The sequence below is a fragment of the Vicugna pacos genome, chromosome 14 (genome assembly GCF_048564905.1).
Source record: "Vicugna pacos chromosome 14, VicPac4, whole genome shotgun sequence".
In the NCBI taxonomy this organism is placed as follows: Eukaryota; Metazoa; Chordata; class Mammalia; order Artiodactyla; family Camelidae; genus Vicugna; species Vicugna pacos.
In genome coordinates, this window is record NC_133000.1 from 34,375,065 (window position 1) to 34,447,153 (window position 72,089).

Here is a 72,089-nt window from a genome sequence, read left to right on the forward strand (position 1 = left end):
ATTTTGTGTTCCCTTCAAGCTAGGTGAAGGACGGCTTTCACACACACTTATCTCTCAGAACTGAGCATGTGGAGAGACGTTCGTTCATCCAGCACCAAGGGAACGGGTTGCAGGAGAAACACTTGCTCTGGTTTCTCAGTCTGTTTCCGAGTGCCGGTTTGAAGTGCCTGCCGTTTTCACTGTAAAACCGATTTGGAGCTTGTACTTCCCCATATATATGTATGGATTGGAGTTGGCAACTAAAAAGAAACTTTGTATTCCCTTCAAGCTAGGTGAAAGACGGCTTTCACACACACTTATCTCTCAGAACTGAGCATGTGGAGAGACGTTCGTTAATCCAGCACCAAGGGATCGGGTTACAGGAGAAACAGTAACTCTGGTTTCTGAGTCTGTTTCCTAGTGCCGGTTTGAAGTGCCTGCCGTTTTCTCTGTAAAACCGAGTTTGGGCTTGTACCTCCCCATATATATGTATGGAGTGGAGTTGGCAACTGAAAAGAAACTTTGTGTTCCCTTCAAGCTAGGTGGAGGAAGGCTTTCACACACACTTATCTCTCAGAACTGAGCATGTGGAGAGACGTTCGTTCATCCAGCACCAAGGGAACGGGTTGCAGGAGAAACACTTACTCTGGTTTCTCAGTCTGTTTCCTAGTGCCGGTTTGAAGTGCCTGCCGTTTTCACTGTAAAACCGAGTTGGAGCTTGTACCTCCCCATATATATGTATGGAGCGGATTTGGCAACGGAAAAGAAACTTTGTGTTCCCTTCAAGCTAGGTGAAGGACGGCTTTCACACACACTTATCTCTCAGAACTGAGCATGTGGAGAGACGTTCGTTCATCCAGCACCAAGGGAACGGGTTGCAGGAGAAACACTTACTCTGGTTTCTCAGTCTGTTTCCTACTGCCGGTTTGAATTGCCTGCCGTTTTCACTGTAAAACCGAGTTGGAGCTTGTACCACCCCATATATATGTATGGTGTGGAGTTGGCAACTGAAAAGAAACTTTGTGTTCCCTTCAAGCTAGGTGAAGTATGGCTTTCACACACACTTATCTCTCAGAACTGAGCATGTGGAGAGACGTTCGTTCATCCAGCACCAAGGGAATGGGTTGCATTAGAAACACTTACTCTGTTTTCTGAGTCTGTTTCCTAGTGCCGGTTTGAAGTGCCTGCCGTTTTCACTGTAAAACCGAGTTGGAGCTTGTACCTCCCCATATATATGTATGGAGTGGAGTTGGAAACTGAAAAGAAATTTTGTGTTCCCTTCAAGCTAGGTGAAGGACGGCTTTCACACACACTTATCTCTCAGAACTGAGCATGTGGAGAGACGTTCGTTCATCCAGCACCAAGGGAACGGGTTGCAGGAGAAACAGTAACTCTGGTTTCTGAGTCTGTTTCCTAGTGCCGGTTTGAAGTGCCTGCCGTTTTCACTGTAAAACCGAGTTGGAGATTGTACCTCCCCATATACATATATGGAGTGGAGTTGGCAACTGAAAAGAAACTTTATGTTCCCTTCAAGCTAGGTGAAGGACGGCTTTCACACACACTTATCTCTCAGAACTGAGCATGTGGAGAGACGTTCGTTTATCCAGCACCAAGGGAACCGGTTGCAGGAGAAACACTTACTCTGGTTTCTGAGTCTGTTTCCTAGTGCCGGTTTGATGTGCCTGCCGTTTTCACTGTAAAACCGAGTTGGAGCTTGTACCTCCCCATATATATGTATGGAGTGGAGTTGGCAACTGAAAAGAAACTTTGTGTTCCCTTCAAGCTAGGTGAAGGACGGCTTTCACACACACTTATCTCTCAGAACTGAGCATGTGGAGAGACGTTCGTTCATCCAGCACCAAGGGAACGGGTTGCAGGAGAAACACTTACTCTGGTTTCTCAGTCTGTTTCCTAGTGCCGGTTTGAAGTGCCTGCCGTTTTCACTGTAAAACCGAGTTGGAGCTTGTACCTCCCCATATACATATATGGAGTGGAGTTGGCAACCTAAAAGAAACTTTATGTTCCCTTCAAGCTAGGTGAAGGACGGCTTTCACACACACTTATCTCTCAGAACTGAGCATGTGGAGAGACGTTCGTTCATCCAGCACCAAGGGATCGGGTTGCAGGTGAAACAGTAACTATGATTTCTGAGTCTGTTTCCTAGTGCCGGTTTGAAGTGCCTGCCGTTTTCACTGTAAAACCGAGATTGGGCTTGTACCTCCCCATATATATGTATGGAGTGGAGTTGGTAACTGAAAAGAAACTTTGTGTTCCCTTCAAGCTAGGTGAAGGACGGCTTTCACACACACTTATCTCTCAGAACTGAGCATGTGGAGAGACGTTCGTTCATCCAGCACCAAGGGAACGGGTTGCAGGAGAAACACTTACTCTGGTTTCTCAGTCTGTTTCCTAGTGCCGGTTTGAAGTGCCTGCCGTTTTCACTGTAAAACCGAGTTGGAGCTTGTACCTCCCCATATATATGTATGGATTTGAGTTGGCAACTGAAAAGAAACTTTGTGTTCCCTTCAAGCTAGGTGAAGGACTGCTTTCACACACACTTATCTCTCAGAACTGAGCATGTGGAGAGACGTTCGTTCATCCAGCACCAAGGGAAAGGGTTGCAGGAGAAACACTTACTCTGGTTTCTCAGTCTGTTTCCTAGTGCCGGTTTGAAGTGCCTGCCGTTTTCACTGTAAAACCGAGTTGGAGCTTGTACCTCCCATATATATGTATGGAGTGGAGTTGGCAACGGAAAAGAAACTTTGTGTTCCCTTCAAGCTAGGTGAAGGAAGGCTTTCACACACAATTATCTCTCAGAACTGAGCATGTGGAGAGACGTTCGTTCATCCAGCACCAAGGGAACGGGTTGCAGGAGAAACACTTACTCTGGTTTCTCAGTCTGTTTCCTACTGCCGGTTTGAATTGCCTGCCGTTTTCACTGTAAAACCGAGATGGAGCTTGTACCACCCCATATATATGTATGGTGTGGAGTTGGCAACTGAAAAGAAACTTTGTGTTCCCTTCAAGCTAGGTGAAGTATGGCTTTCACACACACTTATCTCTCAGAACTGAGCATGTGGAGAGACGTTCGTTCATCCAGCACCAAGGGAATGGGTTGCATTAGAAACACTTACTCTGTTTTCTGAGTCTGTTTCCTAGTGCCGGTTTGAAGTGCCTGCCGTTTTCACTGTAAAACCGAGTTGGAGCTTGTACCTCCCCATATATATGTATGGAGTGGAGTTGGAAACTGAAAAGAAATTGTGTGTTCCCTTCAAGCTAGGTGAAGGACGGCTTTCACACACACTTATCTCTCAGAACTGAGCATGTGGAGAGACGTTCGTTCATCCAGCACCAAGGGAACGGGTTGCAGGAGAAACAGTAACTCTGGTTTCTGAGTCTGTTTCCTAGTGCCGGTTTGAAGTGCCTGCCGTTTTCACTGTAAAACCGAGTTGGAGATTGTACCTCCCCATATACATATATGGAGTGGAGTTGGCAACTGAAAAGAAACTTTATGTTCCCTTCAAGATAGGTGAAGGACGGCTTTCACACACACTTATCTCTCAGAACTGAGCATGTGGAGAGACGTTCGTTCATCCAGCACCAAGGGAACCGGTTGCAGGAGAAACACTTACTCTGGTTTCTCAGTCTGTTTCCTAGTGCCGGTTTGAAGTGCCTGCCGTTTTCACTGTAAAACCGAGTTGGAGCTTGTACCTCCCCATATATATGTATGGAGTGGAGTTGGCAACTGAAAAGAAACTTTGTGTTCCCTTCAAGCTAGGTGAAGGACGGCTTTCACACACACTTATCTCTCAGAACTGAGCATGTGGAGAGACGTTCGTTCATCCAGCACCAAGGGAACGGGTTGCAGGAGAAACACTTACTCTGGTTTCTCAGTCTGTTTCCTAGTGCCGGTTTGAAGTGCCTGCCGTTTTCACTGTAAAACCGAGTTGGAGCTTGTACCTCCCCATATACATATATGGAGTGGAGTTGGCAATTGAAAAGAAACTTTGTGTTCCCTTCAAGCTAGGTGAAGGACGGCTTTCACACACACTTATCTCTCAGAACTGAGCATGTGGAGAGACGTTCCTTCATCCAGCACCAAGGGAACGGGTTGCAGGAGAAACACTTACTCTGGTTTCTCAGTCTGTTTCCTAGTGCCGGTTTGAAGTGCCTGCCGTTTTCACTGTAAAACCGAGTTGGAGCTTGTACCTCCCCATATATATGTATGGAGTGGAGTTGGCAACTGAAAAGAAACTTTGTGTTCCCTTCAAGCTAGGTGAAGGACGGCTTTCACACACACTTATCTCTCAGAACTGAGCATGTGGAGAGACGTTCGTTCATCCAGCACCAAGGGAACGGGTTGCAGGGGAAACACTTACTCTGGTTTCTGAGTCTGTTTCCTAGTGCCGGTTTGAAGTGCCTGCCGTTTTCACTGTAAAACCGAGTTTGGTCTTGTACCTCCCCATATATATGTATGGAGTGGAGTTTGTAAATGAAAAGAAACTTTGTGTTCCCTTCAAGCTAGGTGAAGGAAGGCTTTCACACACACTTATCTCTCAGAACTGAGCATGTGGAGAGACGTTCGTTCATCCAGCACCAAGGGAACCGGTTGCAGGAGAAACACTTACTCTGGTTTCTCAGTCTGTTTCCTAGTGCCGGTTTCAAGAGCCTGCCGTTTTCACTGTAAAACCGAGTTGGAGCTTGTACCTCCCCATATATATGTATGGAGTGGAGTTGGCAAATGAAAAGAAACTTTGTGTTCCCTTCAAGCTAGGTGAAGGGCGGCTTTCACACACACTTATCTCTCAGAACTGAGCATATGGAGAGACGTTCGTTCATCCAGCACCAAGGGAACGGGTTGCAGGAGAAACACATACTCTGGTTTCTGAGATTGTTTCCTAGTGCCGGTTTGAAGTGCCTGCCGTTTTCACTGTAAAACCGAGTTGGAGCTTGTACCTCCCCATATATATGTATGGAGTGGAGTTGGTAACTGAAAAGAAACTTTGTGTTCCCTTCAAGCTATGTGAAGGACGGCTTTCACACACACTTATCTCTCAGAACTGAGCATGTGGAGAGACGTTCGTTCATCCAGCACCAAGGGAACGGGTTGCAGGAGAAACACTTGCTCTGGTTTCTCAGTCTGTTTCCTAGTGCCGGTTTGAAGTGCCTGCCGTTTTCACTGTAAAACCGAGTTGGAGCTTGTACCTCCCCATATATATGTATGGAGTGGAGTTGGAAACTGAAAAGAAACTTTGTGTTCCCTTCAAGCTAGGTGAAGGACGGCTTTCACACACACTTATCTCTCAGAACTGAGCATGTGGAGAGACGTTCGTTCATCCAGCACCAAGGGAACGGGTTGCAGGAGAAACACTTCCTCTGGTTTCTCAGTCTGTTTCCTAGTGCCGGTTTGAAGTGCCTGCCGTTTTCACTGTAAATCCGAATTGGAGCTTGTACCTCCCCATATATATGTATGGAGTGGAGTTGGCAACTGAAATGAAACTTTGTGTTCCCTTCAAGCTAGGTGAAGTACGGCTTTCACACACACTAATCTCTCAGAACTGAGCATGTGGAGAGACGTTCGTTCATCCAGCACCAAGGGAACGGGTTGCAGGAGAAACACTTACTCTGGTTTCTGAGTCTGTTTCCTAGTGCCGGTTTGAAGTGCCTGCCGTTTTCACTGTAAAATCGAGTTGGAGCTTGTACCTCCCCATATATATGTATGGTGTGGAGTTGGCAACTGAAAAGAAACTTTGTGTTCCCTTCAAGCTACGTGAAGGACGGCTTTAACACACACTTATCTCTCAGAACTGAGCATGTGGAGAGACGTTCGTTCATCCAGCACCAAGGGATCGGCTTGCAGGAGAAACACTTTCTCTGGTTTCTGAGTCTGTTTCCGAGTGCCGGTTTGAAGTGCCTGCCGTTTTCACTGTAAAACCGATTTGGAGCTTGTACTTCCCCATATATATGTATGGATTGGAGTTGGCAACTAAAAAGAAACTTTGTATTCCCTTCAAGCTAGGTGAAAGACGGCATTCACACACAATTATCTCTCAGAACTGAGCATGTGGAGAGACGTTCGTTAATCCAGCACCAAGGGATCGGGTTACAGGAGAAACAGTAACTCTGGTTTCTGAGTCTGTTTCCTAGTGCCGGTTTGAAGTGCCTGCCGTTTTCACTGTAAAACCGAGTTTGGGCTTGTACATCCCCATATATATGTATGGAGTGGAGTTGGCAACTGAAAAGAAACTTTGTGTTCCCTTCAAGCTAGGTGAAGGAAGGCTTTCACACACACTTATCTCTAAGAACTGAGCATGTGGAGAGACGTTCGTTCATCCAGCACCAAGGGAACGGGTTGCAGGAGAAACACTTACTCTGGTTTCTCAGTCTGTTTCCTAGTGCCGGTTTGAAGTGCCTGCCGTTTTCACTGTAAAACCGAGTTGGAGCTTGTACCTCCCCATATATATGTATGGAGTGGAGTTGGCAACGGAAAAGAAACCTTGTGTTCCCTTCAAGCTAGGTGAAGGTCGGCTTTCACACACACTTATCTCTCAGAACTGAGCATGTGGAGAGACGTTCGTTCATCCAGCACCAAGGGAACGGGTTGCAGGAGAAACACTTACTCTGGTTTCTCAGTCTGTTTCCTACTGCCGGTTTGAATTGCCTGCCGTTTTCACTGTAAAACCGAGATGGAGCTTGTACCACCCCATATATATGTATGGTGTGGAGTTGGCAACTGAAAAGAAACTTTGTGTTCCCTTCAAGCTACGTGAAGGACGGCTTTCACACACACTTATCTCTCAGAACTGAGCATGTGGAGAGACGTTCGTTCATCCAGCACCAAGGGATCGGCTTGCAGGAGAAACACTTTCTCTGGTTTCTGAGTCTGTTTCCGAGTGCCGGTTTGAAGTGCCTGCCGTTTTCACTGTAAAACCGATTTGGAGCTTGTACTTCCCCATATATATGTATGGATTGGAGTTGGCAACTAAAAAGAAACTTTGTATTCCCTTCAAGCTAGGTGAAAGACGGCATTCACACACAATTATCTCTCAGAACTGAGCATGTGGAGAGACGTTCGTTAATCCAGCACCAAGGGATCGGGTTACAGGAGAAACAGTAACTCTGGTTTCTGAGTCTGTTTCCTAGTGCCGGTTTGAAGTGCCTGCCGTTTTCACTGTAAAACCGAGTTTGGGCTTGTACATCCCCATATATATGTATGGAGTGGAGTTGGCAACTGAAAAGAAACTTTGTGTTCCCTTCAAGCTAGGTGAAGGAAGGCTTTCACACACACTTATCTCTAAGAACTGAGCATGTGGAGAGACGTTCGTTCATCCAGCACCAAGGGAACGGGTTGCAGGAGAAACACTTACTCTGGTTTCTCAGTCTGTTTCCTACTGCCGGTTTGAAGTGCCTGCCGTTTTCACTGTAAAACCGAGTTGGAGCTTGTACCTCCCCATATATATGTATGGAGTGGAGTTGGCAACGGAAAAGAAACCTTGTGTTCCCTTCAAGCTAGGTGAAGGACGGCTTTCACACACACTTATCTCTCAGAACTGAGCATGTGGAGAGACGTTCGTTCATCCAGCACCAAGGGAACGGGTTGCAGGAGAAACACTTACTCTGGTTTCTCAGTCTGTTTCCTACTGCCGGTTTGAATTGCTTGCCGTTTTCACTGTAAAACCGAGATGGAGCTTGTACCACCCCATATATATGTATGGTGTGGAGTTGGCAACTGAAAAGAAACTTTGTGTTCCCTTCAAGCTAGGTGAAGTATGGCTTTCACACACACTTATCTCTCAGAACTGAGCATGTGGAGAGACGTTCGTTCATCCAGCACCAAGGGAATGGGTTGCATTAGAAACACTTACTCTGTTTTCTGAGTCTGTTTCCTAGTGCCGGTTTGAAGTGCCTGCCGTTTTCACTGTAAAACCGAGTTGGAGCTTGTACCTCCCCATATATATGTATGGAGTGGAGTTGGAAACTGAAAAGAAATTTTGTGTTCCCTTCAAGCTAGGTGAAGGACGGCTTTCACACACACTTATCTCTCAGAACTGAGCATGTGGAGAGACGTTCGTTCATCCAGCACCAAGGGAACGGGTTGCAGGAGAAACAGTAACTCTGGTTTCTGAGTCTGTTTCCTAGTGCCGGTTTGAAGTGCCTGCCGTTTTCACTGTAAAACCGAGTTGGAGATTGTACCTCCCCATATACATATATGGAGTGGAGTTGGCAACTGAAAAGAAACTTTATGTTCCCTTCAAGCTAGGTGAAGGACGGCTTTCACACACACTTATCTCTCAGAACTGAGCATGTGGAGAGACGTTCGTTCATCCAGCACCAAGGGAACCGGTTGCAGGAGAAACACTTACTCTGGTTTCTCAGTCTGTTTCCTAGTGCCGGTTTGAAGTGCCTGCCGTTTTCACTGTAAAACCGAGTTGGAGCTTGTACCTCCCCATATATATGTATGGAGTGGAGTTGGCAACTGAAAAGAAACTTTGTGTTCCCTTCCAGCTAGGTGAAGGACGGCTTTCACACACACTTATCTCTCAGAACTGAGCATGTGGAGAGACGTTCGTTCATCCAGCACCAAGGGAACGGGTTGCAGGAGAAACACTTACTCTGGTTTCTGAGTCTGTTTCCTAGTGCCGGTTTGAAGTGCCTGCCGTTTTCACTGTAAAACCGAGTTGGAGCTTGTACCTTCCCATATACATATATGGAGTGGAGTTGGCAACCTAAAAGAAACTTTATGTTCCCTTCAAGCTAGGTGAAGGACGGCTTTCACACACACTTATCTCTCAGAACTGAGCATGTGGAGAGACGTTCGTTCATCCAGCACCAAGGGATCGGGTTGCAGGTGAAACAGTAACTATGATTTCTGAGTCTGTTTCCTAGTGCCGGTTTGAAGTGCCTGCCGTTTTCACTGTAAAACCGAGTTTGGGCTTGTACCTCCCCATATATATGTATGGAGTGGAGTTGGTAACTGAAAAGAAACTTTGTGTTCCCTTCAAGTTAGGTGAAGGAAGGCTTTCACACACACTTATCTCTCAGAACTGAGCATGTGGAGAGACGTTCGTTCATCCAGCACCAAGGGAACGGGTTGCAGAAGAAACACTTACTCTGGTTTCTCAGTCTGTTTCCTAGTGCCGGTTTGAAGTGCCTGCCATTTTCACTGTAAAACCGAGTTGGAGCTTGTACCTCCCCATATATATGTATGGATTGGAGTTGGCAACTGAAAAGAAACTTTGTGTTCCCTTCAAGCTAGGTGAAGGACTGCTTTCACACACACTTATCTCTCAGAACTGAGCATGTGGAGAGACGTTCGTTCATCCAGCACCAAGGGAAAGGGTTGCAGGAGAAACACTTACTCTGGTTTCTCAGTCTGTTTCCTAGTGCCGGTTTGAAGTGCCTGCCGTTTTCACTGTAAAACCGAGTTGGAGCTTGTACCTCCCCATATATATGTATGGAGTGGAGTTGGCAACGGAAAAGAAACTTTGTGTTCCCTTCAAGCTAGGTGAAGGAAGGCTTTCACACACAATTATCTCTCAGAACTGAGCATGTGGAGAGACTTTCGTTCATCCAGCACCAAGGGAACGGGTTGCAGGAGAAACACTTACTCTGTTTTCTGAGTCTGTTTCCTAGTGCCGGTTTGAAGTGCCTGCCGTTTTCACTGTAAAACCGAGTTGGAGCTTGTACCCCCCCATATATATGTATGGAGTGGAGTTGGAAACTGAAAAGAAATTTTGTGTTCCCTTCAAGCTAGGTGAAGGACGGCTTTCACACACACTTATCTCTCAGAACTGAGCATGTGGAGAGACTTTCGTTCATCCAGCACCAAGGGAACGGGTTGCAGGAGAAACAGTAACTCTGGTTTCTGAGTCTGTTTCCTAGTGCCGGTTTGAAGTGCCTGCCGTTTTCACTGTAAAACCGAGTTGGAGATTGTACCTCCCCATATACATATATGGAGTGGAGTTGGCAACTGAAAAGAAACTTTATGTTCCCTTCAAGCTAGGTGAAGGACGGCTTTCACACACACTTATCTCTCAGAACTGAGCATGTGGAGAGACGTTCGTTCATCCAGCACCAAGGGAACCGGTTGCAGGAGAAACACTTACTCTGGTTTCTCAGTCTGTTTCCTAGTGCCGGTTTGAAGTGCCTGCCGTTTTCACTGTAAAACCGAGTTTGGGCTTGTACCTCCCCATATATATGTATGGAGTGGAGTTGGAAACTGAAAAGAAACTTTGTGTTCCCTTCAAGCTAGGTGAAGGACGGCTTTCACACACACTTATCTCTCAGAACTGAGCATGTGGAGAGACGTTCGTTCATCCAGCACCAAGGGAACGGGTTGCAGGAGAAACACTTACTCTGGTTTCTCAGTCTGTTTCCTAGTGCCGGTTTGAAGTGCCTGCCGTTTTCACTGTAAAATCGCGTTGGAGCTTGTACCTCCCCATATATATGTATGGAGTGGAGTAGGCAACTGAAAAGAAACTTTGTGTTCCCTTCAAGCTAGGTGAAGGACGGCTTTTACACACACTTATCTCTCAGAACTGAGCATGTGGAGAGACGTTCGTTCATCCAGCACCAAGGGAACGGGTTGCAGGAGAAACACTTACTCTGGTTTCTGAGTCTGTTTCCTAGTGCCGGTTTGAAGTGCCTGCCGTTTTCACTGTAAAACCGAGTTGGAGCTTGTACCTCCCCATATATATGTATGGAGTGGAGTTGGCAACTGAAAAGAAACTTTGTGTTCCCTTCAAGCTAGTTGAAGGACGGCTTTCACACACACTTATCTCTCAGAACTGAGCATGTGTAGAGACGTTCTTTCATCCAGCACCAAGGGAACGGGTTGCAGGAGAAACACTTACTCTGGTTTCTCAGTCTGTTTCCTAGTGCCGGTTTGAAGTGCCTGCCGTTTTCACTGTAAATCCGAATTGGAGCTTGTACCTCCCCATATATATGTATGGAGTGGAGTTGGCCACTGAAATGAAACTTTGTGTTCCCTTCAAGCTAGGTGAAGTACGGCTTTCACACACACTAATCTCTCAGAACTGAGCATGTGGAGAGACGTTCGTTCATCCAGCACCAAGGGAACGGGTTGCAGGAGAAACACTTACTCTGGTTTCTGAGTCTGTTTCCTAGTGCCGGTTTGAAGTGCCTGCCGTTTTCACTGTAAAACCGAGTTGGAGCTTGTACCTCCCCATATATATGTATGGTGTGGAGTTGGCAACTGAAAAGAAACTTTGTGTTCCCTTCAAGCTAGGTGAAGGACGGCTTTAACACACACTTATCTCTCAGAACTGAGCATGTGGAGAGACGTTCGTTCATCCAGCACCAAGGGATCGGCTTGCAGGAGAAACACTTTCTCTGCTTTCTGAGTCTGTTTCCGAGTGCCGGTTTGAAGTGCCTGCCGTTTTCACTGTAAAACCGAGTTGGAGCTTGTACCTCCCCATATATATGTATGGAGTGGAGTTGGCAACGGAAAAGAAACTTTGTGTTCCCTTCAAGCTAGGTGAAGGAAGGCTTTCACACACAATTATCTCTCAGAACTGAGCATGTGGAGAGACTTTCGTTCATCCAGCACCAAGGGAACGGGTTGCAGGAGAAACACTTACTCTGTTTTCTGAGTCTGTTTCCTAGTGCCGGTTTGAAGTGCCTGCCGTTTTCACTGTAAAACCGAGTTGGAGCTTGTACCCCCCCATATATATGTATGGAGTGGAGTTGGAAACTGAAAAGAAATTTTGTGTTCCCTTCAAGCTAGGTGAAGGACGGCTTTCACACACACTTATCTCTCAGAACTGAGCATGTGGAGAGACTTTCGTTCATCCAGCACCAAGGGAACGGGTTGCAGGAGAAACAGTAACTCTGGTTTCTGAGTCTGTTTCCTAGTGCCGGTTTGAAGTGCCTGCCGTTTTCACTGTAAAACCGAGTTGGAGATTGTACCTCCCCATATACATATATGGAGTGGAGTTGGCAACTGAAAAGAAACTTTATGTTCCCTTCAAGCTAGGTGAAGGACGGCTTTCACACACACTTATCTCTCAGAACTGAGCATGTGGAGAGACGTTCGTTCATCCAGCACCAAGGGAACCGGTTGCAGGAGAAACACTTACTCTGGTTTCTCAGTCTGTTTCCTAGTGCCGGTTTGAAGTGCCTGCCGTTTTCACTGTAAAACCGAGTTTGGGCTTGTACCTCCCCATATATATGTATGGAGTGGAGTTGGAAACTGAAAAGAAACTTTGTGTTCCCTTCAAGCTAGGTGAAGGACGGCTTTCACACACACTTATCTCTCAGAACTGAGCATGTGGAGAGACGTTCGTTCATCCAGCACCAAGGGAACGGGTTGCAGGAGAAACACTTACTCTGGTTTCTCAGTCTGTTTCCTAGTGCCGGTTTGAAGTGCCTGCCGTTTTCACTGTAAAATCGCGTTGGAGCTTGTACCTCCCCATATATATGTATGGAGTGGAGTAGGCAACTGAAAAGAAACTTTGTGTTCCCTTCAAGCTAGGTGAAGGACGGCTTTTACACACACTTATCTCTCAGAACTGAGCATGTGGAGAGACGTTCGTTCATCCAGCACCAAGGGAACGGGTTGCAGGAGAAACACTTACTCTGGTTTCTGAGTCTGTTTCCTAGTGCCGGTTTGAAGTGCCTGCCGTTTTCACTGTAAAACCGAGTTGGAGCTTGTACCTCCCCATATATATGTATGGAGTGGAGTTGGCAACTGAAAAGAAACTTTGTGTTCCCTTCAAGCTAGTTGAAGGACGGCTTTCACACACACTTATCTCTCAGAACTGAGCATGTGTAGAGACGTTCTTTCATCCAGCACCAAGGGAACGGGTTGCAGGAGAAACACTTACTCTGGTTTCTCAGTCTGTTTCCTAGTGCCGGTTTGAAGTGCCTGCCGTTTTCACTGTAAATCCGAATTGGAGCTTGTACCTCCCCATATATATGTATGGAGTGGAGTTGGCCACTGAAATGAAACTTTGTGTTCCCTTCAAGCTAGGTGAAGTACGGCTTTCACACACACTAATCTCTCAGAACTGAGCATGTGGAGAGACGTTCGTTCATCCAGCACCAAGGGAACGGGTTGCAGGAGAAACACTTACTCTGGTTTCTGAGTCTGTTTCCTAGTGCCGGTTTGAAGTGCCTGCCGTTTTCACTGTAAAACCGAGTTGGAGCTTGTACCTCCCCATATATATGTATGGTGTGGAGTTGGCAACTGAAAAGAAACTTTGTGTTCCCTTCAAGCTAGGTGAAGGACGGCTTTAACACACACTTATCTCTCAGAACTGAGCATGTGGAGAGACGTTCGTTCATCCAGCACCAAGGGATCGGCTTGCAGGAGAAACACTTTCTCTGGTTTCTGAGTCTGTTTCCGAGTGCCGGTTTGAAGTGCCTGCCGTTTTCACTGTAAAACCGATTTGGAGCTTGTACTTCCCCATATATATGTATGGATTGGAGTTGGCAACTAAAAAGAAACTTTGTATTCCCTTCAAGCTAGGTGAAAGACGGCTTTCACGCACACTTATCTCTCAGAACTGAGCATGTGGAGAGACGTTCGTTAATCCAGCACCAAGGGATCGGTTTACAGGAGAAACAGTAACTCTGGTTTCTGAGTCTGTTTCCTAGTGCCGGTTTGAAGTGCCTGCCGTTTTCACTGTAAAACCGAGTTTGGGCTTGTACCTCCCCATATATATGTATGGAGTGGAGTTGGCAACTGAAAAGAAACTTTGTGTTCCCTTCAAGCTAGGTGAAGGAAGGCTTTCACACACACTTATCTCTCAGAACTGAGCATGTGGAGAGACGTTCGTTCATCCAGCACCAAGGGAACGGGTTGCAGGAGAAACACTTACTCTGGTTTCTCAGTCTGTTTCCTAGTGCCGGTTTGAAGTGCCTGCCGTTTTCACTGTAAAACCGAGTTGGAGCTTGTACCTCCCCATATATATGTATGGAGTGGAGTTGGCAACGGAAAAGAAACTTTGTGTTCCCTTCAAGCTAGGTGAAGGACGGCTTTCACACACACTTATCTCTCAGAACTGAGCATGTGGAGAGACGTTCGTTCATCCAGCACCAAGGGAACGGGTTGCAGGAGAAACACTTACTCTGGTTTCTCAGTCTGTTTCCTACTGCCGGTTTGAATTGCCTGCCGTTTTCACTGTAAAACCGTGTTGGAGCTTGTACCACCCCATATATATGTATGGTGTGGAGTTGGCAACTGAAAAGAAACTTTGTGTTCCCTTCAAGCTAGGTGAAGTATGGCTTTCACACACACTTATCTCTCAGAACTGAGCATGTGGAGAGACGTTCGTTCATCCAGCACCAAGGGAATGGGTTGCATTAGAAACACTTACTCTGTTTTCTGAGTCTGTTTCCTAGTGCCGGTTTGAAGTGCCTGCCGTTTTCACTGTAAAACCGAGTTGGAGCTTGTACCTCCCCATATATATGTATGGAGTGGAGTTGGAAACTGAAAAGAAATTTTGTGTTCCCTTCAAGCTAGGTGAAGGACGGCTTTCACACACACTTATCTCTCAGAACTGAGCATGTGGAGAGACGTTCGTTCATCCAGCACCAAGGGAACGGGTTGCAGGAGAAACAGTAACTCTGGTTTCTGAGTCTGTTTCCTAGTGCCGGTTTGAAGTGCCTGCCGTTTTCACTGTAAAACCGAGTTGGAGATTGTACCTCCCCATATACATATATGGATTGGAGTTGGCAACTGAAAAGAAAATTTATGTTCCCTTCAAGCTAGGTGAAGGACGGCTTTCACACACACTTATCTCTCAGAACTGAGCATGTGGAGAGACGTTCGTTTATCCAGCACCAAGGGAACCGGTTGCAGGAGAAACACTTACTCTGGTTTCTGAGTCTGTTTCCTAGTGCCGGTTTGAAGTGCCTGCCGTTTTCACTGTAAAACCGAGTTGGAGCTTGTACCTCCCCATATATATGTATGGAGGGGAGTTGGCAACTGAAAAGAAACTTTGTGTTCCCTTCAAGCTAGGTGAAGGACGGCTTTCACACACACTTATCTCTCAGAACTGAGCATGTGGAGAGACGTTCGTTCATCCAGCACCAAGGGAACGGGTTGCAGGAGAAACACTTACTCTGGTTTCTCAGTCTGTTTCCTAGTGCCGGTTTGAAGTGCCTGCCGTTTTCACTGTAAAACCGAGTTGGAGCTTGTACCTCCCCATATACATATATGGAGTGGAGTTGGCAACCTAAAAGAAACTTTATGTTCCCTTCAAGCTAGGTGAAGGACGGCTTTCACACACACTTATCTCTCAGAACTGAGCATGTGGAGAGACGTTCGTTCATCCAGCACCAAGGGATCGGGTTGCAGGTGAAACAGTAACTATGATTTCTGAGTCTGTTTCCTAGTGCCGGTTTGAAGTGCCTGCCGTTTTCACTGTAAAACCGAGTTTGGGCTTGTACCTCCCCATATATATGTATGGAGTGGAGTTGGTAACTGAAAAGAAACTTTGTGTTCCCTTCAAGCTAGGTGAAGGAAGGCTTTCACACACACTTATCTCTCAGAATTGAGCATGTGGAGAGACGTTCGTTCATCCAGCACCAAGGGAACGGGTTGCAGGAGAAACACTTACTCTGGTTTCTCAGTCTGTTTCCTAGTGCCGGTTTGAAGTGCCTGCCGTTTTCACTGTAAAACCGAGTTGGAGCTTGTACCTCCCCATATATATGTATGGATTGGAGTTGGCAACTGAAAAGAAACTTTGTGTTCCCTTCAAGCTAGGTGAAGGACTGCTTTCACACACACTTATCTCTCAGAACTGAGCATGTGGAGAGACGTTCGTTCATCCAGCACCAAGGGAAAGGGTTGCAGGAGAAACACTTACTCTGGTTTCTCAGTCTGTTTCCTAGTGCCGGTTTGAAGTGCCTGCCGTTTTCACTGTAAAACCGAGTTGGAGCTTGTACCTCCCCATATATATGTATGGAGTGGAGTTGGCAACGGAAAAGAAACTTTGTGTTCCCTTCAAGCTAGGTGAAGGAAGGCTTTCACACACAATTATCTTTCAGAACTGAGCATGTGGAGAGACGTTCGTTCATCCAGCACCAAGGGAACGGGTTGCAGGAGAAACACTTACTCTGGTTTCTCAGTCTGTTTCCTACTGCCGGTTTGAATTGCCTGCCGTTTTCACTGTAAAACCAGATGGAGCTTGTACCACCCCATATATATGTATGGTGTGGAGTTGGCAACTGAAAAGAAACTTTGTGTTCCCTTCAAGCTAGGTGAAGTATGGCTTTCACACACACTTATCTCTCAGAACTGAGCATGTGGAGAGACGTTCGTTCATCCAGCACCAAGGGAATGGGTTGCATTAGAAACACTTACTCTGTTTTCTGAGTCTGTTTCCTAGTGCCGGTTTGAAGTGCCTGCCGTTTTCACTGTAAAACCGAGTTGGAGCTTGTACCTCCCCATATATATGTATGGAGTGGAGTTGGAAACTGAAAAGAAATTTTGTGTTCCCTTCAAGCTAGGTGAAGGACGGCTTTCACACACACTTATCTCTCAGAACTGAGCATGTGGAGAGACGTTCGTTCATCCAGCACCAAGGGAACGGGTTGCAGGAGAAACAGTAACTCTGGTTTCTGAGTCTGTTTCCTAGTGCCGGTTTGAAGTGCCTGCCGTTTTCACTGTAAAACCGAGTTGGAGATTGTACCTCCCCATATACATATATGGAGTGGAGTTGGCAACTGAAAAGAAACTTTATGTTCCCTTCAAGATAGGTGAAGGACGGCTTTCACACACACTTATCTCTCAGAACTGAGCATGTGGAGAGACGTTCGTTCATCCAGCACCAAGGGAACCGGTTGCAGGAGAAACACTTACTCTGGTTTCTCAGTCTGTTTCCTAGTGCCGGTTTGAAGTGCCTGCCGTTTTCACTGTAAAACCGAGTTGGAGCTTGTACCTCCCCATATATATGTATGGAGTGGAGTTGGCAACTGAGAAGAAACTTTGTGTTCCCTTCAAGCTAGGTGAAGGACGGCTTTCACACACACTTATCTCTCAGAACTGAGCATGTGGAGAGACGTTCGTTCATCCAGCACCAAGGGAACGGGTTGCAGGAGAAACACTTACTCTGGTTTCTGAGTCTGTTTCCTAGTGCCGGTTTGATGTGCCTGCCGTTTTCACAGTAAAACCGAGTTGGAGCTTGTACCTTCCCATATATATGTATGGAGTGGAGTTGGCAACTGAAAAGAAACTTTGTGTTCCCTTCAAGCTAGGTGAAGGACGGCTTTCACACACACTTATCTCTCAGAACTGAGCATGTGGAGAGACGTTCGTTCATCCAGCACCAAGGGATCGGGTTGCAGGTGAAACAGTAACTCTGGTTTCTGAGTCTGTTTCCTAGTGCCGGTTTGAAGTGCCTGCCGTTTTCACTGTAAAACCGAGTTTGGGCTTGTACTTCCCCATATATATGTATGGAGTGGAGTTGGTAAATGAAAAGAAACTTTGTGTTCCCTTCAAGCTAGGTGAAGGAAGGCTTTCACACACACTTATCTCTCAGAACTGAGCATGTGGAGAGACGTTCGTTCATCCAGCACCAAGGGAACCGGTTGCAGGAGAAACACTTACTCGGGTTTCTCAGTCTGTTTCCTAGTGCCGGTTTGAAGAGCCTGCCATTTTCACTGTAAAACCGAGTTGGAGCTTGTACCTCCCCATATATATGTATGGAGTGGAGTTGGCAAATGAAAAGAAACTTTGTGTTCCCTTCAAGCTAGGTGAAGGGCGGCTTTCACACACACTTATCTCTCAGAACTGAGCATATGGAGAGACGTTCGTTCATCCAGCACCAAGGGAACGGGTTGCAGGAGAAACACTTACTCTGGTTTCTGAGATTGTTTCCTAGTGCCGGTTTGAAGTGCCTGCCGTTTTCACTGTAAAACCGAGTTGGAGCTTGTACCTCCCCATATATATGTATGGAGTGGAGTTGGTAACTGAAAAGAAACTTTGTGTTCCCTTCAAGCTAGGTGAAGGACGGCTTTCACACACACTTATCTCTCAGAACTGAGCATGTGGAGAGACGTTCGTTCATCCAGCACCAAGGGAACGGGTTGCAGGAGAAACACTTACTCTGGTTTCTGAGTCTGTTTCCTAGTGCCGGTTTGAAGTGCCTGCCGTTTTCAATGTAAACCCGAGTTGGAGCTTGTACCTCCCCATATATATGTATGGAGTGGAGTTGGCAACTGAAAAGAAACTTTGTGTTCCCATCAATCTAGGTGAAGGACGGCTTTCACACACACTTATCTCTCAGAACTGAGCATGTGGAGAGACGTTCGTTCATCCAGCACCAAGGGAACGGGTTGCAGGAGAAACACTTACTCTGGTTTCTCAGTCTGTTTCCTAGTGCCGGTTTGAAGTGCCTGCCGTTTTCACTGTAAAACCGAGTTGGAGCTTGTACCTCCCCATATATATGTATGGAGTGGTGTTGACAACTGAAAAGAAACTTTATGTTCCCTTCAAGCTAGGTGAAGGACGGCTTTCACACACACTTATCTCTCAGAACTGAGCATGTGGAGAGACGTTCGTTCATCCAGCACCAAGGGAACGGGTTGCAGGAGAAACACTTACTCTGGTTTCTGAGTCTGTTTCCTAGTGCCGGTTTGAAGTGCCTGCCGTTTTCACTGTAAAACCGAGTTGGAGCTTGTACCTCCCCATATATATGTATGGAGTGGAGTTGGCAACTGAAAAGAAACTTTGTGTTCCCTTCAAGCTAGGTGAAGGACGGCTTTCACTCACAGTTATCTCTCAGAACTGAGCATGTGGAGAGACGTTCGTTCATCCAGCACCAAGGGAACGGGTTGCAGGAGAAACACTTACTCTGGTTTCTCAGTCTGTTTCCTAGTGCCGGTTTGAAGTGCCTGCCGTTTTCACTGTAAAACCGAGTTGGAGCTTGTACCTCCCCGTATATATGTATGGAGTGGAGTTGGCAACTGAAAAGAAACTTTATGTTCCCTTCAAGCTAGATGAAGGAAGGCTTTCACACACACTTATCTCTCAGAACTGAGCATGTGGAGAGACTTTCGTTCATCCAGCACCAAGGGAATGGGTTGCAGGAGAAACACTTACTCTGTTTTCTGAGTCTGTTTCCTAGTGCCGGTTTGAAGTGCCTGCCGTTTTCACTGTAAAACCGTGTTGGAGCTTGTACCACCCCATATATATGTATGGTGTGGAGTTGGCAACTGAAAAGAAACTTTGTGTTCCCTTCAAGCTAGGTGAAGTATGGCTTTCACACACACTTATCTCTCAGAACTGAGCATGTGGAGAGACGTTCGTTCATCCAGCACCAAGGGAATGGGTTGCATTAGAAACACTTACTCTGTTTTCTGAGTCTGTTTCCTAGTGCCGGTTTGAAGTGCCTACCGTTTTCACTGTAAAACCGAGTTGGAGCTTGTACCTCCCCATATATATGTATGGAGTGGAGTTGGAAACTGAAAAGAAATTTTGTGTTCCCTTCAAGCTAGGTGAAGGACGGCTTTCACACACACTTATCTCTCAGAACTGAGCATGTGGAGAGACGTTCGTTCATCCAGCACCAAGGGAACGGGTTGCAGGAGAAACAGTAACTCTGGTTTCTGAGTCTGTTTCCTAGTGCCGGTTTGAAGTGCCTGCCGTTTTCACTGTAAAACCGAGTTGGAGATTGTACCTCCCCATATACATATATGGATTGGAGTTGGCAACTGAAAAGAAAATTTATGTTCCCTTCAAGCTAGGTGAAGGACGGCTTTCACACACACTTATCTCTCAGAACTGAGCATGTGGAGAGACGTTCGTTTATCCAGCACCAAGGGAACCGGTTGCAGGAGAAACACTTACTCTGGTTTCTGAGTCTGTTTCCTAGTGCCGGTTTGAAGTGCCTGCCGTTTTCACTGTAAAACCGAGTTGGAGCTTGTACCTCCCCATATATATGTATGGAGGGGAGTTGGCAACTGAAAAGAAACTTTGTGTTCCCTTCAAGCTAGGTGAAGGACGGCTTTCACACACACTTATCTCTCAGAACTGAGCATGTGGAGAGACGTTCGTTCATCCAGCACCAAGGGAACGGGTTGCAGGAGAAACACTTACTCTGGTTTCTCAGTCTGTTTCCTAGTGCCGGTTTGAAGTGCCTGCCGTTTTCACTGTAAAACCGAGTTGGAGCTTGTACCTCCCCATATACATATATGGAGTGGAGTTGGCAACCTAAAAGAAACTTTATGTTCCCTTCAAGCTAGGTGAAGGACGGCTTTCACACACACTTATCTCTCAGAACTGAGCATGTGGAGAGACGTTCGTTCATCCAGCACCAAGGGATCGGGTTGCAGGTGAAACAGTAACTATGATTTCTGAGTCTGTTTCCTAGTGCCGGTTTGAAGTGCCTGCCGTTTTCACTGTAAAACCGAGTTTGGGCTTGTACCTCCCCATATATATGTATGGAGTGGAGTTGGTAACTGAAAAGAAACTTTGTGTTCCCTTCAAGCTAGGTGAAGGAAGGCTTTCACACACACTTATCTCTCAGAATTGAGCATGTGGAGAGACGTTCGTTCATCCAGCACCAAGGGAACGGGTTGCAGGAGAAACACTTACTCTGGTTTCTCAGTCTGTTTCCTAGTGCCGGTTTGAAGTGCCTGCCGTTTTCACTGTAAAACCGAGTTGGAGCTTGTACCTCCCCATATATATGTATGGATTGGAGTTGGCAACTGAAAAGAAACTTTGTGTTCCCTTCAAGCTAGGTGAAGGACTGCTTTCACACACACTTATCTCTCAGAACTGAGCATGTGGAGAGACGTTCGTTCATCCAGCACCAAGGGAAAGGGTTGCAGGAGAAACACTTACTCTGGTTTCTCAGTCTGTTTCCTAGTGCCGGTTTGAAGTGCCTGCCGTTTTCACTGTAAAACCGAGTTGGAGCTTGTACCTCCCCATATATATGTATGGAGTGGAGTTGGCAACGGAAAAGAAACTTTGTGTTCCCTTCAAGCTAGGTGAAGGAAGGCTTTCACACACAATTATCTTTCAGAACTGAGCATGTGGAGAGACGTTCGTTCATCCAGCACCAAGGGAACGGGTTGCAGGAGAAACACTTACTCTGGTTTCTCAGTCTGTTTCCTACTGCCGGTTTGAATTGCCTGCCGTTTTCACTGTAAAACCAGATGGAGCTTGTACCACCCCATATATATGTATGGTGTGGAGTTGGCAACTGAAAAGAAACTTTGTGTTCCCTTCAAGCTAGGTGAAGTATGGCTTTCACACACACTTATCTCTCAGAACTGAGCATGTGGAGAGACGTTCGTTCATCCAGCACCAAGGGAATGGGTTGCATTAGAAACACTTACTCTGTTTTCTGAGTCTGTTTCCTAGTGCCGGTTTGAAGTGCCTGCCGTTTTCACTGTAAAACCGAGTTGGAGCTTGTACCTCCCCATATATATGTATGGAGTGGAGTTGGAAACTGAAAAGAAATTTTGTGTTCCCTTCAAGCTAGGTGAAGGAAGGCTTTCACACACACTTATCTCTCAGAACTGAGCATGTGGAGAGACGTTCGTTCATCCAGCACCAAGGGAACGGGTTGCAGGAGAAACAGTAACTCTGGTTTCTGAGTCTGTTTCCTAGTGCCGGTTTGAAGTGCCTGCCGTTTTCACTGTAAAACCGAGTTGGAGATTGTACCTCCCCATATACATATATGGAGTGGAGTTGGCAACTGAAAAGAAACTTTATGTTCCCTTCAAGATAGGTGAAGGACGGCTTTCACACACACTTATCTCTCAGAACTGAGCATGTGGAGAGACGTTCGTTCATCCAGCACCAAGGGAACCGGTTGCAGGAGAAACACTTACTCTGGTTTCTCAGTCTGTTTCCTAGTGCCGGTTTGAAGTGCCTGCCGTTTTCACTGTAAAACCGAGTTGGAGCTTGTACCTCCCCATATATATGTATGGAGTGGAGTTGGCAACTGAGAAGAAACTTTGTGTTCCCTTCAAGCTAGGTGAAGGACGGCTTTCACACACACTTATCTCTCAGAACTGAGCATGTGGAGAGACGTTCGTTCATCCAGCACCAAGGGAACGGGTTGCAGGAGAAACACTTACTCTGGTTTCTGAGTCTGTTTCCTAGTGCCGGTTTGATGTGCCTGCCGTTTTCACAGTAAAACCGAGTTGGAGCTTGTACCTTCCCATATATATGTATGGAGTGGAGTTGGCAACTGAAAAGAAACTTTGTGTTCCCTTCAAGCTAGGTGAAGGACGGCTTTCACACACACTTATCTCTCAGAACTGAGCATGTGGAGAGACGTTCGTTCATCCAGCACCAAGGGATCGGGTTGCAGGTGAAACAGTAACTCTGGTTTCTGAGTCTGTTTCCTAGTGCCGGTTTGAAGTGCCTGCCGTTTTCACTGTAAAACCGAGTTTGGGCTTGTACTTCCCCATATATATGTATGGAGTGGAGTTGGTAAATGAAAAGAAACTTTGTGTTCCCTTCAAGCTAGGTGAAGGAAGGCTTTCACACACACTTATCTCTCAGAACTGAGCATGTGGAGAGACGTTCGTTCATCCAGCACCAAGGGAACGGGTTGCAGGAGAAACACTTACTCGGGTTTCTCAGTCTGTTTCCTAGTGCCGGTTTGAAGAGCCTGCCATTTTCACTGTAAAACCGAGTTGGAGCTTGTACCTCCCCATATATATGTATGGAGTGGAGTTGGCAAATGAAAAGAAACTTTGTGTTCCCTTCAAGCTAGGTGAAGGGCGGCTTTCACACACACTTATCTCTCAGAACTGAGCATATGGAGAGACGTTCGTTCATCCAGCACCAAGGGAACGGGTTGCAGGAGAAACACTTACTCTGGTTTCTGAGATTGTTTCCTAGTGCCGGTTTGAAGTGCCTGCCGTTTTCACTGTAAAACCGAGTTGGAGCTTGTACCTCCCCATATATATGTATGGAGTGGAGTTGGTAACTGAAAAGAAACTTTGTGTTCCCTTCAAGCTAGGTGAAGGACGGCTTTCACACACACTTATCTCTCAGAACTGAGCATGTGGAGAGACGTTCGTTCATCCAGCACCAAGGGAACGGGTTGCAGGAGAAACACTTACTCTGGTTTCTGAGTCTGTTTCCTAGTGCCGGTTTGAAGTGCCTGCCGTTTTCAATGTAAATCCGAGTTGGAGCTTGTACCTCCCCATATATATGTATGGAGTGGAGTTGGCAACTGAAAAGAAACTTTGTGTTCCCATCAATCTAGGTGAAGGACGGCTTTCACACACACTTATCTCTCAGAACTGAGCATGTGGAGAGACGTTCGTTCATCCAGCACCAAGGGAACGGGTTGCAGGAGAAACACTTACTCTGGTTTCTCAGTCTGTTTCCTAGTGCCGGTTTGAAGTGCCTGCCGTTTTCACTGTAAAACCGAGTTGGAGCTTGTACCTCCCCATATATATGTATGGAGTGGTGTTGACAACTGAAAAGAAACTTTATGTTCCCTTCAAGCTAGGTGAAGGACGGCTTTCACACACACTTATCTCTCAGAACTGAGCATGTGGAGAGACGTTCGTTCATCCAGCACCAAGGGAACGGGTTGCAGGAGAAACACTTACTCTGGTTTCTGAGTCTGTTTCCTAGTGCCGGTTTGAAGTGCCTGCCGTTTTCACTGTAAAACCGAGTTGGAGCTTGTACCTCCCCATATATATGTATGGAGTGGAGTTGGCAACTGAAAAGAAACTTTGTGTTCCCTTCAAGCTAGGTGAAGGACGGCTTTCACTCACACTTATCTCTCAGAACTGAGCATGTGGAGAGACGTTCGTTCATCCAGCACCAAGGGAACGGGTTGCAGGAGAAACACTTACTCTGGTTTCTCAGTCTGTTTCCTAGTGCCGGTTTGAAGTGCCTGCCGTTTTCACTGTAAAACCGAGTTGGAGCTTGTACCTCCCCGTATATATGTATGGAGTGGAGTTGGCAACTGAAAAGAAACTTTATGTTCCCTTCAAGCTAGGTGAAGGAAGGCTTTCACACACACTTATCTCTCAGAACTGAGCATGTGGAGAGACGTTCGTTCATCCAGCACCAAGGGAATGGGTTGCAGGAGAAACACTTACTCTGTTTTCTGAGTCTGTTTCCTAGTGCCGGTTTGAAGTGCCTGCCGTTTTCACTGTAAAACCGAGTTGGAGCTTGTACCTCCCCATATATATGTATGGATTGGAGTTGGAAATTGAAAAGAAATTTTGTGTTCCCTTCAAGCTAGGTGAAGGACGGCTTTCACACACACTTATCTCTCAGAACTGAGCATGTGGAGAGACGTTCGTTCATCGAGCACCAAGGGAACGGGTTGCAGGAGAAACACTTACTCTGGTTTCTGAGTCTGTTTCCTAGTGCCGGTTTGAAGTGCCTGCCGTTTTCACTGTAAATTCGAGTTGGAGCTTGTACCTCCCCATATATATGTATGGAGTGGAGTTGGCAACTGAAAAGAAACTTTGTGTTCCCTTCAAGCTAGGTGAAGGACGGCTTTCACTCACACTTATCTCTCAGAACTGAGCATGTGGAGAGACGTTCGTTCATCCAGCACCAAGGGAACGGGTTGCAGGAGAAACACTTACTCTGGTTTCTCAGTCTGTTTCCTAGTGCAGGTTTGAAGTGCCTGCCGTTTTCACTGTAAAACCGAGTTGGAGCTTGTACCTCCCCATATATATGTATGGAGTGGAGTTGGCAACTGAAAAGAAACTTTATGTTCCCTTCAAGCTATTTGAAGGACGGCTTTCACACACAATTATCTCTCAGAACTGAGCATGTGGAGAGACGTTCGTTCATCCAGCACCAAGGGATCGGGTTGCAGGAGAAACAGTTACTCTGGTTTCTGAGTCAGTTTCCTAGTGCCGGTTTGAAGTGCCTGCCGTTTTCACTGTAAAACCGAGTTTGGGCTTGTACCTCCCCATTTACATGTATGGAGTGGAGTTGGCAACTGAAAAGAAACTTTGTGTTCCCTTCAAGCTAGGTGAAGGAAGGCTTTCACACACACTTATCTCTCAGAACTGAGCATGTGGAGAGACGTTCGTTCATCCAGCACCAAGGGAACGGGTTGCAGGAGAAACACTTACTCTGGTTTCTCAGTCTGTTTCCTAGTGCCGGTTTGAAGTGCCTGCCGTTTTCACTGTAATACCGAGTTGGAGCTTGTACCTCCCCATATATATGTATGGAGTGGAGTTGGCAACTGAAAAGAAACTTTGTGTTCCCTTCAAGCTAGGTGAAGGACGGCTTTCACACACACTTATCTCTCAGAACTGAGCATGTGGAGAGACGTTCGTTCATCCAGCACCAAGGGAACGGGTTGCAGGAGAAACACATACTCTGGTTTCTCAGTCTGTTTCCTAGTGCCGGTTTGAAGTGCCTGCCGTTTTCTCTGTAAAACCGAGTTGGAGCTTGCACATACCCATATATATGTATGGAGTGGAGTTGGCAACTGAAAAGGAACTTTGTGTTCCCTTCAAGCTAGGTGAAGGACGGCTTTCACACACACTTATCTCTCAGAACTGAGCATGTGGAGAGACGTTCGTTCATCCAGCACCAAGAGAACGGTTTGCAAGAGAAACACTTACTCTGGTTTCTCAGTCTGTTTCCTAGTGCCGGTATGAAGTGCCTGCCGTTTTAACTGTAAAACCGAGTTGGAGCTTGTACCTCCCCATATATATGTATGGAGTGGAGTTGTCAACTGCAAAGAAACTTTGTGTTCCCTTCAAGCTAGGTGTAGGACGGCTTTCACACACACTTATCTCTCAGAACTGAGCATGCGGAGAGACGTTCGTTCATCCAGCACCAAGGGAACGTGTTGCAGGAGAAACACTTACTCTGGTTTCTGAGTCTGTTTCCTAGTGCCGGTTTGAAGTGCCTGCCGTTTTCACTGTAAAACCGAGTTTGGGCTTGTACCTCCCCATTTACATGTATGGAGTGGAGTTGGCAACTGAAAAGAAACTTTGTGTTCCCTTCAAGCTAGGTGAAGGAAGGCTTTCACACACACTTATCTCTCAGAACTGAGCATGTGGAGAGACGTTCGTTCATCCAGCACCAAGGGAACGGGTTGCAGGAGAAACACTTACTCTGGTGTCTCAGTCTGTTTCCTAGTGCCGGTTTGAAGTGCCTGCCGTTTTCACTGTAAAACCGAGTTGGAGCTTGTACCTCCCCATATATATGTATGGAGTGGAGTTGGCAACTGAAAAGAAACTTTGTGTTCCCATCAAGCTAGCTGAAGGACGGCTTTCACACACACTTATCTCTCAGAACTGAGCATGTGGAGAGACGTTCGTTCATCCAGCACCAAGGGAACGGGTTGCAGGAGAAACACTTACTCTGGTTTCTCAGTCTATTTCCTAGTGCCGGTTTGAAGTGCCTGCCGTTTTCACTGTAAAACCGAGTTGGAGCTTGTACCTCCCCATATATATGTATGGAGTGGTGCTGGCAACTGAAAAGAAACTTTGTGTTCCCTTCAAGCTAGTTGAAGGACGGCTTTCACACACACTTATCTCTCAGAACTGAGCATGTGGAGAGACGTTCGTTCATCCAGCACCAAGGGAACGGATTGCAGGAGAAACACTTACTCTGGTTTCTGAGTCTGTTTCCTAGTGCCGGTTTGAAGTGCCTGCCTTTTTCACTGTAAAACCGAGTTGGAGCTTGTACCTCCCCATATATATGTATGGAGTGGAGTTGGCCACTGAAAAGAATCTTTGTGTTCCCTTCAAGCTAGGTGAAGGACGGCTTTCACACACACTTATCTCTCAGAACTGAGCATGTGGAGAGACGTTCGTTCATCCAGCACCAAGGGAGCGGGTTGCAGGAGAAACACTTACTCTGGTTTCTGAGTCTGTTTCCTAGTGCCGGTTTGAAGTGCCTGCCGTTTTCACTGTAAACCCGAGTTGGAGCTTGTACCTCCGCATATATATGTATGGAGTGGAGTTGGCAACTGAAAAGAAACTTTGTGTTCCCTTCAAGCTAGGTGAAGGACGGCTTTCACACACACTTATCTCTCAGAACTGAGCATGTGGAGAGACGTTCGTTCATCCAGCACCAAGGGAACGGGTTGCAGGAGAAACACTTACTCTGGTTTCTGAGTCTGTTTCCTAGTGCCGGTTTGAAGTGCCTGCCGTTTTCACTGTAAAACCGAGTTGGAGCTTGTACCTCCCCATATATATGTATGGAGTGGAGTTGGCAACTGAAAAGAAACTTTGTGTTCCCTTCAAGTTAGGTGAAGGACGGCTTTCACACACACTTATCTCTCAGAACTGAGCATGTGGAGAGACGTTCGTTCATCCAGCACCAAGGGATCGGGTTGCAGGGAAACATTAACTCTGGTTTCTGAGTCTGTTTCCTAGTGCCGGTTTGAAGTGCCTGCCGTTTTCACTGTAAAACCGAGTTTGGGTTTGTACCTCCCCATATATATGTATGGAGTGGAGTTGGCAACTGAAAAGAAACTTTTTGTTCCCTTCAAGCTAGGTGAAGGAAGGCTTTCACACACACTTATCTCTCAGAACTGAGCATGTGGAGAGACGTTCTTTCATCCAGCACCAAGGGAACGGGTTGCAGGAGAAACACTTACTCTGCTTTCTCAGTCTGTTTCCTAGTGCCGGTTTGAAGTGCCTGCCGTTTTCACTGTAAAACCGAGTTGGAGCTTGTACCTCCCCATATATATGTATGGAGTGGAGTTGGCAACTGAAAAGAAACTTTGTGTTCCCTTCAAGCTAGGTGAAGGACGGCTTTCACACACACTTATCTCTCAGAACTGAGCATGTGGAGAGACGTTCGTTCATCCAGCACCAAGGGAACGGTTTGCAGGAGAAACACATACTCTGGTGTCTCAGTCTGTTTCCTAGTGACGGTTTGAAGTCCCTGCCTTTTTCACTGTTAAACCGAGTTGGAGCATGTACCTCCCCATATATATGTATGGAGTGGAGTTGGCAACTGAAAAGAAACTTTGTGTTCCCTTCAAGCTAGGTGAAGGACGGCTTTCACACACACTTATCTCTCAGAACTGAGCATGTGGAGAGACGTTCGTTCATCCAGCACCAAGGGAACGGGTTGCAGGAGAAACACATACTCTGGTTTCTCAGTCTGTTTCCTAGTGCCGGTTTGAAGTGCCTGCCGTTTTCTCTGTAAAACCGAGTTGGAGCTTGCACATACCCATATATATGTATGGAGTGGAGTTGGCAACTGAAAAGGAACTTTGTGTTCCCTTCAAGCTAGGTGAAGGACGGCTTTCACACACACTTATCTCTCAGAACTGAGCATGTGGAGAGACGTTCGTTCATCCAGCACCAAGGGAACGGTTTGCAAGAGAAACACTTACTCTGGTTTCTCAGTCTGTTTCCTAGTGCCGGTATGAAGTGCCTGCCGTTTTAACTGTAAAACCGAGTTGGAGCTTGTACCTCCCCATATATATGTATGGAGTGGAGTTGTCAACTGCAAAGAAACTTTGTGTTCCCTTCAAGCTAGGTGTAGGACGGCTTTCACACACACTTATCTCTCAGAACTGAGCATGTGGAGAGACGTTCGTTCATCCAGCACCAAGGGAACGGGTTGCAGGAGAAACACTTACTCTGGTTTCTGAGTCTGTTTCCTAGTGCCGGTTTGATGTGCCTGCCGTTTTCACAGTAAAACCGAGTTGGAGCTTGTTCCTCCCCATATATATGTATGGAGTGGAGTTGGCAACTGAAAAGAAACTTTGTGTTCCCTTCAAGCTAGGTGAAGGACGGCTTTCACACACACTTATCTCTCAGAACTGAGCATGTGGAGAGACGTTCGTTCATCCAGCACCAAGGGATCGGGTTGCAGGTGAAACAGTAACTCTGGTTTCTGAGTCTGTTTCCTAGTGCCGGTTTGAAGTGCCTGCCGTTTTCACTGTAAAACCGAGTTTGGGCTTGTACCTCCCCATATATATGTATGGAGTGGAGTTGGTAAATGAAAAGAAACTTTGTGTTCCCTTCAAGCTAGGTGAAGGAAGGCTTTCACACACACTTATCTCTCAGAACTGAGCATGTGGAGAGACGTTCGTTCATCCAGCACCAAGGGAACCGGTTGCAGGAGAAACACTTACTCTGGTTTCTCAGTCTGTTTCCTAGTGCCGGTTTGAAGTGCCTGCCGTTTTCACTGTAAAACCGAGTTGGAGCTTGTACCTCCCCATATATATGTATGGAGTGGAGTTGGCAAATGAAAAGAAACTTTGTGTTCCCTTCAAGCTAGGTGAAGGGCGGCTTTCACACACACTTATCTCTCAGAACTGAGCATGTGGAGAGACGTTCGTTCATCCAGCACCAAGGGAACGGGTTGCAGGAGAAACACTTACTCTGGTTTCTGAGATTGTTTCCTAGTGCCGGTTTGAAGTGCCTGCCGTTTTCACTGTAAAACCGAGTTGGAGCTTGTACCTCCCCATATATATGTATGGAGTGGAGTTGGTAACTGAAAAGAAACTTTGTGTTCCCTTCAAGCTAGGTGAAGGACGGCTTTCACACACACTTATCTCTCAGAACTGAGCATGTGGAGAGACGTTCGTTCATCCAGCACCAAGGGAACGGGTTGCAGGAGAAACACTTACTCTGGTTTCTGAGTCTGTTTCCTAGTGCCGGTTTGAAGTGCCTGCCGTTTTCAATGTAAACCCGAGTTGGAGCTTGTACCTCCCCATATATATGTATGGAGTGGAGTTGGCAACTGAAAAGAAACTTTGTGTTCCCATCAATCTAGGTGAAGGACGGCTTTCACACACACTTATCTCTCAGAACGGAGCATGTGGAGAGACGTTCGTTCATCCAGCACCAAGGGAACGGGTTGCAGGAGAAACACTTACTCTGGTTTCTCAGTCTGTTTCCTAGTGCCGGTTTGAAGTGCCTGCCGTTTTCACTGTAAAACCGAGTTGGAGCTTGTACCTCCCCATATATATGTATGGAGTGGTGTTGACAACTGAAAAGAAACTTTATGTTCCCTTCAAGCTAGGTGAAGGACGGCTTTCACACACACTTATCTCTCAGAACTGAGCATGTGGAGAGACTTTCGTTCATCCAGCACCAAGGGAACGGGTTGCAGGAGAAACACTTACTCTGGTTTCTGAGTCTGTTTCCTAGTGCCGGTTTGAAGTGCCTGCCGTTTTCACTGTAAAACCGAGTTGGAGCTTGTACCTCCCCATATATATGTATGGAGTGGAGTTGGCAACTGAAAAGAAACTTTGTGTTCCCTTCAAGCTAGGTGAAGGACGGCTTTCACTCACACTTATCTCTCAGAACTGAGCATGTGGAGAGACGTTCGTTCATCCAGCACCAAGGGAACGGGTTGCAGGAGAAACACTTACTCTGGTTTCTCAGTCTGTTTCCTAGTGCCGGTTTGAAGTGCCTGCCGTTTTCACTGTAAAACCGAGTTGGAGCTTGTACCTCCCCGTATATATGTATGGAGTGGAGTTGGCAACTGAAAAGAAACTTTATGTTCCCTTCAAGCTAGGTGAAGGAAGGCTTTCACACACACTTATCTCTCAGAACTGAGCATGTGGAGAGACGTTCGTTCATCCAGCACCAAGGGAATGGGTTGCAGGAGAAACACTTACTCTGTTTTCTGAGTCTGTTTCCTAGTGCCGGTTTGAAGTGCCTGCCGTTTTCACTGTAAAACCGAGTTGGAGCTTGTACCTCCCCATATATATGTATGGATTGGAGTTGGAAATTGAAAAGAAATTTTGTGTTCCCTTCAAGCTAGGTGAAGGACGGCTTTCACACACACTTATCTCTCAGAACTGAGCATGTGGAGAGACGTTCGTTCATCGAGCACCAAGGGAACGGGTTGCAGGAGAAACACTTACTCTGGTTTCTGAGTCTGTTTCCTAGTGCCGGTTTGAAGTGCCTGCCGTTTTCACTGTAAATTCGAGTTGGAGCTTGTACCTCCCCATATATATGTATGGAGTGGAGTTGGCAACTGAAAAGAAACTTTGTGTTCCCTTCAAGCTAGGTGAAGGACGGCTTTCACTCACACTTATCTCTCAGAACTGAGCATGTGGAGAGACGTTCGTTCATCCAGCACCAAGGGAACGGGTTGCAGGAGAAACACTTACTCTGGTTTCTCAGTCTGTTTCCTAGTGCAGGTTTGAAGTGCCTGCCGTTTTCACTGTAAAACCGAGTTGGAGCTTGTACCTCCCCATATATATGTATGGAGTGGAGTTGGCAACTGAAAAGAAACTTTATGTTCCCTTCAAGCTATTTGAAGGACGGCTTTCACACACAATTATCTCTCAGAACTGAGCATGTGGAGAGACGTTCGTTCATCCAGCACCAAGGGATCGGGTTGCAGGAGAAACAGTTACTCTGGTTTCTGAGTCAGTTTCCTAGTGCCGGTTTGAAGTGCCTGCCGTTTTCACTGTAAAACCGAGTTTGGGCTTGTACCTCCCCATTTACATGTATGGAGTGGAGTTGGCAACTGAAAAGAAACTTTGTGTTCCCTTCAAGCTAGGTGAAGGAAGGCTTTCACACACACTTATCTCTCAGAACTGAGCATGTGGAGAGACGTTCGTTCATCCAGCACCAAGGGAACGGGTTGCAGGAGAAACACTTACTCTGGTTTCTCAGTCTGTTTCCTAGTGCCGGTTTGAAGTGCCTGCCGTTTTCACTGTAATACCGAGTTGGAGCTTGTACCTCCCCATATATATGTATGGAGTGGAGTTGGCAACTGAAAAGAAACTTTGTGTTCCCTTCAAGCTAGGTGAAGGACGGCTTTCACACACACTTATCTCTCAGAACTGAGCATGTGGAGAGACGTTCGTTCATCCAGCACCAAGGGAACGGGTTGCAGGAGAAACACATACTCTGGTTTCTCAGTCTGTTTCCTAGTGCCGGTTTGAAGTGCCTGCCGTTTTCTCTGTAAAACCGAGTTGGAGCTTGCACATACCCATATATATGTATGGAGTGGAGTTGGCAACTGAAAAGGAACTTTGTGTTCCCTTCAAGCTAGGTGAAGGACGGCTTTCACACACACTTATCTCTCAGAACTGAGCATGTGGAGAGACGTTCGTTCATCCAGCACCAAGAGAACGGTTTGCAAGAGAAACACTTACTCTGGTTTCTCAGTCTGTTTCCTAGTGCCGGTATGAAGTGCCTGCCGTTTTAACTGTAAAACCGAGTTGGAGCTTGTACCTCCCCATATATATGTATGGAGTGGAGTTGTCAACTGCAAAGAAACTTTGTGTTCCCTTCAAGCTAGGTGTAGGACGGCTTTCACACACACTTATCTCTCAGAACTGAGCATGCGGAGAGACGTTCGTTCATCCAGCACCAAGGGAACGGGTTGCAGGAGAAACACTTACTCTGGTTTCTGAGTCTGTTTCCTAGTGCCGGTTTGAAGTGCCTGCCGTTTTCACTGTAAAACCGAGTTTGGGCTTGTACCTCCCCATTTACATGTATGGAGTGGAGTTGGCAACTGAAAAGAAACTTTGTGTTCCCTTCAAGCTAGGTGAAGGAAGGCTTTCACACACACTTATCTCTCAGAACTGAGCATGTGGAGAGACGTTCGTTCATCCAGCACCAAGGGAACGGGTTGCAGGAGAAACACTTACTCTGGTGTCTCAGTCTGTTTCCTAGTGCCGGTTTGAAGTGCCTGCCGTTTTCACTGTAAAACCGAGTTGGCGCTTGTACCTCCCCATATATATGTATGGAGTGGAGTTGGCAACTGAAAAGAAACTTTGTGTTCCCATCAAGCTAGCTGAAGGACGGCTTTCACACACACTTATCTCTCAGAACTGAGCATGTGGAGAGACGTTCGTTCATCCAGCACCAAGGGAACGGGTTGCAGGAGAAACACTTACTCTGGTTTCTCAGTCTATTTCCTAGTGCCGGTTTGAAGTGCCTGCCGTTTTCACTGTAAAACCGAGTTGGAGCTTGTACCTCCCCATATATATGTATGGAGTGGTGCTGGCAACTGAAAAGAAACTTTGTGTTCCCTTCAAGCTAGTTGAAGGACGGCTTTCACACACACTTATCTCTCAGAACTGAGCATGTGGAGAGACGTTCGTTCATCCAGCACCAAGGGAACGGATTGCAGGAGAAACACTTACTCTGGTTTCTGAGTCTGTTTCCTAGTGCCGGTTTGAAGTGCCTGCCTTTTTCACTGTAAAACCGAGTTGGAGCTTGTACCTCCCCATATATATGTATGGAGTGGAGTTGGCCACTGAAAAGAATCTTTGTGTTCCCTTCAAGCTAGGTGAAGGACGGCTTTCACACACACTTATCTCTCAGAACTGAGCATGTGGAGAGACGTTCGTTCATCCAGCACCAAGGGAGCGGGTTGCAGGAGAAACACTTACTCTGGTTTCTGAGTCTGTTTCCTAGTGCCGGTTTGAAGTGCCTGCCGTTTTCACTGTAAACCCGAGTTGGAGCTTGTACCTCCGCATATATATGTATGGAGTGGAGTTGGCAACTTAAAAGAAACTTTGTGTTCCCTTCAAGCTAGGTGAAGGACGGCTTTCACACACACTTATCTCTCAGAACTGAGCATGTGGAGAGACGTTCGTTCATCCAGCACCAAGGGAACGGGTTGCAGGAGAAACACTTACTCTGGTTTCTGAGTCTGTTTCCTAGTGCCGGTTTGAAGTGCCTGCCGTTTTCACTGTAAAACCGAGTTGGAGCTTGTACCTCCCCATATATATGTATGGAGTGGAGTTGGCAACTGAAAAGAAACTTTGTGTTCCCTTCAAGTTAGGTGAAGGACGGCTTTCACACACACTTATCTCTCAGAACTGAGCATGTGGAGAGACGTTCGTTCATCCAGCACCAAGGGATCGGGTTGCAGGGAAACATTAACTCTGGTTTCTGAGTCTGTTTCCTAGTGCCGGTTTGAAGTGCCTGCCGTTTTCACTGTAAAACCGAGTTTGGGTTTGTACCTCCCCATATATATGTATGGAGTGGAGTTGGCAACTGAAAAGAAACTTTTTGTTCCCTTCAAGCTAGGTGAAGGAAGGCTTTCACACACACTTATCTCTCAGAACTGAGCATGTGGAGAGACGTTCTTTCATCCAGCACCAAGGGAACGGGTTGCAGGAGAAACACTTACTCTGCTTTCTCAGTCTGTTTCCTAGTGCCGGTTTGAAGTGCCTGCCGTTTTCACTGTAAAACCGAGTTGGAGCTTGTACCTCCCCATATATATGTATGGAGTGGAGTTGGCAACTGAAAAGAAACTTTGTGTTCCCTTCAAGCTAGGTGAAGGACGGCTTTCACACACACTTATCTCTCAGAACTGAGCATGTGGAGAGACGTTCGTTCATCCAGCACCAAGGGAACGGTTTGCAGGAGAAACACATACTCTGGTGTCTCAGTCTGTTTCCTAGTGACGGTTTGAAGTCCCTGCCTTTTTCACTGTTAAACCGAGTTGGAGCATGTACCTCCCCATATATATGTATGGAGTGGAGTTGGCAACTGAAAAGAAACTTTGTGTTCCCTTCAAGCTAGGTGAAGGACGGCTTTCACACACACTTATCTCTCAGAACTGAGCATGTGGAGAGACGTTCGTTCATCCAGCACCAAGGGAACGGGTTGCAGGAGAAACACATACTCTGGTTTCTCAGTCTGTTTCCTAGTGCCGGTTTGAAGTGCCTGCCGTTTTCTCTGTAAAACCGAGTTGGAGCTTGCACATACCCATATATATGTATGGAGTGGAGTTGGCAACTGAAAAGGAACTTTGTGTTCCCTTCAAGCTAGGTGAAGGACGGCTTTCACACACACTTATCTCTCAGAACTGAGCATGTGGAGAGACGTTCGTTCATCCAGCACCAAGGGAACGGTTTGCAAGAGAAACACTTACTCTGGTTTCTCAGTCTGTTTCCTAGTGCCGGTATGAAGTGCCTGCCGTTTTAACTGTAAAACCGAGATGGAGCTTGTACCTCCCCATATATATGTATGGAGTGGAGTTGTCAACTGCAAAGAAACTTTGTGTTCCCTTCAAGCTAGGTGTAGGACGGCTTTCACACACACTTATCTCTCAGAACTGAGCATGCGGAGAGACGTTCGTTCATCCAGCACCAAGGGAACGGGTTGCAGGAGAAACACTTACTCTGGTTTCTGAGTCTGTTTCCTAGTGCCGGTTTGAAGTGCCTGCCGTTTTCACTGTAAAACCGAGTTTGGGCTTGTACCTCCCCATTTACATGTATGGAGTGGAGTTGGCAACTGAAAAGAAACTTTGTGTTCCCTTCAAGCTAGGTGAAGGACGGCTTTCACACACACTTATCTCTCAGAACTGAGCATGTGGAGAGACGTTCGTTCATCCAGCACCAAGGGAACGGGTTGCAGGAGAAACACTTACTCTGGTTTCTGAGTCTGTTTCCTAGTGCCGGTTTGAAGTGCCTGCCGTTTTCACTGTAAAACCGAGTTGGAGCTTGTACCTCCCCATATATATGTATGGAGTGGAGTTGGCAACTGAAAAGAAACTTTGTGTTCCCTTCAAGTTAGGTGAAGGACGGCTTTCACACACACTTATCTCTCAGAACTGAGCATGTGGAGAGACGTTCGTTCATCCAGCACCAAGGGATCGGGTTGCAGGGAAACATTAACTCTGGTTTCTGAGTCTGTTTCCTAGTGCCGGTTTGAAGTGCCTGCCGTTTTCACTGTAAAACCGAGTTTGGGTTTGTACCTCCCCATATATATGTATGGAGTGGAGTTGGCAACTGAAAAGAAACTTTTTGTTCCCTTCAAGCTAGGTGAAGGAAGGCTTTCACACACACTTATCTCTCAGAACTGAGCATGTGGAGAGACGTTCTTTCATCCAGCACCAAGGGAACGGGTTGCAGGAGAAACACTTACTCTGCTTTCTCAGTCTGTTTCCTAGTGCCGGTTTGAAGTGCCTGCCGTTTTCACTGTAAAACCGAGTTGGAGCTTGTACCTCCCCATATATATGTATGGAGTGGAGTTGGCAACTGAAAAGAAACTTTGTGTTCCCTTCAAGCTAGGTGAAGGACGGCTTTCACACACACTTATCTCTCAGAACTGAGCATGTGGAGAGACGTTCGTTCATCCAGCACCAAGGGAACGGTTTGCAGGAGAAACACATACTCTGGTGTCTCAGTCTGTTTCCTAGTGACGGTTTGAAGTCCCTGCCTTTTTCACTGTTAAACCGAGTTGGAGCATGTACCTCCCCATATATATGTATGGAGTGGAGTTGGCAACTGAAAAGAAACTTTGTGTTCCCTTCAAGCTAGGTGAAGGACGGCTTTCACACACACTTATCTCTCAGAACTGAGCATGTGGAGAGACGTTCGTTCATCCAGCAACAAGGGAACGGGTTGCAGGAGAAAACTTACTCTGGTTTCTCAGTCTGTTTCCTAGTGCCGGTATGAAGAGCCTGCCGTTTTCACTGTAAAACCGAGTTGGAGCTTGTACCTCCCCATATACATATATGGAGTGGAGTTGGCAACTGAAAAGAAACTTTGTGTTCCCTTCAAGCTATGTGAAGGAAGGCTTTCACACACACATATCTCTCAGAACTGAGCATGTGGAGAGACGTTCGTTCATCCAGCACCAAGGGATCGGGTTGCAGGAGAAACACTTACTCTGGTTTCTGAGTCTGTTTCCTAGTGCCGGTTTGAAGTGCCTGCCGTTTTCACTGTAAAACCGAGTTGGAGCTTGTACCTCCCCATATATATGTATGGAGTGGAGTTGGCAACTGAAAAGAAACTTTGTGTTCCCTTCAAGCTAGGTGAAGGACGGCTTTCACACACACATATCTCTCAGAACTGAGCATGTGGAGAGACGTTCGTTCATCCAGCACCAAGGGAACGGTTTGCAGGAGAAACACTTACTCTGGTGTCTCAGTCTGTTTCCTAGTGCCGGTTTGAAGTGCCTGCTGTTTTCACTGTAAAACCGAGTTGGAGCTTGTACCTCCCCATATATATGTATGGAGTGGAGTTGGCAACTGAAAAGAAACTTTGTGTTCCCTTCAAGCTAGGTGAAGGACGGCTTTCACACACACTTATCTCTCAGAACTGAGCATGAGGAGAGACGTTCGTTCATCCAGCACCATGGGAACGGGTTGCAGGAGAAAACTTACTCTGGTTTCTCAGTCTGTTTCCTAGTGCCGGTATGAAGAGCCTGCCGTTTTCACTGTAAAACCGAGTTGGAGCTTGTACCTCCCCATATACATATATGGAGTGGAGTTGGCAACTGAAAAGAAACTTTGTGTTCCCTTCAAGCTATGTTAAGGACGGCTTTCACACACAATTATCTCTCAGAACTGAGCATGTGGAGAGACGTTCGTTCATCCAGCACCAAGGGATCGGGTTGCAGGAGAAACACTTACTCTGGTTTCTGAGTCTGTTTCCTAGTGCCGGTTTGAAGTGCCTGCCGTTTTCACTGTAAAACCGAGTTGGAGCTTGTACCTCCCCATATATATGTATGGAGTGGTGTTGGCAACTGAAAAGAAACTTTGTGTTCCCTTCAAGCTAGGTGAAGGACGGCTTTCACACACACTTATCTCTCAGAACTGAGCATGTGGAGAGACGTTCGTTCATCCAGCACCAAGGGATCGGGTTGAAGGAGAAACATTAACTCTGGATTCTGAGTCTGTTTCCTAGTGCCGGTTTGAAGTGCCTGCCGTTTTCACTGTAAAACCGAGTTTGGGCTTGTACCTCCCCATATATATGTATGGAGTGGAGTTGGCAACTGAAAAGAAAATTTGTGTTCCCTTCAAGCTAGGTGAAGGAAGGCTTTCACACACACTTATCTCTCAGAACTGAGCATGTGTATAGACGTTCTTTCATCCAGCACCAAAGGAACGGGTTGCAGGAGAAACACTTACTCTGGTTTCTGAGTCTGTTTCCTAGTGCCGGTTTGAAGTGCCTGCCGTTTTCACTGTAAAACCGAGTTGGAGCTTGTACCTCCCCATATATATGTATGGAGTGGAGTTGGCAACTGAAAAGAAACTTTGTGTTCCCTTCAAGCTAGGTGAAGGACGGCTTTCACACACATTTATCTCTCAGAACTGAGCATGTGGAGAGACGTTCGTTCATCCAGCACCAAGGGAACGGGTTGCAAGGGAAACACTTACTCTGGTTTCTCAGTCTGTTTCCTAGTGCCGGTTTGAAGTGCCTGCCGTTTTCACTGTAAAACCGATTTGGAGCTTGTACCTCCCCATATATATGTATGGAGTGGAGTTGGCAACTGAAAAGAAACTTTGTGTTCCCTTCAAGCTATGTGAAGGACGGCTTTCACACACACTTATCTCTCAGAACTGAGCATGTGGAGAGACGTTCGTTCATCCAGCACCAAGGGAACGGGTTGCAGGAGAAACACTTACTCTGGTTTCTCAGTCTGTTTCCTAGTGCCGGTTTGAAGTGCCTGCCGTTTTCACTGTAAAACCGAGTTGGCGCTTGTACCTCCCCATATATATGTATGGATTGGAGTTGGCAACTGAAAAGAAACTTTGTGTTCCCTTCAAGCTAGGTGAAGGACGGCTTTCACACACACTTAACTCTCAGAACTGAGCATGTGGAGAGACGTTCGTTCATCCACCCCCGATGGAACGGGTTGCAGGAGAAACACTTCCTCTGGTTTCTCAGTCTGTTTCCTAGTGCCGGTTTGAAGTGCCTGCCGTTTTCACTGTAAAACCGAGTTGGAGCTTGTACCTCCCCATATATATGTATGGAGTGGAGCTGGCAACTGAAAAGAAACTTTGTGTTCCCTTCAAGCTAGTTGAAGGACGGCTTTCACACACTTATCTCTCAGAACTGAGCATGTGGAGAGACGTTCGTTCATCCAGCACCAAGGGAACGGATTGCAGGAGAAACACTTACTCTGGTTCCTGAGTCTGTTTCCTAGTGCCGGTTTGAAGTGCCTGCCTTTTTCACTGTAAAACCGAGTTGGAGCTTGTACCTCCCCATATATATGTATGGAGTGGAGTAGGCCACTGAAAAGAATCTTTGTGTTCCCTTCAAGCTAGGTGAAGGACGGCTTTCACACACACTTATCTCTCAGAACTGAGCATGTGGAGAGACGTTCGTTCATCCAGCACCAAGGGAACGGGTTGCAGGAGAAACACTTTCTCTGGTTTCTGAGTCTGTTTCCTAGTGCCGGTTTGAAGTGCCTGCCGTTTTCACTGTAAACCCGAGTTGGAGCTTGTACCTCCGCATATATATGTATGGAGTGGAGTTGGCAACTGAAAAGAAACTTTGTGTTCCCTTCAAGCTAGGTGAAGGACGGCTTTCACACACACTTATCTCTCAGAACTGAGCATGTGGAGAGACGTTCGTTCATCCAGCACCAAGGGAACGGGTTGCAGGAGAAACACTTACTCTGGTTTCTCAGTCTGTTTCCTAGTGCCGGTATGAAGTGCCTGCCGTTTTCACTGTAAAACCGAGTTGGAGCTTGTACCTCCCCATATACATATATGGAGTGGATTTGGCAACTGAAAAGAAACTTTATGTTCCCTTCAAGCTAGGTGAAGGACGGTTTTCACACTCACTTATCTCTCAGAACTGAGCATGTGGAGAGACGTTCGTTCATCCAGCACCAAGGGAACGGGTTGCAGGAGAAACACTTACTCTGGTTTCTGAGTCTGTTTCCTAGTGCCGGTTTGATGTGCCTGCCGTTTTCACTGTAAAACCGAGTTGGAGCTTGTACCTCCCCATATATATGTATGGAGTGGAGTTGGCAACTGAATAGAAACTTTGTGTTCCCTTCAAGCTAGGTGAAGGACGGCTTTCACACACACTTATCTCTCAGAACTGAGCATGTGGAGAGACGTTCGTTCATCCAGCACCAAGGGAACGGGTTGCAGTTGAAAACTTACTCTGGTTTCTCAGTCTGTTTCCTAGTGCCGGTATGAAGAGCCTGCCGTTTTCAGTGTAAAACCGAGTTGGAACTTGTACCTCCCCATATACATATATGGAGTGGAGTTGGCAACTGAAAAGAAACTTTGTGTTCCCTTCAAGCTATGTGAAGGACGGCTTTCACACACACTTATCTCTCAGAACTGAGCATGTGGAGAGACGTTCGTTCATCCAGCACCAAGGGATCGGGTTGCAGGAGAAACACTTACTCTGGTTTCTGAGTCTGTTTCCTAGTGCCGGTTTGAAGTGCCTGCCGTTTTCACTGTAAAACCGAGTTGGAGCTTGTACCTCCCCATATATATGTATGGAGTGGAGTTGGCAACTGAAAAGAAACTTTGTGTTCCCTTCAAGCTAGGTGAAGGACGGCTTTCACACACACTTATCTCTCAGAACTGAGCATGTGGAGAGACGTTCGTTCATCCAGCACCAAGGGAACGGTTTGCAGGAGAAACACTTACTCTGGTGTCTCAGTCTGTTTCCTAGTGCCGGTTTGAAGTGCCTGCCGTTTTCACTGTAAAACCGAGTTGGAGCTTGTACCTCCCCATATATATGTATGCAGTGGAGTTGGCAACTGAAAAGAAACTTTGTGTTCCCTTCAAGCTAGGTGAAGGACGGCTTTCACACACACTTATCTCTCAGAAATGAGCATGTGGAGAGACGTTCGTTCATCCAGCACCAAGGGAACGGGTTGCAGGAGAAAACTTACTCTGGTTTCTCAGTCTGTTTCCTAGTGCCGGTATGAAGAGCCTGCCGTTTTCACTGTAAAACCGAGTTGGAGCTTGTACCTCCCCATATACATATATGGAGTGGAGTTGGCAACTGAAAAGAAACTTTGTGTTCCCTTCAAGCTATGTGAAGGACGGCTTTCACACACACTTATCTCTCAGAACTGAGCATGTGGAGAGACGTTCGTTCATCCAGCACCAAGGGATCGGGTTACAGGAGAAACACTTACTCTGGTTTCTGAGTCTGTTTCCTAGTGCCGGTTTGAAGTGCCTGCCGTTTTCACTGTAAAACCGAGTTGGAGCTTGTACCTCCCCATATATATGTATGGACTGGAGTTGGCAACTGAAAAGAAACTTTGTGTTCCCTTCAAGCTAGGTGAAGGACGGCTTTCACACACACTTATCTCTCAGAACTGAGCATGTGGAGAGACGTTCGTTCATCCAGCACCAAGGGATCGGGTTGCAGGAGAAACACTTACTCTGGTTTCTGAGTCTGTTTCCTAGTGCCGGTTTGAAGTGCCTGCCGTTTTCACTGTAAAACCGAGTTGGAGCTTGTACCTCCCCATATATATGTATGGAGTGGAGTTGGCAACTGAAAAGAAACTTTGTGTTCCCTTCAAGCTAGGTGAAGGACGGCTTTCACACACACTTATCTCTCAGAACTGAGCATGTGGAGAGACGTTCGTTCATCCAGCACCAAGGGAACGGTTTGCAGGAGAAACACTTACTCTGGCGTCTCAGTCTGTTTCCTAGTGCCGGTTTGAAGTGCCTGCCGTTTTCACTGTAAAACCGAGTTGGAGCTTGTACCTCCCCATATATATGTATGCAGTGGAGTTGGCAACTGAAAAGAAACTTTGTGTTCCCTTCAAGCTAGGTGAAGGACGGCTTTCACACACACTTATCTCTCAGAAATGAGCATGTGGAGAGACGTTCGTTCATCCAGCACCAAGGGAACGGGTTGCAGGAGAAAACTTACTCTGGTTTCTCAGTCTGTTTCCTAGTGCCGGTATGAAGAGCCTGCCGTTTTCACTGTAAAACCGAGTTGGAGCTTGTACCTCCCCATATACATATATGGAGTGGAGTTGGCAACTGAAAAGAAACTTTGTGTTCCCTTCAAGCTATGTGAAGGACGGCTTTCACACACACTTATCTCTCAGAACTGAGCATGTGGAGAGACGTTCGTTCATCCAGCACCAAGGGATCGGGTTACAGGAGAAACACTTACTCTGGTTTCTGAGTCTGTTTCCTAGTGCCGGTTTGAAGTGCCTGCCGTTTTCACTGTAAAACCGAGTTGGAGCTTGTACCTCCCATATATATGTATGGAGTGGTGTTGGCAACTGAAAAGAAACTTTGTGTTCCCTTCAAGCTAGGTGAAGGACGGCTTTCACACACACTTATCTCTCAGAACTGAGCATGTGGAGAGACGTTCGTTCATCCAGCACCAAGGGATCGGGTTGAAGGAGAAACATTAACTCTGGATTCTGAGTCTGTTTCCTAGTGCCGGTTTGAAGTGCCTGCCGTTTTCACTGTAAAACCGAGTTTGGGCTTGTACCTCCCCATATATATGTATGGAGTGGAGTTGGCAACTGAAAAGAAAATTTGTGTTCCCTTCAAGCTAGGTGAAGGAAGGCTTTCACACACACTTATCTCTCAGAACTGAGCATGTGTATAGACGTTCTTTCATCCAGCACCAAAGGAACGGGTTGCAGGAGAAACACTTACTCTGGTTTCTGAGTCTGTTTCCTAGTGCCGGTTTGAAGTGCCTGCCGTTTTCACTGTAAAACCGAGTTGGAGCTTGTACCTCCCCATATATATGTATGGAGTGGAGTTGGCAACTGAAAAGAAACTTTGTGTTCCCTTCAAGCTAGGTGAAGGACGGCTTTCACACACATTTATCTCTCAGAACTGAGCATGTGGAGAGACGTTCGTTCATCCAGCACCAAGGGAACGGGTTGCAAGGGAAACACTTACTCTGGTTTCTCAGTCTGTTTCCTAGTGCCGGTTTGAAGTGCCTGCCGTTTTCACTGTAAAACCGATTTGGAGCTTGTACCTCCCCATATATATGTATGGAGTGGAGTTGGCAACTGAAAAGAAACTTTGTGTTCCCTTCAAGCTATGTGAAGGACGGCTTTCACACACACTTATCTCTCAGAACTGAGCATGTGGAGAGACGTTCGTTCATCCAGCACCAAGGGAACGGGTTGCAGGAGAAACACTTACTCTGGTTTCTCAGTCTGTTTCCTAGTGCCGGTTTGAAGTGCCTGCCGTTTACACTGTAAACCCGAGTTGGAGCTTGTACCTCCCCATATATATGTATGGAGTGGAGTTGGCAACTGAAAAGAAACTTTGTGTTCCCTTCAAGCAAGGTGAAGGACGGCTTTCACACACACTTATCTCTCAGAACTGAGCATGTGGAGAGACGTTCGTTCATCCAGCACCAAGGGATCGGGTTGAAGGAGAAACATTAACTCTGGTTTCTGAGTCTGTTTCCTAGTGCCGGTTTGAAGTGCCTGCCGTTTTCACTGTAAAACCGAGTTTGGGCTTGTACCTCCCCATATATATGTATGGAGTGGAGTTGGCAACTGAAAAGAAACTTTGTGTTCCCTTCAAGCTAGGTGAAGGAAGGATTTCACACACACTTATCTCTCAGAACTGAGCATGTGTAGAGACGTTCTTTCATCCAGCACCAAGGGAACGGGTTGCAGGAGAAACACTTACTCTGGTTTCTCAGTCTGTTTCCTAGTGCCGGTTTGAAGTGCCTGCCGTTTTCACTGTAAAACCGAGTTGGAGCATGTACCTCCCCATATATATGTATGGAGTGGAGTTGGCAACTGAAAAGAAACTTTGTGTTCCCTTCAAGCTAGGTGAAGGACGGCTTTCACACACACTTATCTCTCAGAACTGAGCATGTGGAGAGACGTTCGTTCATCCAGCACCAAGGGAACGGGTTGCAAGGGAAACACTTACTCTGGTTTCTCAGTCTGTTTCCTAGTGCCGGTTTGAAGTGCCTGCCGTTTTCACTGTAAAACCGAGTTGGAGCTTGTACCTCCCCATATATATGTATGGAGTGGAGTTGGCAACTGAAAAGAAACTTTGTGTTCCCTTCAAGCTAGGTGAAGGATGGCTTTCACACACACTTGTCTCTCAGAACTGAGCATGTGGAGAGACGTTCGTTCATCCAGCACCAAGGGAACGGGTTGCAGGAGAAACACTTACTCTGGTTTCTCAGTCTGTTTCCTAGTGCCGGTTTGAAGTGCCTGCCGTTTTCACTGTAAAACCGAGTTGGCGCTTGTACCTCCCCATATATATGTATGGATTGGAGTTGGCAACTGAAAAGAAACTTTGTGTTCCCTTCAAGCTAGGTGAAGGACGGCTTTCACACACACTTAACTCTCAGAACTGAGCATGTGGAGAGACGTTCGTTCATCCACCCCCGATGGAACGGGTTGCAGGAGAAACACTTCCTCTGGTTTCTCAGTCTGTTTCCTAGTGCCGGTTTGAAGTGCCTGCCGTTTTCACTGTAAAACCGAGTTGGAGCTTGTACCTCCCCATATATATGTATGGAGTGGAGCTGGCAACTGAAAAGAAACTTTGTGTTCCCTTCAAGCTAGTTGAAGGACGGCTTTCACACACTTATCTCTCAGAACTGAGCATGTGGAGAGACGTTCGTTCATCCAGCACCAAGGGAACGGATTGCAGGAGAAACACTTACTCTGGTTCCTGAGTCTGTTTCCTAGTGCCGGTTTGAAGTGCCTGCCTTTTTCACTGTAAAACCGAGTTGGAGCTTGTACCTCCCCATATATATGTATGGAGTGGAGTAGGCCACTGAAAAGAATCTTTGTGTTCCCTTCAAGCTAGGTGAAGGACGGCTTTCACACACACTTATCTCTCAGAACTGAGCATGTGGAGAGACGTTCGTTCATCCAGCACCAAGGGAACGGGTTGCAGGAGAAACACTTTCTCTGGTTTCTGAGTCTGTTTCCTAGTGCCGGTTTGAAGTGCCTGCCGTTTTCACTGTAAACCCGAGTTGGAGCTTGTACCTCCGCATATATATGTATGGAGTGGAGTTGGCAACTGAAAAGAAACTTTGTGTTCCCTTCAAGCTAGGTGAAGGACGGCTTTCACACACACTTATCTCTCAGAACTGAGCATGTGGAGAGACGTTCGTTCATCCAGCACCAAGGGAACGGGTTGCAGGAGAAACACTTACTCTGGTTTCTCAGTCTGTTTCCTAGTGCCGGTATGAAGTGCCTGCCGTTTTCACTGTAAAACCGAGTTGGAGCTTGTACCTCCCCATATACATATATGGAGTGGATTTGGCAACTGAAAAGAAACTTTATGTTCCCTTCAAGCTAGGTGAAGGACGGTTTTCACACTCACTTATCTCTCAGAACTGAGCATGTGGAGAGACGTTCGTTCATCCAGCACCAAGGGAACGGGTTGCAGGAGAAACACTTACTCTGGTTTCTGAGTCTGTTTCCTAGTGCCGGTTTGATGTGCCTGCCGTTTTCACTGTAAAACCGAGTTGGAGCTTGTACCTCCCCATATATATGTATGGAGTGGAGTTGGCAACTGAATAGAAACTTTGTGTTCCCTTCAAGCTAGGTGAAGGACGGCTTTCACACACACTTATCTCTCAGAACTGAGCATGTGGAGAGACGTTCGTTCATCCAGCACCAAGGGAACGGGTTGCAGTTGAAAACTTACTCTGGTTTCTCAGTCTGTTTCCTAGTGCCGGTATGAAGAGCCTGCCGTTTTCAGTGTAAAACCGAGTTGGAACTTGTACCTCCCCATATACATATATGGAGTGGAGTTGGCAACTGAAAAGAAACTTTGTGTTCCCTTCAAGCTATGTGAAGGACGGCTTTCACACACACTTATCTCTCAGAACTGAGCATGTGGAGAGACGTTCGTTCATCCAGCACCAAGGGATCGGGTTGCAGGAGAAACACTTACTCTGGTTTCTGAGTCTGTTTCCTAGTGCCGGTTTGGGTGCCTGCCGTTTTCACTGTAAAACCGAGTTGGAGCTTGTACCTCCCCATATATATGTATGGAGTGGAGTTGGCAACTGAAAAGAAACTTTGTGTTCCCTTCAAGCTAGGTGAAGGACGGCTTTCACACACACTTATCTCTCAGAACTGAGCATGTGGAGAGACGTTCGTTCATCCAGCACCAAGGGAACGGTTTGCAGGAGAAACACTTACTCTGGTGTCTCAGTCTGTTTCCTAGTGCCGGTTTGAAGTGCCTGCCGTTTTCACTGTAAAACCGAGTTGGAGCTTGTACCTCCCCATATATATGTATGCAGTGGAGTTGGCAACTGAAAAGAAACTTTGTGTTCCCTTCAAGCTAGGTGAAGGACGGCTTTCACACACACTTATCTCTCAGAAATGAGCATGTGGAGAGACGTTCGTTCATCCAGCACCAAGGGAACGGGTTGCAGGAGAAAACTTACTCTGGTTTCTCAGTCTGTTTCCTAGTGCCGGTATGAAGAGCCTGCCGTTTTCACTGTAAAACCGAGTTGGAGCTTGTACCTCCCCATATACATATATGGAGTGGAGTTGGCAACTGAAAAGAAACTTTGTGTTCCCTTCAAGCTATGTGAAGGACGGCTTTCACACACACTTATCTCTCAGAACTGAGCATGTGGAGAGACGTTCGTTCATCCAGCACCAAGGGATCGGGTTACAGGAGAAACACTTACTCTGGTTTCTGAGTCTGTTTCCTAGTGCCGGTTTGAAGTGCCTGCCGTTTTCACTGTAAAACCGAGTTGGAGCTTGTACCTCCCCATATATATGTATGGACTGGAGTTGGCAACTGAAAAGAAACTTTGTGTTCCCTTCAAGCTAGGTGAAGGACGGCTTTCACACACACTTATCTCTCAGAACTGAGCATGTGGAGAGACGTTCGTTCATCCAGCACCAAGGGATCGGGTTGCAGGAGAAACACTTACTCTGGTTTCTGAGTCTGTTTCCTAGTGCCGGTTTGAAGTGCCTGCCGTTTTCACTGTAAAACCGAGTTGGAGCTTGTACCTCCCCATATATATGTATGGAGTGGAGTTGGCAACTGAAAAGAAACTTTGTGTTCCCTTCAAGCTAGGTGAAGGACGGCTTTCACACACACTTATCTCTCAGAACTGAGCATGTGGAGAGACGTTCGTTCATCCAGCACCAAGGGAACGGTTTGCAGGAGAAACACTTACTCTGGTGTCTCAGTCTGTTTCCTAGTGCCGGTTTGAAGTGCCTGCCGTTTTCACTGTAAAACCGAGTTGGAGCTTGTACCTCCCCATATATATGTATGCAGTGGAGTTGGCAACTGAAAAGAAACTTTGTGTTCCCTTCAAGCTAGGTGAAGGACGGCTTTCACACACACTTATCTCTCAGAAATGAGCATGTGGAGAGACGTTCGTTCATCCAGCACCAAGGGAACGGGTTGCAGGAGAAAACTTACTCTGGTTTCTCAGTCTGTTTCCTAGTGCCGGTATGAAGAGCCTGCCGTTTTCACTGTAAAACCGAGTTGGAGCTTGTACCTCCCCATATACATATATGGAGTGGAGTTGGCAACTGAAAAGAAACTTTGTGTTCCCTTCAAGCTATGTGAAGGACGGCTTTCACACACACTTATCTCTCAGAACTGAGCATGTGGAGAGACGTTCGTTCATCCAGCACCAAGGGATCGGGTTACAGGAGAAACACTTACTCTGGTTTCTGAGTCTGTTTCCTAGTGCCGGTTTGAAGTGCCTGCCGTTTTCACTGTAAAACCGAGTTGGAGCTTGTACCTCCCCATATATATGTATGGAGTGGTGTTGGCAACTGAAAAGAAACTTTGTGTTCCCTTCAAGCTAGGTGAAGGACGGCTTTCACACACACTTATCTCTCAGAACTGAGCATGTGGAGAGACGTTCGTTCATCCAGCACCAAGGGATCGGGTTGAAGGAGAAACATTAACTCTGGATTCTGAGTCTGTTTCCTAGTGCCGGTTTGAAGTGCCTGCCGTTTTCACTGTAAAACCGAGTTTGGGCTTGTACCTCCCCATATATATGTATGGAGTGGAGTTGGCAACTGAAAAGAAAATTTGTGTTCCCTTCAAGCTAGGTGAAGGAAGGCTTTCACACACACTTATCTCTCAGAACTGAGCATGTGTATAGACGTTCTTTCATCCAGCACCAAAGGAACGGGTTGCAGGAGAAACACTTACTCTGGTTTCTGAGTCTGTTTCCTAGTGCCGGTTTGAAGTGCCTGCCGTTTTCACTGTAAAACCGAGTTGGAGCTTGTACCTCCCCATATATATGTATGGAGTGGAGTTGGCAACTGAAAAGAAACTTTGTGTTCCCTTCAAGCTAGGTGAAGGACGGCTTTCACACACATTTATCTCTCAGAACTGAGCATGTGGAGAGACGTTCGTTCATCCAGCACCAAGGGAACGGGTTGCAAGGGAAACACTTACTCTGGTTTCTCAGTCTGTTTCCTAGTGCCGGTTTGAAGTGCCTGCCGTTTTCACTGTAAAACCGATTTGGAGCTTGTACCTCCCCATATATATGTATGGAGTGGAGTTGGCAACTGAAAAGAAACTTTGTGTTCCCTTCAAGCTATGTGAAGGACGGCTTTCACACACACTTATCTCTCAGAACTGAGCATGTGGAGAGACGTTCGTTCATCCAGCACCAAGGGAACGGGTTGCAGGAGAAACACTTACTCTGGTTTCTCAGTCTGTTTCCTAGTGCCGGTTTGAAGTGCCTGCCGTTTACACTGTAAACCCGAGTTGGAGCTTGTACCTCCCCATATATATGTATGGAGTGGAGTTGGCAACTGAAAAGAAACTTTGTGTTCCCTTCAAGCAAGGTGAAGGACGGCTTTCACACACACTTATCTCTCAGAACTGAGCATGTGGAGAGACGTTCGTTCATCCAGCACCAAGGGATCGGGTTGAAGGAGAAACATTAACTCTGGTTTCTGAGTCTGTTTCCTAGTGCCGGTTTGAAGTGCCTGCCGTTTTCACTGTAAAACCGAGTTTGGGCTTGTACCTCCCCATATATATGTATGGAGTGGAGTTGGCAACTGAAAAGAAACTTTGTGTTCCCTTCAAGCTAGGTGAAGGAAGGATTTCACACACACTTATCTCTCAGAACTGAGCATGTGTAGAGACGTTCTTTCATCCAGCACCAAGGGAACGGGTTGCAGGAGAAACACTTACTCTGGTTTCTCAGTCTGTTTCCTAGTGCCGGTTTGAAGTGCCTGCCGTTTTCACTGTAAAACCGAGTTGGAGCATGTACCTCCCCATATATATGTATGGAGTGGAGTTGGCAACTGAAAAGAAACTTTGTGTTCCCTTCAAGCTAGGTGAAGGACGGCTTTCACACACACTTATCTCTCAGAACTGAGCATGTGGAGAGACGTTCGTTCATCCAGCACCAAGGGAACGGGTTGCAGGAGAAACACTTACTCTGGTTTCTCAGTCTGTTTCCTAGTGCCGGTATGAAGTGCCTGCCGTTTTCACTGTAAAACCGAGTTGGAGCTTGTACCTCCCCATATACATATATGGAGTGGATTTGGCAACTGAAAAGAAACTTTATGTTCCCTTCAAGCTAGGTGAAGGACGGTTTTCACACTCACTTATCTCTCAGAACTGAGCATGTGGAGAGACGTTCGTTCATCCAGCACCAAGGGAACGGGTTGCAGGAGAAACACTTACTCTGGTTTCTGAGTCTGTTTCCTAGTGCCGGTTTGATGTGCCTGCCGTTTTCACTGTAAAACCGAGTTGGAGCTTGTACCTCCCCATATATATGTATGGAGTGGAGTTGGCAACTGAATAGAAACTTTGTGTTCCCTTCAAGCTAGGTGAAGGACGGCTTTCACACACACTTATCTCTCAGAACTGAGCATGTGGAGAGACGTTCGTTCATCCAGCACCAAGGGAACGGGTTGCAGTTGAAAACTTACTCTGGTTTCTCAGTCTGTTTCCTAGTGCCGGTATGAAGAGCCTGCCGTTTTCAGTGTAAAACCGAGTTGGAACTTGTACCTCCCCATATACATATATGGAGTGGAGTTGGCAACTGAAAAGAAACTTTGTGTTCCCTTCAAGCTATGTGAAGGACGGCTTTCACACACACTTATCTCTCAGAACTGAGCATGTGGAGAGACGTTCGTTCATCCAGCACCAAGGGATCGGGTTGCAGGAGAAACACTTACTCTGGTTTCTGAGTCTGTTTCCTAGTGCCGGTTTGGGTGCCTGCCGTTTTCACTGTAAAACCGAGTTGGAGCTTGTACCTCCCCATATATATGTATGGAGTGGAGTTGGCAACTGAAAAGAAACTTTGTGTTCCCTTCAAGCTAGGTGAAGGACGGCTTTCACACACACTTATCTCTCAGAACTGAGCATGTGGAGAGACGTTCGTTCATCCAGCACCAAGGGAACGGTTTGCAGGAGAAACACTTACTCTGGTGTCTCAGTCTGTTTCCTAGTGCCGGTTTGAAGTGCCTGCCGTTTTCACTGTAAAACCGAGTTGGAGCTTGTACCTCCCCATATATATGTATGCAGTGGAGTTGGCAACTGAAAAGAAACTTTGTGTTCCCTTCAAGCTAGGTGAAGGACGGCTTTCACACACACTTATCTCTCAGAAATGAGCATGTGGAGAGACGTTCGTTCATCCAGCACCAAGGGAACGGGTTGCAGGAGAAAACTTACTCTGGTTTCTCAGTCTGTTTCCTAGTGCCGGTATGAAGAGCCTGCCGTTTTCACTGTAAAACCGAGTTGGAGCTTGTACCTCCCCATATACATATATGGAGTGGAGTTGGCAACTGAAAAGAAACTTTGTGTTCCCTTCAAGCTATGTGAAGGACGGCTTTCACACACACTTATCTCTCAGAACTGAGCATGTGGAGAGACGTTCGTTCATCCAGCACCAAGGGATCGGGTTACAGGAGAAACACTTACTCTGGTTTCTGAGTCTGTTTCCTAGTGCCGGTTTGAAGTGCCTGCCGTTTTCACTGTAAAACCGAGTTGGAGCTTGTACCTCCCCATATATATGTATGGACTGGAGTTGGCAACTGAAAAGAAACTTTGTGTTCCCTTCAAGCTAGGTGAAGGACGGCTTTCACACACACTTATCTCTCAGAACTGAGCATGTGGAGAGACGTTCGTTCATCCAGCACCAAGGGATCGGGTTGCAGGAGAAACACTTACTCTGGTTTCTGAGTCTGTTTCCTAGTGCCGGTTTGAAGTGCCTGCCGTTTTCACTGTAAAACCGAGTTGGAGCTTGTACCTCCCCATATATATGTATGGAGTGGAGTTGGCAACTGAAAAGAAACTTTGTGTTCCCTTCAAGCTAGGTGAAGGACGGCTTTCACACACACTTATCTCTCAGAACTGAGCATGTGGAGAGACGTTCGTTCATCCAGCACCAAGGGAACGGTTTGCAGGAGAAACACTTACTCTGGTGTCTCAGTCTGTTTCCTAGTGCCGGTTTGAAGTGCCTGCCGTTTTCACTGTAAAACCGAGTTGGAGCTTGTACCTCCCCATATATATGTATGCAGTGGAGTTGGCAACTGAAAAGAAACTTTGTGTTCCCTTCAAGCTAGGTGAAGGACGGCTTTCACACACACTTATCTCTCAGAAATGAGCATGTGGAGAGACGTTCGTTCATCCAGCACCAAGGGAACGGGTTGCAGGAGAAAACTTACTCTGGTTTCTCAGTCTGTTTCCTAGTGCCGGTATGAAGAGCCTGCCGTTTTCACTGTAAAACCGAGTTGGAGCTTGTACCTCCCCATATACATATATGGAGTGGAGTTGGCAACTGAAAAGAAACTTTGTGTTCCCTTCAAGCTATGTGAAGGACGGCTTTCACACACACTTATCTCTCAGAACTGAGCATGTGGAGAGACGTTCGTTCATCCAGCACCAAGGGATCGGGTTACAGGAGAAACACTTACTCTGGTTTCTGAGTCTGTTTCCTAGTGCCGGTTTGAAGTGCCTGCCGTTTTCACTGTAAAACCGAGTTGGAGCTTGTACCTCCCCATATATATGTATGGAGTGGTGTTGGCAACTGAAAAGAAACTTTGTGTTCCCTTCAAGCTAGGTGAAGGACGGCTTTCACACACACTTATCTCTCAGAACTGAGCATGTGGAGAGACGTTCGTTCATCCAGCACCAAGGGATCGGGTTGAAGGAGAAACATTAACTCTGGATTCTGAGTCTGTTTCCTAGTGCCGGTTTGAAGTGCCTGCCGTTTTCACTGTAAAACCGAGTTTGGGCTTGTACCTCCCCATATATATGTATGGAGTGGAGTTGGCAACTGAAAAGAAAATTTGTGTTCCCTTCAAGCTAGGTGAAGGAAGGCTTTCACACACACTTATCTCTCAGAACTGAGCATGTGTATAGACGTTCTTTCATCCAGCACCAAAGGAACGGGTTGCAGGAGAAACACTTACTCTGGTTTCTGAGTCTGTTTCCTAGTGCCGGTTTGAAGTGCCTGCCGTTTTCACTGTAAAACCGAGTTGGAGCTTGTACCTCCCCATATATATGTATGGAGTGGAGTTGGCAACTGAAAAGAAACTTTGTGTTCCCTTCAAGCTAGGTGAAGGACGGCTTTCACACACATTTATCTCTCAGAACTGAGCATGTGGAGAGACGTTCGTTCATCCAGCACCAAGGGAACGGTTTGCAAGGGAAACACTTACTCTGGTTTCTCAGTCTGTTTCCTAGTGCCGGTTTGAAGTGCCTGCCGTTTTCACTGTAAAACCGATTTGGAGCTTGTACCTCCCCATATATATGTATGGAGTGGAGTTGGCAACTGAAAAGAAACTTTGTGTTCCCTTCAAGCTATGTGAAGGACGGCTTTCACACACACTTATCTCTCAGAACTGAGCATGTGGAGAGACGTTCGTTCATCCAGCACCAAGGGAACGGGTTGCAGGAGAAACACTTACTCTGGTTTCTCAGTCTGTTTCCTAGTGCCGGTTTGAAGTGCCTGCCGTTTACACTGTAAACCCGAGTTGGAGCTTGTACCTCCCCATATATATGTATGGAGTGGAGTTGGCAACTGAAAAGAAACTTTGTGTTCCCTTCAAGCAAGGTGAAGGACGGCTTTCACACACACTTATCTCTCAGAACTGAGCATGTGGAGAGACGTTCGTTCATCCAGCACCAAGGGATCGGGTTGAAGGAGAAACATTAACTCTGGTTTCTGAGTCTGTTTCCTAGTGCCGGTTTGAAGTGCCTGCCGTTTTCACTGTAAAACCGAGTTTGGGCTTGTACCTCCCCATATATATGTATGGAGTGGAGTTGGCAACTGAAAAGAAACTTTGTGTTCCCTTCAAGCTAGGTGAAGGAAGGATTTCACACACACTTATCTCTCAGAACTGAGCATGTGTAGAGACGTTCTTTCATCCAGCACCAAGGGAACGGGTTGCAGGAGAAACACTTACTCTGGTTTCTCAGTCTGTTTCCTAGTGCCGGTTTGAAGTGCCTGCCGTTTTCACTGTAAAACCGAGTTGGAGCATGTACCTCCCCATATATATGTATGGAGTGGAGTTGGCAACTGAAAAGAAACTTTGTGTTCCCTTCAAGCTAGGTGAAGGACGGCTTTCACACACACTTATCTCTCAGAACTGAGCATGTGGAGAGACGTTCGTTCATCCAGCACCAAGGGAACGGGTTGCAAGGGAAACACTTACTCTGGTTTCTCAGTCTGTTTCCTAGTGCCGGTTTGAAGTGCCTGCCGTTTTCACTGTAAAACCGAGTTGGAGCTTGTACCTCCCCATATATATGTATGGAGTGGAGTTGGCAACTGAAAAGAAACTTTGTGTTCCCTTCAAGCTAGGTGAAGGATGGCTTTCACACACACTTGTCTCTCAGAACTGAGCATGTGGAGAGACGTTCGTTCATCCAGCACCAAGGGAACGGGTTGCAGGAGAAACACTTACTCTGGTTTCTCAGTCTGTTTCCTAGTGCCGGTTTGAAGTGCCTGCCGTTTTCACTGTAAAACCGAGTTGGCGCTTGTACCTCCCCATATATATGTATGGATTGGAGTTGGCAACTGAAAAGAAACTTTGTGTTCCCTTCAAGCTAGGTGAAGGACGGCTTTCACACACACTTAACTCTCAGAACTGAGCATGTGGAGAGACGTTCGTTCATCCACCCCCGATGGAACGGGTTGCAGGAGAAACACTTCCTCTGGTTTCTCAGTCTGTTTCCTAGTGCCGGTTTGAAGTGCCTGCCGTTTTCACTGTAAAACCGAGTTGGAGCTTGTACCTCCCCATATATATGTATGGAGTGGAGCTGGCAACTGAAAAGAAACTTTGTGTTCCCTTCAAGCTAGTTGAAGGACGGCTTTCACACACTTATCTCTCAGAACTGAGCATGTGGAGAGACGTTCGTTCATCCAGCACCAAGGGAACGGATTGCAGGAGAAACACTTACTCTGGTTCCTGAGTCTGTTTCCTAGTGCCGGTTTGAAGTGCCTGCCTTTTTCACTGTAAAACCGAGTTGGAGCTTGTACCTCCCCATATATATGTATGGAGTGGAGTAGGCCACTGAAAAGAATCTTTGTGTTCCCTTCAAGCTAGGTGAAGGACGGCTTTCACACACACTTATCTCTCAGAACTGAGCATGTGGAGAGACGTTCGTTCATCCAGCACCAAGGGAACGGGTTGCAGGAGAAACACTTTCTCTGGTTTCTGAGTCTGTTTCCTAGTGCCGGTTTGAAGTGCCTGCCGTTTTCACTGTAAACCCGAGTTGGAGCTTGTACCTCCGCATATATATGTATGGAGTGGAGTTGGCAACTGAAAAGAAACTTTGTGTTCCCTTCAAGCTAGGTGAAGGACGGCTTTCACACACACTTATCTCTCAGAACTGAGCATGTGGAGAGACGTTCGTTCATCCAGCACCAAGGGAACGGGTTGCAGGAGAAACACTTACTCTGGTTTCTCAGTCTGTTTCCTAGTGCCGGTATGAAGTGCCTGCCGTTTTCACTGTAAAACCGAGTTGGAGCTTGTACCTCCCCATATACATATATGGAGTGGATTTGGCAACTGAAAAGAAACTTTATGTTCCCTTCAAGCTAGGTGAAGGACGGTTTTCACACTCACTTATCTCTCAGAACTGAGCATGTGGAGAGACGTTCGTTCATCCAGCACCAAGGGAACGGGTTGCAGGAGAAACACTTACTCTGGTTTCTGAGTCTGTTTCCTAGTGCCGGTTTGATGTGCCTGCCGTTTTCACTGTAAAACCGAGTTGGAGCTTGTACCTCCCCATATATATGTATGGAGTGGAGTTGGCAACTGAATAGAAACTTTGTGTTCCCTTCAAGCTAGGTGAAGGACGGCTTTCACACACACTTATCTCTCAGAACTGAGCATGTGGAGAGACGTTCGTTCATCCAGCACCAAGGGAACGGGTTGCAGTTGAAAACTTACTCTGGTTTCTCAGTCTGTTTCCTAGTGCCGGTATGAAGAGCCTGCCGTTTTCAGTGTAAAACCGAGTTGGAACTTGTACCTCCCCATATACATATATGGAGTGGAGTTGGCAACTGAAAAGAAACTTTGTGTTCCCTTCAAGCTATGTGAAGGACGGCTTTCACACACACTTATCTCTCAGAACTGAGCATGTGGAGAGACGTTCGTTCATCCAGCACCAAGGGATCGGGTTGCAGGAGAAACACTTACTCTGGTTTCTGAGTCTGTTTCCTAGTGCCGGTTTGAAGTGCCTGCCGTTTTCACTGTAAAACCGAGTTGGAGCTTGTACCTCCCCATATATATGTATGGAGTGGAGTTGGCAACTGAAAAGAAACTTTGTGTTCCCTTCAAGCTAGGTGAAGGACGGCTTTCACACACACTTATCTCTCAGAACTGAGCATGTGGAGAGACGTTCGTTCATCCAGCACCAAGGGAACGGTTTGCAGGAGAAACACTTACTCTGGTGTCTCAGTCTGTTTCCTAGTGCCGGTTTGAAGTGCCTGCCGTTTTCACTGTAAAACCGAGTTGGAGCTTGTACCTCCCCATATATATGTATGCAGTGGAGTTGGCAACTGAAAAGAATCTTTGTGTTCCCTTCAAGCTAGGTGAAGGACGGCTTTCACACACACTTATCTCTCAGAACTGAGCATGTGGAGAGACGTTCGTTCATCCAGCACCAAGGGAACGGGTTGCAGGAGAAACACTTTCTCTGGTTTCTGAGTCTGTTTCCTAGTGCCGGTTTGAAGTGCCTGCCGTTTTCACTGTAAACCCGAGTTGGAGCTTGTACCTCCGCATATATATGTATGGAGTGGAGTTGGCAACTGAAAAGAAACTTTGTGTTCCCTTCAAGCTAGGTGAAGGACGGCTTTCACACACACTTATCTCTCAGAACTGAGCATGTGGAGAGACGTTCGTTCATCCAGCACCAAGGGAACGGGTTGCAGGAGAAACACTTACTCTGGTTTCTCAGTCTGTTTCCTAGTGCCGGTATGAAGTGCCTGCCGTTTTCACTGTAAAACCGAGTTGGAGCTTGTACCTCCCCATATACATATATGGAGTGGATTTGGCAACTGAAAAGAAACTTTATGTTCCCTTCAAGCTAGGTGAAGGACGGTTTTCACACTCACTTATCTCTCAGAACTGAGCATGTGGAGAGACGTTCGTTCATCCAGCACCAAGGGAACGGGTTGCAGGAGAAACACTTACTCTGGTTTCTGAGTCTGTTTCCTAGTGCCGGTTTGATGTGCCTGCCGTTTTCACTGTAAAACCGAGTTGGAGCTTGTACCTCCCCATATATATGTATGGAGTGGAGTTGGCAACTGAATAGAAACTTTGTGTTCCCTTCAAGCTAGGTGAAGGACGGCTTTCACACACACTTATCTCTCAGAACTGAGCATGTGGAGAGACGTTCGTTCATCCAGCACCAAGGGAACGGGTTGCAGTTGAAAACTTACTCTGGTTTCTCAGTCTGTTTCCTAGTGCCGGTATGAAGAGCCTGCCGTTTTCAGTGTAAAACCGAGTTGGAACTTGTACCTCCCCATATACATATATGGAGTGGAGTTGGCAACTGAAAAGAAACTTTGTGTTCCCTTCAAGCTATGTGAAGGACGGCTTTCACACACACTTATCTCTCAGAACTGAGCATGTGGAGAGACGTTCGTTCATCCAGCACCAAGGGATCGGGTTGCAGGAGAAACACTTACTCTGGTTTCTGAGTCTGTTTCCTAGTGCCGGTTTGAAGTGCCTGCCGTTTTCACTGTAAAACCGAGTTGGAGCTTGTACCTCCCCATATATATGTATGGAGTGGAGTTGGCAACTGAAAAGAAACTTTGTGTTCCCTTCAAGCTAGGTGAAGGACGGCTTTCACACACACTTATCTCTCAGAACTGAGCATGTGGAGAGACGTTCGTTCATCCAGCACCAAGGGAACGGTTTGCAGGAGAAACACTTACTCTGGTGTCTCAGTCTGTTTCCTAGTGCCGGTTTGAAGTGCCTGCCGTTTTCACTGTAAAACCGAGTTGGAGCTTGTACCTCCCCATATATATGTATGCAGTGGAGTTGGCAACTGAAAAGAAACTTTGTGTTCCCTTCAAGCTAGGTGAAGGACGGCTTTCACACACACTTATCTCTCAGAAATGAGCATGTGGAGAGACGTTCGTTCATCCAGCACCAAGGGAACGGGTTGCAGGAGAAAACTTACTCTGGTTTCTCAGTCTGTTTCCTAGTGCCGGTATGAAGAGCCTGCCGTTTTCACTGTAAAACCGAGTTGGAGCTTGTACCTCCCCATATACATATATGGAGTGGAGTTGGCAACTGAAAAGAAACTTTGTGTTCCCTTCAAGCTATGTGAAGGACGGCTTTCACACACACTTATCTCTCAGAACTGAGCATGTGGAGAGACGTTCGTTCATCCAGCACCAAGGGATCGGGTTACAGGAGAAACACTTACTCTGGTTTCTGAGTCTGTTTCCTAGTGCCGGTTTGAAGTGCCTGCCGTTTTCACTGTAAAACCGAGTTGGAGCTTGTACCTCCCCATATATATGTATGGACTGGAGTTGGCAACTGAAAAGAAACTTTGTGTTCCCTTCAAGCTAGGTGAAGGACGGCTTTCACACACACTTATCTCTCAGAACTGAGCATGTGGAGAGACGTTCGTTCATCCAGCACCAAGGGATCGGGTTGCAGGAGAAACACTTACTCTGGTTTCTGAGTCTGTTTCCTAGTGCCGGTTTGAAGTGCCTGCCGTTTTCACTGTAAAACCGAGTTGGAGCTTGTACCTCCCCATATATATGTATGGAGTGGAGTTGGCAACTGAAAAGAAACTTTGTGTTCCCTTCAAGCTAGGTGAAGGACGGCTTTCACACACACTTATCTCTCAGAACTGAGCATGTGGAGAGACGTTCGTTCATCCAGCACCAAGGGAACGGTTTGCAGGAGAAACACTTACTCTGGTGTCTCAGTCTGTTTCCTAGTGCCGGTTTGAAGTGCCTGCCGTTTTCACTGTAAAACCGAGTTGGAGCTTGTACCTCCCCATATATATGTATGCAGTGGAGTTGGCAACTGAAAAGAAACTTTGTGTTCCCTTCAAGCTAGGTGAAGGACGGCTTTCACACACACTTATCTCTCAGAAATGAGCATGTGGAGAGACGTTCGTTCATCCAGCACCAAGGGAACGGGTTGCAGGAGAAAACTTACTCTGGTTTCTCAGTCTGTTTCCTAGTGCCGGTATGAAGAGCCTGCCGTTTTCACTGTAAAACCGAGTTGGAGCTTGTACCTCCCCATATACATATATGGAGTGGAGTTGGCAACTGAAAAGAAACTTTGTGTTCCCTTCAAGCTATGTGAAGGACGGCTTTCACACACACTTATCTCTCAGAACTGAGCATGTGGAGAGACGTTCGTTCATCCAGCACCAAGGGATCGGGTTACAGGAGAAACACTTACTCTGGTTTCTGAGTCTGTTTCCTAGTGCCGGTTTGAAGTGCCTGCCGTTTTCACTGTAAAACCGAGTTGGAGCTTGTACCTCCCCATATATATGTATGGACTGGAGTTGGCAACTGAAAAGAAACTTTGTGTTCCCTTCAAGCTAGGTGAAGGACGGCTTTCAAACACACTTATCTCTCAGAACTGAGCATGTGGAGAGACGTTCGTTCATCCAGCACCATGGGATCGGGTTGAAGGAGAAACATTAACTCTGGTTTCTGAGTCTGTTTCCTAGTGCCGGTTTGAAGTGCCTGCCGTTTTCACTGTAAAACCGAGTTTGGGCTTGTACCTCCCCATATATATGTATGGAGTGGAGTTGGCAACTGAAAAGAAACTTTGTGTTCCCTTCAAGCTAGGTGAAGGAAGGCTTTCACACACACTTATCTCTCAGAACTGAGCATGTGGAGAGACGTTCTTTCATCCAGCACCAAGGGAACGGGTTGCAGGAGAAAACTTACTCTGGTTTCTCAGTCTGTTTCCTAGTGCCGGTATGAAGTGCCTGCCGTTTTCACTGTAAAACCGAGTTGGAGCTTGTACCTCCCCATATACATATATGGAGTGGATTTGGCAACTGAAAAGAAACTTTATGTTCCCTTCAAGCTAGGTGAAGGACGGTTTTCACACTCACTTATCTCTCAGAACTGAGCATGTGGAGAGACGTTCGTTCATCCAGCACCAAGGGAACGGGTTGCAGGAGAAACACTTACTCTGGTTTCTGAGTCTGTTTCCTAGTGCCGGTTTGATGTGCCTGCCGTTTTCACTGTAAAACCGAGTTGGAGCTTGTACCTCCCCATATATATGTATGGAGTGGAGTTGGCAACTGAATAGAAACTTTGTGTTCCCTTCAAGCTAGGTGAAGGACGGCTTTCACACACACTTATCTCTCAGAACTGAGCATGTGGAGAGACGTTCGTTCATCCAGCACCAAGGGAACGGGTTGCAGTTGAAAACTTACTCTGGTTTCTCAGTCTGTTTCCTAGTGCCGGTATGAAGAGCCTGCCGTTTTCACTGTAAAACCGAGTTGGAGATTGTACCTCCCCATATACATATATGGAGTGGAGTTGGCAACTGAAAAGAAACTTTGTGTTCCCTTCAAGCTATGTGAAGGACGGCTTTCACACACACTTATCTCTCAGAACTGAGCATGTGGAGAGACGTTCGTTCATCCAGCACCAAGGGATCGGGTTGCAGGAGAAACACTTACTCTGGTTTCTGAGTCTGTTTCCTAGTGCCGGTTTGAAGTGCCTGCTGTTTTCACTGTAAAACCGAGTTGGAGCTTGTACCTCCCCATATATATGTATGGAGTGGAGTTGGCAACTGAAAAGAAACTTTGTGTTCCCTTCAAGCTAGGTGAAGGACGGCTTTCACACACACTTATCTCTCAGAACTGAGCATGTGGAGAGACGTTCGTTCATCCAGCACCAAGGGATCGGGTTGCAGGAGAAACACTTACTCTGGTTTCTGAGTCTGTTTCCTAGTGCCGGTTTGAAGTGCCTGCCGTTTTCACTGTAAAACCGAGTTGGAGCTTGTACCTCCCCATATATATGTATGGAGTGGAGTTGGCAACTGAAAAGAAACTTTGTGTTCCCTTCAAGCTAGGTGAAGGACGGCTTTCACACACACTTATCTCTCAGAACTGAGCATGTGGAGAGACGTTCGTTCATCCAGCACCAAGGGAACGGTTTGCAGGAGAAACACTTACTCTGGTGTCTCAGTCTGTTTCCTAGGGCCGGTTTGAAGTGCCTGCCGTTTTCACTGTAAAACCGAGTTGGAGCTTGTACCTCCCCATATATATGTATGCAGTGGAGTTGGCAACTGAAAAGAAACTTTGTGTTCCCTTCAAGCTAGGTGAAGGACGGCTTTCACACACACTTATCTCTCAGAAATGAGCATGTGGAGAGACGTTCGTTCATCCAGCACCAAGGGAACGGGTTGCAGGAGAAAACTTACTCTGGTTTCTCAGTCTGTTTCCTAGTGCCGGTATGAAGAGCCTGCCGTTTTCACTGTAAAACCGAGTTGGAGCTTGTACCTCCCCATATACATATATGGAGTGGAGTTGGCAACTGAAAAGAAACTTTGTGTTCCCTTCAAGCTATGTGAAGGACGGCTTTCACACACACTTATCTCTCAGAACTGAGCATGTGGAGAGACGTTCGTTCATCCAGCACCAAGGGATCGGGTTACAGGAGAAACACTTACTCTGGTTTCTGAGTCTGTTTCCTAGTGCCGGTTTGAAGTGCCTGCCGTTTTCACTGTAAAACCGAGTTGGAGCTTGTACCTCCCCATATATATGTATGGACTGGAGTTGGCAACTGAAAAGAAACTTTGTGTTCCCTTCAAGCTAGGTGAAGGACGGCTTTCACACACACTTATCTCTCAGAACTGAGCATGTGGAGAGACGTTCGTTCATCCAGCACCAAGGGATCGGGTTGCAGGAGAAACACTTACTCTGGTTTCTGAGTCTGTTTCCTAGTGCCGGTTTGAAGTGCCTGCCGTTTTCACTGTAAAACCGAGTTGGAGCTTGTACCTCCCCATATATATGTATGGAGTGGAGTTGGCAACTGAAAAGAAACTTTGTGTTCCCTTCAAGCTAGGTGAAGGACGGCTTTCACACACACTTATCTCTCAGAACTGAGCATGTGGAGAGACGTTCGTTCATCCAGCACCAAGGGAACGGTTTGCAGGAGAAACACTTACTCTGGTGTCTCAGTCTGTTTCCTAGTGCCGGTTTGAAGTGCCTGCCGTTTTCACTGTAAAACCGAGTTGGAGCTTGTACCTCCCCATATATATGTATGCAGTGGAGTTGGCAACTGAAAAGAAACTTTGTGTTCCCTTCAAGCTAGGTGAAGGACGGCTTTCACACACACTTATCTCTCAGAAATGAGCATGTGGAGAGACGTTCGTTCATCCAGCACCAAGGGAACGGGTTGCAGGAGAAAACTTACTCTGGTTTCTCAGTCTGTTTCCTAGTGCCGGTATGAAGAGCCTGCCGTTTTCACTGTAAAACCGAGTTGGAGCTTGTACCTCCCCATATACATATATGGAGTGGAGTTGGCAACTGAAAAGAAACTTTGTGTTCCCTTCAAGCTATGTGAAGGACGGCTTTCACACACACTTATCTCTCAGAACTGAGCATGTGGAGAGACGTTCGTTCATCCAGCACCAAGGGATCGGGTTACAGGAGAAACACTTACTCTGGTTTCTGAGTCTGTTTCCTAGTGCCGGTTTGAAGTGCCTGCCGTTTTCACTGTAAAACCGAGTTGGAGCTTGTACCTCCCCATATATATGTATGGACTGGAGTTGGCAACTGAAAAGAAACTTTGTGTTCCCTTCAAGCTAGGTGAAGGACGGCTTTCAAACACACTTATCTCTCAGAACTGAGCATGTGGAGAGACGTTCGTTCATCCAGCACCATGGGATCGGGTTGAAGGAGAAACATTAACTCTGGTTTCTGAGTCTGTTTCCTAGTGCCGGTTTGAAGTGCCTGCCGTTTTCACTGTAAAACCGAGTTTGGGCTTGTACCTCCCCATATATATGTATGGAGTGGAGTTGGCAACTGAAAAGAAACTTTGTGTTCCCTTCAAGCTAGGTGAAGGAAGGCTTTCACACACACTTATCTCTCAGAACTGAGCATGTGGAGAGACGTTCTTTCATCCAGCACCAAGGGAACGGGTTGCAGGAGAAAACTTACTCTGGTTTCTCAGTCTGTTTCCTAGTGCCGGTATGAAGTGCCTGCCGTTTTCACTGTAAAACCGAGTTGGAGCTTGTACCTCCCCATATACATATATGGAGTGGATTTGGCAACTGAAAAGAAACTTTATGTTCCCTTCAAGCTAGGTGAAGGACGGTTTTCACACTCACTTATCTCTCAGAACTGAGCATGTGGAGAGACGTTCGTTCATCCAGCACCAAGGGAACGGGTTGCAGGAGAAACACTTACTCTGGTTTCTGAGTCTGTTTCCTAGTGCCGGTTTGATGTGCCTGCCGTTTTCACTGTAAAACCGAGTTGGAGCTTGTACCTCCCCATATATATGTATGGAGTGGAGTTGGCAACTGAATAGAAACTTTGTGTTCCCTTCAAGCTAGGTGAAGGACGGCTTTCACACACACTTATCTCTCAGAACTGAGCATGTGGAGAGACGTTCGTTCATCCAGCACCAAGGGAACGGGTTGCAGTTGAAAACTTACTCTGGTTTCTCAGTCTGTTTCCTAGTGCCGGTATGAAGAGCCTGCCGTTTTCACTGTAAAACCGAGTTGGAGATTGTACCTCCCCATATACATATATGGAGTGGAGTTGGCAACTGAAAAGAAACTTTGTGTTCCCTTCAAGCTATGTGAAGGACGGCTTTCACACACACTTATCTCTCAGAACTGAGCATGTGGAGAGACGTTCGTTCATCCAGCACCAAGGGATCGGGTTGCAGGAGAAACACTTACTCTGGTTTCTGAGTCTGTTTCCTAGTGCCGGTTTGAAGTGCCTGCCGTTTTCACTGTAAAACCGAGTTGGAGCTTGTACCTCCCCATATATATGTATGGAGTGGAGTTGGCAACTGAAAAGAAACTTTGTGTTCCCTTCAAGCTAGGTGAAGGACGGCTTTCACACACACTTATCTCTCAGAACTGAGCATGTGGAGAGACGTTCGTTCATCCAGCACCAAGGGATCGGGTTGCAGGAGAAACACTTACTCTGGTTTCTGAGTCTGTTTCCTAGTGCCGGTTTGAAGTGCCTGCCGTTTTCACTGTAAAACCGAGTTGGAGCTTGTACCTCCCCATATATATGTATGGAGTGGAGTTGGCAACTGAAAAGAAACTTTGTGTTCCCTTCAAGCTAGGTGAAGGACGGCTTTCACACACACTTATCTCTCAGAACTGAGCATGTGGAGAGACGTTCGTTCATCCAGCACCAAGGGAACGGTTTGCAGGAGAAACACTTACTCTGGTGTCTCAGTCTGTTTCCTAGTGCCGGTTTGAAGTGCCTGCCGTTTTCACTGTAAAACCGAGTTGGAGCTTGTACCTCCCCATATATATGTATGGAGTGGAGTTGGCAACTGAAAAGAAACTTTGTGTTCCCTTCAAGCTAGGTGAAGGACGGCTTTCACACACACTTATCTCTCAGAAATGAGCATGTGGAGAGACGTTCGTTCATCCAGCACCAAGGGAACGGTTTGCAGGAGAAAACTTACTCTGGTTTCTCAGTCTGTTTCCTAGTGCCGGTATGAAGAGCCTGCCGTTTTCACTGTAAAACCGAGTTGGAGCTTGTACCTCCCCATATACATATATGGAGTGGAGTTGGCAACTGAAAAGAAACTTTGTGTTCCCTTCAAGCTAGGTGAAGGACGGCTTTCACACACACTTATCTCTCAGAACTGAGCATGTGGAGAGACGTTCGTTCATCCAGCACCAAGGGATCGGGTTACAGGAGAAACACTTACTCTGGTTTCTGAGTCTGTTTCCTAGTGCCGGTTTGAAGTGCCTGCCGTTTTCACTGTAAAACCGAGTTGGAGCTTGTACCTCCCCATATATATGTATGGACTGGAGTTGGCAACTGAAAAGAAACTTTGTGTTCCCTTCAAGCTAGGTGAAGGACGGCTTTCACACACACTTATCTCTCAGAACTGAGCATGTGGAGAGACGTTCGTTCATCCAGCACCATGGGATCGGGTTGAAGGAGAAACATTAACTCTGGTTTCTGAGTCTGTTTCCTAGTGCCGGTTTGAAGTGCCTGCCGTTTTCACTGTAAAACCGAGTTTGGGCTTGTACCCCCCATATATATGTATGGAGTGGAGTTGGCAACTGAAAAGAAACTTTGTGTTCCCTTCAAGCTATGTGAAGGACGGCTTTCACACACACTTATCTCTCAGAACTGAGCATGTGTAGAGACGTTCTTTCATCCAGCACCAAGGGAACGGGTTGCAGGAGAAACACTTACTCTGGTTTCTCAGTCTGTTTCCTAGTGCCGGTATGAAGTGCCTGCCGTTTTCACTGTAAAACCGAGTTGGAGCTTGTACCTCCCCATATACATATATGGAGTGGATTTGGCAACTGAAAAGAAACTTTATGTTCCCTTCAAGCTAGGTGAAGGACGGTTTTCACACTCACTTATCTCTCAGAACTGAGCATGTGGAGAGACGTTCGTTCATCCAGCACCAAGGGAACGGGTTGCAGGAGAAACACTTACTCTGGTTTCTGAGTCTGTTTCCTAGTGCCGGTTTGATGTGCCTGCCGTTTTCACTGTAAAACCGAGTTGGAGCTTGTACCTCCCCATATATATGTATGGAGTGGAGTTGGCAACTGAATAGAAACTTTGTGTTCCCTTCAAGCTAGGTGAAGGACGGCTTTCACACACACTTATCTCTCAGAACTGAGCATGTGGAGAGACGTTCGTTCATCCAGCACCAAGGGAACGGGTTGCAGTTGAAAACTTACTCTGGTTTCTCAGTCTGTTTCCTAGTGCCGGTATGAAGAGCCTGCCGTTTTCACTGTAAAACCGAGTTGGAGCTTGTACCTCCCCATATACATATATGGAGTGGAGTTGGCAACTGAAAAGAAACTTTGTGTTCCCTTCAAGCTATGTGAAGGACGGCTTTCACACACACTTATCTCTCAGAACTGAGCATGTGGAGAGACGTTCGTTCATCCAGCACCAAGGGATCGGGTTGCAGGAGAAACACTTACTCTGGTTTCTGAGTCTGTTTCCTAGTGCCGGTTTGAAGTGCCTGCCGTTTTCACTGTAAAACCGAGTTGGAGCTTGTACCTCCCCATATATATGTATGGAGTGGAGTTGGCAACTGAAAAGAAACTTTGTGTTCCATTCAAGCTAGGTGAAGGACGGCTTTCACACACACTTATCTCTCAGAACTGAGCATGTGGAGAGACGTTCGTTCATCCAGCACCAAGGGATCGGGTTGCAGGAGAAACACTTACTCTGGTTTCTGAGTCTGTTTCCTAGTGCCGGTTTGAAGTGCCTGCCGTTTTCACTGTAAAACCGAGTTGGAGCTTGTACCTCCCCATATATATGTATGGAGTGGAGTTGGCAACTGAAAAGAAACTTTGTGTTCCCTTCAAGCTAGGTGAAGGACGGCTTTCACACACACTTATCTCTCAGAACTGAGCATGTGGAGAGACGTTCGTTCATCCAGCACCAAGGGAACGGTTTGCAGGAGAAACACTTTCTCTGGTGTCTCAGTCTGTTTCCTAGTGCCGGTTTGAAGTGCCTGCCGTTTTCACTGTAAAACCGAGTTGGAGCTTGTACCTCCCCATATATATGTATGGAGTGGAGCTGGCAACTGAAAAGAAACTTTGTGTTCCCTTCAAGCTAGGTGAAGGACGGCTTTCACACACACTTATCTCTCAGAAATGAGCATGTGGAGAGACGTTCGTTCATCCAGCACCAAGGGAACGGGTTGCAGGAGAAAACTTACTCTGGTTTCTGAGTCTGTTTCCTAGTGCCGGTATGAAGAGCCTGCCGTTTTCACTGTAAAACCGAGTTGGAGCTTGTACCTCCCCATATACATATATGGAGTGGAGTTGGCAACTGAAAAGAAACTTTGTGTTCCCTTCAAGCTATGTGAAGGACGGCTTTCACACACACTTATCTCTCAGAACTGAGCATGTGGAGAGACGTTCGTTCATCCAGCACCAAGGGATCGGGTTACAGGAGAAACACTTACTCTGGTTTCTGAGTCTGTTTCCTAGTGCCGGTTTGAAGTGCCTGCCGTTTTCACTGTAAAACCGAGTTGGAGCTTGTACCTCCCCATATATATGTATGGACTGGAGTTGGCAACTGAAAAGAAACTTTGTGTTCCCTTCAAGCTAGGTGAAGGACGGCTTTCACACACACTTATCTCTCAGAACTGAGCATGTGGAGAGACGTTCGTTCATCCAGCACCATGGGATCGGGTTGAAGGAGCAACATTAACTCTGGTTTCTGAGTCTGTTTCCTAGTGCCGGTTTGAAGTGCCTGCCGTTTTCACTGTAAAACCGAGTTTGGGCTTGTACCTCCCCATATATATGTATGGAGTGGAGTTGGCAACTGAAAAGAAACTTTGTGTTCCCTTCAAGCTAGGTGAAGGAAGGCTTTCACACACACTTATCTCTCAGAACTGAGCATGTGTAGAGACGTTCTTTCATCCAGCACCAAGGGAACGGGTTGCAGGAGAAACACTTACTCTGGTTTCTCAGTCTGTTTCCTAGTGCCGGTATGAAGTGCCTGCCGTTTTCACTGTAAAACCGAGTTGGAGCTTGTACCTCCCCATATACATATATGGAGTGGATTTGGCAACTGAAAAGAAACTTTATGTTCCCTTCAAGCTAGGTGAAGGACGGTTTTCACACTCACTTATCTCTCAGAACTGAGCATGTGGAGAGACGTTCGTTCATCCAGCACCAAGGGAACGGGTTGCAGGAGAAACACTTACTCTGGTTTCTGAGTCTGTTTCCTAGTGCCGGTTTGATGTGCCTGCCGTTTTCACTGTAAAACCGAGTTGGAGCTTGTACCTCCCCATATATATGTATGGAGTGGAGTTGGCAACTGAATAGAAACTTTGTGTTCCCTTCAAGCTAGGTGAAGGACGGCTTTCACACACACTTATCTCTCAGAACTGAGCATGTGGAGAGACGTTCGTTCATCCAGCACCAAGGGAACGGGTTGCAGTTGAAAACTTACTCTGGTTTCTCAGTCTGTTTCCTAGTGCCGGTATGAAGAGCCTGCCGTTTTCACTGTAAAACCGAGTTGGAGCTTGTACCTCCCCATATACATATATGGAGTGGAGTTGGCAACTGAAAAGAAACTTTGTGTTCCCTTCAAGCTATGTGAAGGACGGCTTTCACACACACTTATCTCTCAGAACTGAGCATGTGGAGAGACGTTCGTTCATCCAGCACCAAGGGATCGGGTTACAGGAGAAACACTTACTCTGGTTTCTGAGTCTGTTTCCTAGTGCCGGTTTGAAGTGCCTGCCGTTTTCACTGTAAAACCGAGTTGGAGCTTGTACCTCCCCATATATATGTATGGACTGGAGTTGGCAACTGAAAAGAAACTTTGTGTTCCCTTCAAGCTAGGTGAAGGACGGCTTTCACACACACTTATCTCTCAGAACTGAGCATGTGGAGAGACGTTCGTTCATCCAGCACCATGGGATCGGGTTGAAGGAGAAACATTAACTCTGGTTTCTGAGTCTGTTTCCTAGTGCCGGTTTGAAGTGCCTGCCGTTTTCACTGTAAAACCGAGTTTGGGCTTGTACCTCCCCATATATATGTATGGAGTGGAGTTGGCAACTGAAAAGAAACTTTGTGTTCCCTTCAAGCTAGGTGAAGGAAGGCTTTCACACACACTTATCTCTCAGAACTGAGCATGTGTAGAGACGTTCTTTCATCCAGCACCAAGGGAACGGGTTGCAGGAGAAACACTTACTCTGGTTTCTCAGTCTGTTTCCTAGTGCCGGTATGAAGTGCCTGCCGTTTTCACTGTAAAACCGAGTTGGAGCTTGTACCTCCCCATATACATATATGGAGTGGATTTGGCAACTGAAAAGAAACTTTATGTTCCCTTCAAGCTAGGTGAAGGACGGTTTTCACACTCACTTATCTCTCAGAACTGAGCATGTGGAGAGACGTTCGTTCATCCAGCACCAAGGGAACGGGTTGCAGGAGAAACACTTACTCTGGTTTCTGAGTCTGTTTCCTAGTGCCGGTTTGATGTGCCTGCCGTTTTCACTGTAAAACCGAGTTGGAGCTTGTACCTCCCCATATATATGTATGGAGTGGAGTTGGCAACTGAATAGAAACTTTGTGTTCCCTTCAAGCTAGGTGAAGGACGGCTTTCACACACACTTATCTCTCAGAACTGAGCATGTGGAGAGACGTTCGTTCATCCAGCACCAAGGGAACGGGTTGCAGGAGAAAACTTACTCTGGTTTCTCAGTCTGTTTCCTAGTGCCGGTATGAAGAGCCTGCCGTTTTCACTGTAAAACCGAGTTGGAGCTTGTACCTCCCCATATACATATATGGAGTGGAGTTGGCAACTGAAAAGAAACTTTGTGTTCCCTTCAAGCTATGTGAAGGACGGCTTTCACACACACTTATCTCTCAGAACTGAGCATGTGGAGAGACGTTCGTTCATCCAGCACCAAGGGATCGGGTTGCAGGAGAAACACTTACTCTGGTTTCTGAGTCTGTTTCCTAGTGCCGGTTTGAAGTGCCTGCCGTTTTCACTGTAAAACCGAGTTGGAGCTTGTACCTCCCCATATATATGTATGGAGTGGAGTTGGCAACTGAAAAGAAACTTTGTGTTCCCTTCAAGCTAGGTGAAGGACGGCTTTCACACACACTTATCTCTCAGAACTGAGCATGTGGAGAGACGTTCGTTCATCCAGCACCAAGGGAACGGTTTGCAGGAGAAACACTTACTCTGGTGTCTCAGTCTGTTTCCTAGTGCCGGTTTGAAGTGCCTGCCGTTTTCACTGTAAAACCGAGTTGGAGCTTGTACCTCCCCATATATATGTATGGAGTGGAGTTGGCAACTGAAAAGAAACTTTGTGTTCCCTTCAAGCTAGGTGAAGGACGGCTTTCACACACACTTATCTCTCAGAAATGAGCATGTGGAGAGACGTTCGTTCATCCAGCACCAAGGGAACGGGTTGCAGGAGAAAACTTACTCTGGTTTCTCAGTCTGTTTCCTAGTGCCGGTATGAAGAGCCTGCCGTTTTCACTGTAAAACCGAGTTGGAGCTTGTACCTCCCCATATACATATATGGAGTGGAGTTGGCAACTGAAAAGAAACTTTGTGTTCCCTTCAAGCTATGTGAAGGACGGCTTTCACACACACTTATCTCTCAGAACTCAGCATGTGGAGAGACGTTCGTTCATCCAGCACCAAGGGATCGGGTTACAGGAGAAACACTTACTCTGGTTTCTGAGTCTGTTTCCTAGTGCCGGTTTGAAGTGCCTGCCGTTTTCACTGTAAAACCGAGTTGGAGCTTGTACCTCCCCATATATATGTATGGACTGGAGTTGGCAACTGAAAAGAAACTTTGTGTTCCCTTCAAGCTAGGTGAAGGATGGCTTTCACACACACTTATCTCTCAGAACTGAGCATGTGGAGAGACGTTCGTTCATCCAGCACCATGGGACCGGGTTGAAGGAGAAACATTAACTCTGGTTTCTGAGTCTGTTTCCTAGTGCCGGTTTGAAGTGCCTGCCGTTTTCACTGTAAAACCGAGTTTGGGCTTGTACCTACCCATATATATGTATGGAGTGGAGTTGGCAACTGAAAAGAAACTTTGTGTTCCCTTCAAGCTAGGTGAAGGACGGCTTTCACACACACTTATCTCTCAGAACTGAGCATGTGGAGAGACGTTCGTTCATCCAGCACCAAGGGAACGGTTTGCAGGAGAAACACTTACTCTGGTGTCTCAGTCTGTTTCCTAGTGCCGGTTTGAAGTGCCTGCCGTTTTCACTGTAAAACCGAGTTGGAGCTTGTACCTCCCCATATATATGTATGGAGTGGAGTTGGCAACTGAAAAGAAACTTTGTGTTCCCTTCAAGCTAGGTGAAGGACGGCTTTCACACACACTTATCTCTCAGAAATGAGCATGTGGAGAGACGTTCGTTCATCCAGCACCAAGGGAACGGGTTGCAGGAGAAAACTTACTCTGGTTTCTCAGTCTGTTTCCTAGTGCCGGTATGAAGAGCCTGCCGTTTTCACTGTAAAACCGAGTTGGAGCTTGTACCTCCCCATATACATATGTGGAGTGGAGTTGGCAACTGAAAAGAAACTTTGTGTTCCCTTCAAGCTATGTGAAGGACGGCTTTCACACACACTTATCTCTCAGAACTGAGCATGTGGAGAGACGTTCGTTCATCCAGCACCAATGGATCGGGTTACAGGAGAAACACTTACTCTGGTTTCTGAGTCTGTTTCCTAGTGCCGGTTTGAAGTGCCTGCCGTTTTCACTGTAAAACCGAGTTGGAGCTTGTACCTCCCCATATACATATATGGAGTGGATTTGGCAACTGAAAAGAAACTTTATGTTCCCTTCAAGCTAGGTGAAGGACGGTTTTCACACTCACTTATCTCTCAGAACTGAGCATGTGGAGAGACGTTCGTTCATCCAGCACCAAGGGAACGGGTTGCAGTTGAAAACTTACTCTGGTTTCTCAGTCTGTTTCCTAGTGCCGGTATGAAGAGCCTGCCGTTTTCACTGTAAAACCGAGTTGGAGCTTGTACCTCCCCATATACATATATGGAGTGGAGTTGGCAACTGAAAAGAAACTTTGTGTTCCCTTCAAGCTAGGTGAAGGACGGCTTTCACACACACTTATCTCTCAGAACTGAGCATGTGGAGAGACGTTCGTTCATCCAGCACCATGGGATCGGGTTGAAGGAGCAACATTAACTCTGGTTTCTGAGTCTGTTTCCTAGTGCCGGTTTGAAGTGCCTGCCGTTTTCACTGTAAAACCGAGTTTGGGCTTGTACCTCCCCATATATATGTATGGAGTGGAGTTGGCAACTGAAAAGAAACTTTGTGTTCCCTTCAAGCTAGGTGAAGGAAGGCTTTCACACACACTTATCTCTCAGAACTGAGCATGTGTAGAGACGTTCTTTCATCCAGCACCAAGGGAACGGGTTGCAGGAGAAACACTTACTCTGGTTTCTCAGTCTGTTTCCTAGTGCCGGTATGAAGTGCCTGCCGTTTTCACTGTAAAACCGAGTTGGAGCTTGTACCTCCCCATATACATATATGGAGTGGATTTGGCAACTGAAAAGAAACTTTATGTTCCCTTCAAGCTAGGTGAAGGACGGTTTTCACACTCACTTATCTCTCAGAACTGAGCATGTGGAGAGACGTTCGTTCATCCAGCACCAAGGGAACGGGTTGCAGGAGAAACACTTACTCTGGTTTCTGAGTCTGTTTCCTAGTGCCGGTTTGATGTGCCTGCCGTTTTCACTGTAAAACCGAGTTGGAGCTTGTACCTCCCCATATATATGTATGGAGTGGAGTTGGCAACTGAATAGAAACTTTGTGTTCCCTTCAAGCTAGGTGAAGGACGGCTTTCACACACACTTATCTCTCAGAACTGAGCATGTGGAGAGACGTTCGTTCATCCAGCACCAAGGGAACGGGTTGCAGTTGAAAACTTACTCTGGTTTCTCAGTCTGTTTCCTAGTGCCGGTATGAAGAGCCTGCCGTTTTCACTGTAAAACCGAGTTGGAGCTTGTACCTCCCCATATACATATATGGAGTGGAGTTGGCAACTGAAAAGAAACTTTGTGTTCCCTTCAAGCTATGTGAAGGACGGCTTTCACACACACTTATCTCTCAGAACTGAGCATGTGGAGAGACGTTCGTTCATCCAGCACCAAGGGATCGGGTTACAGGAGAAACACTTACTCTGGTTTCTGAGTCTGTTTCCTAGTGCCGGTTTGAAGTGCCTGCCGTTTTCACTGTAAAACCGAGTTGGAGCTTGTACCTCCCCATATATATGTATGGACTGGAGTTGGCAACTGAAAAGAAACTTTGTGTTCCCTTCAAGCTAGGTGAAGGACGGCTTTCACACACACTTATCTCTCAGAACTGAGCATGTGGAGAGACGTTCGTTCATCCAGCACCATGGGATCGGGTTGAAGGAGAAACATTAACTCTGGTTTCTGAGTCTGTTTCCTAGTGCCGGTTTGAAGTGCCTGCCGT